The 72,089-nt window shown below is 42.7% G+C and overlaps 1 protein-coding gene and 1 pseudogene across 1 annotated transcript; one reads left to right on the top strand and one right to left on the bottom strand.

Moving 5' to 3' along the window:
* Nucleotides 1–32,916: 32,916 nt before the first annotated feature.
* LOC121397963 lies at nucleotides 32,917–40,008 on the bottom strand (annotated as a pseudogene).
* Nucleotides 40,009–46,581: 6,573 nt separating this feature from the next.
* mras.L (muscle RAS oncogene homolog L homeolog) lies at nucleotides 46,582–69,911 on the top strand. Its single transcript, NM_001092037.1, has 6 exons — nucleotides 46,582–46,631; nucleotides 58,638–58,847; nucleotides 64,562–64,715; nucleotides 66,989–67,088; nucleotides 67,423–67,502; nucleotides 69,810–69,911. The coding sequence occupies exons 2-6, from the start codon at nucleotides 58,655–58,657 to the stop codon at nucleotides 69,907–69,909; spliced, it is 627 nt and encodes a 208-aa protein (NP_001085506.1). The 5' UTR covers nucleotides 46,582–46,631; nucleotides 58,638–58,654; the 3' UTR covers nucleotides 69,910–69,911.
* Nucleotides 69,912–72,089: the final 2,178 nt, after the last annotated feature.

Genomic DNA, 72,089 nt, shown 5'->3' with positions numbered 1-72,089 from the left:
TACATAATGCTAATAAATCTGACAGTTATTAGGCAGCCAGCAAAATCCTCGCCTGTACTTTAATTGACCTGGAATTAGACTTTCTAACAGTGGCCATCATGAAAACACAAATAATTTATTGCGCTTAATTACTTTTATTAATCAGACATCCAGGATTTAATGACCTGCTAAAATATATCATTAGCTGTTTCATTTCTTACAATCTCTCTGTTTTATTCATTCCAATAGCATTTAATACCCTTGGATGGCGCTTTTAGCACTAAAAGAACATGGGTTTATAAAACCTTAGTATTGCTGAGAGTGAGGACAGAATGGCAATAGGGGAGATTTAGTGCAGGCAAGAGACAGGCACAGAGAGACCCCCTAACATTTTCTCTTCTCTAAACGCATAGTGACAGGCCAAAGTTTTGTTCTTTATGGGCCAGTAAATTGTGATTGTGCTGCCTTTTTTAACTAAGTTTATTAAAGAAGAGAAGATTCTGGGGTATATATATTAAACGTTACACAAAGTAGAAAAACTGTGAGCAACTATTCTTGTTAAACCAACAAACCTCTCCTATATTGCATAAGGTTTCTGATGGAACATAATTTCCAGTAAGCTAGCCATAGTTTCATCCTAAGTGGTCTGCACTAGAGGAGATTAATCATGGAGCAGCTAATCTCCTCATGTGTCATCTCCCTTAGTTTCCATATGCATTGCTAGAGGCTCCTGAGGACATACATATGGGACTGTAACACAACTGCATTATACCCTTGATTCCAGTGTATAACAGTAATATGGCAGTGTTTGCCCCATATCACCCAGAACTAATGACTGCTGCTGAGTCTGCATTTCTGTCACTGAGTGGGAAAACAGCTGCCGTGTTTGTGCCTCATTACGAGGGGCATCTCTGTGGCCCCTTTCCTTTCTCTCATTACCTGCCTGCTATCCCAGAAAACATATTATCCTGTCTCTTATATAAAGGGAGTATTTTTTATCTTCTGCAGGTGTGTTTCCAAAACCCACCGGTGTCACGTCTTCCAGAAATTGCTTTGTTTCTCCTTATGATTCACTTGTTATTATGTTATATTTTTATAGCACCTACATATATTGCAGAGCTGTACAGAGATTATATTTCATTCCCATTGGTCCCTCCCCCAGTGAAGTTACAATGTAAGGTCCCTATCAGGGGTGTAACTATAGAGGAAGCAGACCATGCAGCTGCAGGGGGGCCCAGGTGGTATAGGGTAGTTACCTATAGCAACCTATTACCTGTAGCCAGCTGCAAGTAGAACAATGAATGTAGCAATCTGATTGGTTGCCATGGGTTATTGACTATGGGCAAATTTGTTCAGTTTTGATAAATGATCCAGTGAGCTTACAATCTAAGGTACCTACCTATCACATTCCCACCAGTCCCTGCCCTAGTGGAGCTTACAACCGAAGGTCCCTATCACATTCCAATCAGTCTGTGGCATAGTGAGCTTACAATCTAAGGTCCCTATCACATTTCATCATTCTCTGCCCCAGTTAAACCTACAAACTTTCACACTCGCACACTCAATGGAAAGTGCATTAAGTAGCCAGCAGCTCATGCACCTGGAGCTTCTTTATTGGCAGGGTTGTAACTTCAGGGTTCAAAACCCTCCCACCTCAAGAAAGTACTGGTCTGTGACCTCAATAGTTACACCACTGTTTATTGGATGACAATCATAGGTCAGGGATACTCACAATGCTTCAAATCTTGCATATATCATGTTATGATGGGCATGTCGGTCTAAACCCCTCAGGATACACTGATATACACATGGGTGGGGATGTTTCAGGTTGAGATACACAACACCAAGTTCAGTTTGGATTAAATTAAAGCACCTGTTTTTGGTTCCTGAGACAAGTGATGACCTTGTTGAATATTTGCAACCCTGCAACTTGTCAACACATCCCCAATGTTTTTTTTTTAGCATATTGGATTTTTACATCTCCAAAGTAGGCAGGGCAATATCTGGACCTTGCTGTGCTGGGCAGTTATTTGGGGTACCAAGATTATTAGTGTTGGCCCTACCTTAACGCTTAATGAGTCAGAGGGAAGAGCAAACAGTTACACAGCAGACAATTCTCACTCTCACTTGGCAGCAGATGCAGAGAAAAGCAGGCAAATAAAGCCTTTCTGTCCATTTACATAAAGTCAGTGGCGGCTGCAGCAGAGAGTTGGATCTATGAATAAAACACTCACTTTGCCTTTACTTTGTGCCTTGATGTTATTTATTTATTTTCATAATCTCTCCTATTGATATTGCGCAGATTTATGGGGCTGTTTATGTAGCAATACCCAGAGCCCCGATCTCATAAATAAGGAGTTTACTTTGTGCTTGATACAGAACTCCAGAATAAAGAGAAAATACAGAAAGTAACGAGTTTTGGAAGAGGAGAAACAGGGGATTTAGCATAGATGATTATTAAAGAACATTAAGAGGTGCGGAAAGAAGATCTGGAGAGGGGAGATAAGCCCGGACTTTGTATCCCAGCTCTCCATAAAGTGAAACAGTAAAGCAAATCGGGCCAGGAATGGATGGGGGGGGTGTGCTAGATAGGAACACAAGAGGTTTCGTACCAACAGCGACAAACTAACTGCACACTGTAAGGGGAAAATGAGAAAAGCAAGATCACAGCAGTCGTCACAAAGTCTTCAATCGACTTCATATGGGACAAGCATCTCTCTGCGGCATCCAGATTATGAGAACTCCAGGGAAGATAAATGGTGATCAGGGAGTTTTATACGTCAGTTATACCCAATTATTCTGCCAACTGCCTCATACTGCAAAAAATCATACAGTAAGTCTATATAGCAAAAAAGTTTAGAAGCAGCCCACTTGCTTATTACTTATTACAGAGCTTCAACAGTACACATGTCAGAGGATTCAACAGTACACATATCAACTTATTCTTGCACACATTCCGTGGAGTTTGTTTTTGCGTCATGGAATGATACCCAAGTACCGCAGACTACATCGAATTTCTGCGGGCAACCCCAGGCAAGATATGCCAGTTTCTGGTTGGGCAAAGAGTTGCTAATCAGGTTGCACCAGGATGGTATAGTTGGGAGGGCTGTTGCTTTCCAATTTTAAAGTATAGCTTTTTAAGCATAATAAAGAAGTTGAAGGTAGGACAGTCTGGTGTGGTTATTGATGTCCATATCTTCCTCTACTCCAAGTAGGCAAATCAGAGGTGACAATATTCTTGGTAACTGTAAAACATCATATATGTAATACACAATGTCTCTCCAGAAGGATTGGATTAATGGGCAGTGCCAAAATACATGCATATAAGAACCAATGTCCCTTTCACATTTTACACAAGTATCAAATGCCTGGGGGAATATTTTGGAGATTCTGTACGGAGTGAGATTTACCCAGTTTAGAAATTTCATTTGAATGTATCTGTCTTTGACAGTCTGGTATCAGTATTCAGGACTTCATCCCACAAGTCTTCCGTAAGGTTTGGTATGTCCCTTTTCCATCTCCCTAGGGCTTTAGCAAGTGGGTCCTGGATGGTTTGCCCTAAAATAGAGTGGGATTAGAGTTTAGCGAGACCTTCTCTGAGGTATTTCTCCAAAGTGGTATCCAATACCTCTATTGGTCTTTGAGGGCTTGAAACTGTTGTATATCCCCATCCAACACAATATCATTAAGAAGCTTAATACCCTGTGAGGCCCATATAGCTATATCAGGGAGGGAGGAGAGATTCGGGAAGGATCTGTTACCCCATAAAGGTTTAATTTGAACCATACAGACCTCTGCCCTTGTGCTTGTTTGAGCGCCTTTTGGAATGCATTAATCACTGTTAGCATTAGAGTGGTAGTGACTTGTGGTGTCGGGGTTGGCCAGGGCTTCTAATAATCCAGGTGTTGTCCAAGTGAGGGGTTAGCCACCAGTGGGCGTAAGTCAACTGGCTGGCTAGAAAATACATTTTCAGATTTGGGAGGGCCTATCCCCCTTAGGCAACTGGGGCTTGTAGAATTTTAAAGTTTAGCCGTGAGTGATCTCCTGCCAAGAGAAATCTTCTGATTAATCTGTATATATGTTTGAACCACTGGGATCTGGGGGTTACTGGGGAGTTGTGTAGGGTATACTTATTTTATCTACTTTAATCCTACAATTTAATCTGAATGTTTAGTTTTAGATCATTGCAATAACACTAACAATGGATAGTGAACGTTTGTCACATAAATTATATGTGAACATCTATGGCCAGCTTTTGAATTTTAGAGATTGTAAGCTCCACTAGGGCAGGAACTGATAGGAATGTGATAGGGAACTTAGATTGTAAACTCTCTGGACAGGGATTAATGAGAATGATATCTAATCTCTTTGATGTGCCATGCAACGCCTAAGCCTTATGTTGAGTAATTCAAAATAAAAACAAAAAAACATAAATACCAACTGCAAAAGTCTTTGAGTATCACCTATAGGTTGAATTTCCCCAGATCAGACGATTTAATGTGTTTAGACTAGGCTTTTATTTCAGGGTTACAGTGTTTCTCATTTGAACAAGTGAATGGTGATTTGAGACACTACACACTGAACCCTCATTCCAACCTAGTTGCCCCTTAATTTTGCATTTAAATGATTTGACTTTTTTAATTTTTTTCCTCCATCCTCAATCATTTATCTCTTGCTTCTTTTCCTGAAATTGATTTTTCACTCTGACTTTCCCTTTGCTGAAGTGTGAGCAAATCGATCGGCTGCCTCGCAATGCTCACAGGTTTTCAGACGCTTGTTGGAGGCCTTTAGGTTGAAAGCTCCTCAGCAGCAGTGCGGATGTGTCTGTTTATCCTGAGAGCCAGAAAGGTTATGCAGGGAATCTGCCCAGCTTGTTTGAAGAATGAATTATCTGAGTATAGGGATCTGTTCAATTAAAGTTTTTGAAGTCACAGCCCTGGTCCGTCCCTGATCACAGAATATCACTGCAAATACCCAATATTCAATGCCGGATACCCATCACCAGAAAAATGCTTCCCCTAAAGGGGCACAAAGCTATTGGCACCTTGGACTTAAAGGAGAACTAAAGCCTAGAAATGAAGCAAGCTATGAATGTTGTATTTTATATACTGAACTTACAGCCTAGAGGTTCCCTGTCTGTAGATGCCCCATCCTTTGCCTGTGCATGGGGAAAAGAGCAGCACAGAAGCAGGATGCATAGAGAATCAGAAAAGTGGATCTGTATCGGAGTGACCATGGTTTCAAATAGAATCAGATGAGGACACATCAAATGGATCCTGCTTTATCCAAAGCTGAATTAAAATGTAAATATAGTTGGCACAGTGCACCGAACTAGTTAATCAGTTGCATCCTTCCCCAAAGAACTTACAGTCCAGAACCCGTCATCTCTTTCAAAGTGGTCTTACTTATTCTGTAATGTGGCCAATGACAGACAGTTCATAAATAAGCGAGAATAATCCTCCCCATTTCAAGGCGGAATGAGTACCATCTGCCAGAACATTCATCACGAGAAAAAGCTCAGATCCAGCAGCACCAAATCAAGATCCAATTTCACAAAAGTCTGTGACAAGTTTTCATGCAATGATAATCCCTGGGAATTCACAGAGCAGAATAAAATGTACTTATTTCCAGCATTTTATGTCTGGCACAGCCTCACTGATTTGAGTGCATCTGGTGGTCCTGGGTGGGTCTCTACTGGCATCTAGTGGAAGTTGCTAAACATGTCACCTCTAATGCAGAACCAATGCAACTCCCAGAAAGATGACTCTGTAAAAACACAGACTAAACTTTATCAAAGGAGCAAAATATTCTCTATGTTCTTCTATAGCTGTATATACTGTATGAATGACGGAAGTTGTAGTGCAGTAGAATATAGTGAGAGATAGGCTAGAAAAGTCATATGATGTAGTATTGCACAACCTCTGGATAAAGGCCCTATTTGGGAGTCACATTGAGAATCTTAGGGTGACAGTTTACCCTTTTGGCGTGGCAAATATGGCTGCAATCTCTGCATATAATGCTCTAGTATATCCCAGAACTCTCAGACAGCTCCAATCGGAAATCAGTCCCAATTAGGTTGACGCATGGAGCATAAATTGCTTTTTGTAGTAGGGCAACTTGGTGTTTGATATGTATATCTAATCTGCTGTTTTTCATCCACAGATAATCTTATTCTGTATGCCCTAGTTATAAATGAAATCAACATTATAAATAATGTTTACTGATATGAAGGCAGCTGATTTTTGAAATAGTGGATGGGAGAAAACCTATGGATATAATATGCTATTTAAGTGAATCTTGTATCTATGGGTAAGACCCTTGGTTACCAGGGTAGTTCCCATTGGGCATGAAAAATTTGGACTGTATTCATTTGGGTCAGGCTTTCACTTAACTGGCTAGAGAGCAATTACCCAAAAGAAAAATGTTGGACTAATTAGTTTGGGATTCAAACCAACTGGACTGATGGAATTGGACCAATGAACTCACTGGGAGGTGTGGCGTTGACTAAGTGCTTAATTTATGTATATTTAAACACTGGTTTGGGGAATGTGATGTACACTTGACAAAGGGCATGCTGGCACGAAACATGTAGTGTTGGTGCATTACTAATTAAATGAATTTTGCAGCAAATTTATGGCCGTCTGCTTCCTCCATTTTTACTTTTATGTTGCTGAACAGTTGGTGTGTCAACAGGAGCACAGTAGGATTGCTATGAGAGGTTTGTTTGTAGGGAATCCTCCTTGAGTAAATTATCTCCTTTTGCCCCCCACTGTAGACATCTATGTGGGGCCAAGTTTTTATAAATGGCATTTGTAGGAACCAGGACATAAATACCCGGTAGTACTAGCCTTTTGTCGATGTTCAGTGTCAGTTCCCTTCAGCACTGTGGACAGCTTGTATATATGTTTGAACATGCATGTATAAGAATGTATTACCACACTTCCATCCCAGGAGCAGGAAGTACAGAGAGTCAACACAGGCATTTCATTTAACCCACTCCTACAAAAATACCTTTCCTGCACATTGGGGCAATATCACTAGTGTAGGATTGCACTGAAATAGTTGAGGGGTTGCTGGCCTGTAGCTGAGTGAATATCTAAGGCCATTTACAAACCAGTCGTACAGCTTTTCTCTCGTTAAAGTTCATTTTTACAATTGTTTATTAACTTGTGAATGTGCCATTTATAGTGGCCTTTAATGACCCAGGAGTGACTTTAGAACAACCCATATGTTATAGGCAATGCTTCCCATTGCTTCTATTTAATTGCCCTATAAGCTGATGAAGCCCGTGTGTGCTGGGGAAGTCTTAGCTTCTCTGAGCTGCATTTGAGCTGCATCTGGCAGGGGACTGCTTTGTACTTACTGACTGTCCCTGCTGTGAGGAGTGGCAGCCCTCTGCTCATTGGGCCCTCAACTAATCCTTCTGGATTATTGTTTTTAAAGTGTGCAGGAAAGACTTGTTGTTGGAAAGTGGGATGGTACTTGCAGATTAATGAGCGTATCTCGTGACACAGTGGAGTGCATGGATATGTGGCATTGGTTGAGTGGCACAAGGTGAGCAACGCTCACACGGAGTCCTGTAATTACCATAGGGAAGCGGCACAGGAAATTTTCCAGGGTAGGGGGAAAAGTTACCAGCCAAAAACAACTTGTTTACCTAGACTAAAGGCCTTATTTACAATGCTGCATGCAGTGTGAAAAGTGCAAAAAGCCACAATCAGACATTTTTTTTTTTTTTGCACTTTTTTGTGGAATAACCACAGACCTGCATCTCCCTACACTAACATGGCACTTGCTGCATTAATCAGGTGGGGGGCAACTAGGTGTCCTCTTCTTCTGCCCCCTATCTGACCCTACATTGCATGTAATTCTGAGCTTTAGGAACTGTAGGAAACTTAGGAGCAAAATTCGCCAGCGACGGCTTCGCAGCCATCACAACACTTCGCCAGGCAAAAATTCGCTCAGACAAGTTAATTTACTAAAATGGTAAGTTTCGTTCTGGGCGTCAGACGCTGACTAATTTTCGCTATCGTTACTTCGGCAATTTGAGCAAATTAGAGTGAAGAAGTGCTAGCGTTCAATTCTGCCTAGCGCCATCGTTAGTCACTTCGCCTTTTAGTAAATCTGCCCCATGGCCTGTTTAGGACTCTGTCTACCATCTCCCATCTTACCAGCTGCATCTCCTGAAGCTGCATTTTGATCTGGCACACTTTGATGAGAGCAGCAACTCATGGGGTGTAAGTTCTGCAACATAAACACCAAAGAAATCTTTCTTGTGCCCCTAAGTGCTCTTGCACAGGATTGTAGAAAAAAAACAAAAAAACAATGTTTACAATAACTAGGTGTTATAGCAATGCTCTATTTTATATACTGACCTATTCCAGCCCAGCAGCCCTATAACAGTAATATTAAAGCCTTCAAAGTTGCCCCAGCACCTCCCTATCTCCTGATTTTGTTAGGCCATATTTTGTGTGTCAGTGGCATTGCACGTGCTCAGTGAGCTCTGGGCTGTTAGTTGGAAATAAGCTTAAGGACAATGGAAAATGATCAAGTCTCTTTGCAGAACAGCCACTGTCTCAAAAGCACCATGTGCCATACCATGTGTGTGCCAATCAATTCTGTACATTCAGTTTGCCTGACAGGGGAAGGAAATGAAGATTTATAAAGGAACTGGGCAGAGATTTATGGAGGTCAGCTGATGGACTACCCTATATAACAGTGTGCATAAATATGAGTATTTTGCCATCCCTGCAATTTGCAACAGTGTCCTGATAAGACACTGCCTTTCTAGAACCATGTGATTCACTAGGCCTTTTTCACCTTTATCTTTTCTGAAGTCAAAATCCAAATTGTGTCACTGGTCTTCCTCAAAAAAGAGAAAAGGGAGAAAAACAAGACAATAATAGTGTAGCGTTCTTTTCTGGAGTCACACCTCCTTGTGCTTACATTCACACATTTATCAGTGCTATTAACCCCACCTCAACCTTTTTAGGTGCTAGTGAAATATTTACCAAGTGTGCTTGTAACACCATCAAGTAAAAAGTGCAAGTGCTAAGATATGAAAAGAGAAGCTGAAAGGTAAAGGTAAGTACCCACACGATTGTGGTCCCACTTCTGGTGTGTAAGGAAATTCTTGAGTTAATACTTGAAACGCATGATATGTGAAATGTAGCTTCTTTTACCAATAACATGTCCTTGTGATAATTGTAGCTTCTTTAACAATAACAAGTCTTTGTGATATTTTGAAACAGTGCATTTGTACACAGCTAACTGTCCCCTGAATAAATGACATGAACGTGGGGCCAGATCAGCTGCAGAAAGATTGTAACATTTTACAGTATCTATAAAAGCCAGCTACTTTCTGTATTAGCTGGTCAACCTGCAGCTTACTTCTGTATTGCTTGTCCCCTCGCAGCGAGTATAAAACTTATCACATTCCTCTGAACCCTGAATGGTCATTGGCAGATTTTTCTAACAACTTGGTCCTTCGAGCCGGAAACCAACATCTGTCTTCTCAAACGGGAAACGTGACTGTGGTCACTGCAGAGGGTTAATCCTATTCTCTCTGTGGACTGAACCGAAAGACCTCCGACAGCTGTCGTAAAGAGAGGCCAGTTGCACTCGTTTGGGGGAACAGTGACGGTTTCCAAAGAACACAGCGACCAGGGTCACTGGAATCTGGTAACGTATATGTTTTCTTTTTGTTGTTGTTGTTACTAGTTGTCTACGTAGAGGTCCCATCACTAGACTGTTGATATTAAGGTGTTAAGTGGCGTAATCGCCCGCCTTTGATAAAGAGACAGGGAGTGATAGTGGGTCCAGTCACCTAGACTGTTGCTACGTAAAGGTCCCGTCACTAGACTGTTGATATTAAGGTGTTAAGTGGCGTAATCGCCCGCCTTCGATAAAGAGACAGGGAGTGATAGTGGGTCCAGTCACCTAGACTGTTGATATTAAGGTGTTAAGTGGCATAATCGCCCGCCTTTGATAAAGAAACAGAGTGACAAGCGGACAAGTCCATAGTCTGTGTGAGAAGACTACAGGAATAACTAACTCCGTGTGCACGTTAAAGATAAAGAGTACTCCGGGGACCGCTGAATTTGTTGTTTGAAAGTGTGTGAAAGAGAGTGTTTGGGAGTCAAAGAGGGAATGGTCAACCCCTCAGACAGGCCATACAGGGCGATACACTGACCGGTGAACGTTTTCGGCAAACGGACTACCTTGCTCCTCAGGTTTTACTTGGCCGAGCTCCAAGCTGTGAGGCCATATCCGTGAGTACTGCTTCACCAGGCGTTTGACTCCACAAAATTGTTTGTCAATTGTTTGTCATCTATACCTACTAACCATGGGAAATAAATGCTGTAAAAGTATCAATGATCTAACTGAGGACGCTCAGTTCATGCGTGATCAGAATCCAAATAATATCAGGTTCTTAAAAGGTAGAAAGAGGATTCTAATTTTAACCCTATATTAGACAAGGAACAGTATAGATTGCTTGTTGGAGAGGTACTGACGATAAAAAATGTACATTAAAAGTTACCTATAGGTCATGTTTTTTTTTTTTCTCTTTGCTGGGAGGTTTGTTTTTGTAAGTAATTATTAGATGAAGTTTCTAAACCTGACTGTTTTGCCAACCTGACTGTTTTGTCAGCCTGTCAGTTAGAGACTCTAATGCTAACGGCCTCCTGCTGCACAAATATCGCAGCCTCCTCATACAGGAGCATTGGGCATCAGACACGTAATGTAAAAGCATTATGCAAATACGTTATTGTGAAGTTATAAGTTTCTTTCCAATGCAATATTATGAGGAATGTAATAGGAGGGAAAATAAAGAAAGGAATGCCAAGAAAGGCAAGGTACAAGATCAACTATATGTCAGGTAATAAGATAATTAAGGGATTGTGGATTGATATTATTGTAAACTGAAGGAAGTCTTTGACACATATAGTGGTGTGCCTATACCAGATCAGGGCATGGTAAATGATAGTCCTTATGAGCTACAACTAAAAAATGCATTCCTATGAGGATGTCTTTGCAGTTTTGTGAGTCAACATATGGTAGACCACTGGGTAGCTAGTTTGCAAGCAGTCCATGAATATGCCAGACATGCTGAAAGACATCTCCAAAAAACAAAAACAAAAAAAAAACGAGGGTTAAACTATGTGTTTTAGTAGAGGAAGATGTGTATGTGGTAAAGCAGGATAGAGGACGAGATAGGCAGAGAGAAGGGGGGGTTCAGACCCCATTGAGATGACAAGCGAGAAAGGGAAATACTGTAAGTAAAAGACGTAGGAGAAATTAGGTTTTTTCATTGTGAGAAACCGGGGCATTTTCCTAGAGAATGCCGAGCAGAATTGAGCAATGGGGATGACAGGAGCCCCCTTGGGGAGGCATGACTATCTGAGAGTATGCATTCCCTATAAATAACTTAGAGAAAAATGAGGATAATTCTTAATATAGAAGACATAGAATGTAGTCTCTTATGTAAGTCGAAACCCCAACTCACACTTGAAGTTGGGGGAAAATCCATTACCTTCCTATGTGACACTGGGGCATGTAGATTCCTTATACACCCCCCTGATGTGCCAACTATCCAAAGAACTGAGGAATTTACTTTTCTAAGAATAGCAGGGGGACAATTAGATAAAGTATACTTGTCCCCACTATTAGCCGTAACTGACCCTGACATTCAACAGACTATTCTTAATCAGTTCATTCTCTCTTCCCATTGTCCATTCAACTTACTGGGAAGGGACATGTTGGGGAGATCAGGAAAGTGCCTTATAACCACCCGGATGGTTAATTGCCTTTGGAGACCATCCGCTTAATAGAATAGCAGCCAACCCGAATCAAATACCAATCAAACCTCTTACACAATCACAAAAGATGAGGAAGCTAGAAAGCTAGAGGGAGAGATAAAGCTGCTAGCAAAGGAGTTAAGTCAGAAAATAGTGAACAGTGAGAAACAACACCAAAAGGAAAAACACCTTAGAGACAATTTATCTTTCAGTGCTGAAAATAGCAGCTCTGATACTGAGGAACAAGCAGTTCCCAGCCCCCCAGCCAAGTTCTACCCCGCCTGTAAATACAAACTAGAGAAGAGGGGTAGAAGCGGTGGCTGCTGCTTCAACACGTCACATTACACACACAGAGTACATTCCATGGGCAGCATCAGATCTTAGAAGGCTTTTTCAAGACGTTCCACATCCCCGCACCAATCCACACAAATTTGTACAGGAACTCATGTTTGTCCAACCCTAATTGGACTGATGTTAGTTGTACTCAAACATGTGTGTGGTCCAGGGGCTTACCAACATTTGTTGGTCAAAATGAATTGGGACACTAATCATGCTGACCCAGCCCAAGTAGGGTTCCGCTTACGTGCTCTGGAAGGTACCAAAGGCACCATTTTTCCAGAAGTTTATTGGGAAACAGTTTTCAAATTTAACCATGATGCTCAAGAGTCTGTTGTCCAGTATGCAACCAGATTTAAAGAGAGGGTCAATGCCTGTGGTGGACCTGCTGTCCTAACAGATGAGGAAAACCTGATGGGAGTTGTTGCATGGTTTAGGACCTACAAGCAGTAAATCAGGCCGTTTTCCAAGATCTCATTAGGAAATGCCAAAGCTGATGCGGCTGCTAAAGCACATTCCCATTCAAGCTTTAACTGCATCACCAGACACAAACTTTTTAGATCAAGGGTTACTCAAAGACGTGCAAAATAATGTCAGTGAAGCAGAACACCACAAATTGGTTTCTAAAGGGGCCCAACTTAAACAGGGCATATATTATTGCCCCAAAAGGAAAACCAATCCTTCCTACTAAACTCTTATACTATGTTGCCATTTTGAGTCATGGGCAAAGCCATGTCTCAACAGGAGGAATGGTAAATAACATACTCATTTTAGATTTTAGATCTGCATGGATTTTATCAAACTCAATAGATGGGAGAACAAGAAATGTTGCCTTGTAATTATAGATGCCTTTTTCATATCATCGAGGAAGAGGCAGACCAAAGTTTGGCGGAACATGTGCAGAATATTAAATAAACAAGAGCTTACTCCAAATTCTCTTCCAGATACCGGAGAGCCCATCCCAATAGAATTTGTGAAGCCTGGAGGCTACATGTGGGTAAAGGTAATAAAAAGGAAGAATTGGGCTACTCCATGGTGGGAAGGGCCTTATCAGGTAAAGTCGCAGAAAGAGTGTCCTGGGTACACTCCAGTCATTGTAAACTAGTAAAAGAACTAGGGCAAGTGGCTAGGGAAACCAAATAGTCCTTTGGATACAGTCTGACTACAAAGGGGGTTCTCTCCACTAGGGAGGGGGTCGTCTCAACGTCAGTGAAGAACCATGGGACTATTTGGGAGCAGCAGCAGAAGTAGGGAAAGAGTAGAACAATATGATACCTGGACACCATTCTCAAGGTGGGGTTGTGCAGGCATGTTAGAACTAATAATGTTTTTCATCTTATTCCCTTGGCTTTTCTTCCCCTTATAACATAATGCCACCAACCACAATAATACACCCAAGAAATAGGACTCCCCAGAGTGTAGGTACAACAGGCAGACAGGATTGGGGACTACCTCCCAAGGATTATTCATATCCACCGTGGAGCAAACCTCTAGACATTACCATTATCGAAAGAACCACTACCACAGTTGAATTTGATGCCAGTGAATTCAGAGTGATTCCTTAGAGACTGCTAGGTCCTTTGCCTGGGAAAATAAGTATATGTGCATCATTGTACCCCCCAACCCCCGGACTAAAGCCCTGCCCAGATTGGTCCACAGTCTGGTGGAGTACAGATCCACAAGGGTGGGAGATAGCACCATGGGTAGGAGACTTAAAGAAATTCATGCAGCAGCAGATTTCCATAATAAAGAAAGCCCCATCTGCTTACTGCACGATCAAGTCATGTAACCCACTGCTCCAAACCATTAAAAATCCACATCCCAGAGACCAAAAACTTTTTGGTCTCGGGATTACCATCACAGGAACAGACCCCATGGGATTAATTAATGTAACCATAGATAGGGCAAAGGCCATAAAGAGAGATTCCACAACCCCATTCCTCAAAGAAAAGATCTCTATCTCTGGTTTTCTGAGCCCAGGCTCTGAAGGGAGGGTGACTTACTTACTTACCCAATCTCACCCTTGAAAAAGCTTTTGGAATAGAGACAGGTGTCCCCGAGGGGAACAAATGGTTAAAATATGTCCCAAACATGTCCCCCCGCTCAGGGAAAGATAACTGATTCGCTTGCGCAAAAGCACGGCCAGCCATTGGTACGGTGCCATTCCCGCTAAACCCTGATAATGACTTAGAAGGGTTGCCGTGTGTGCTTAAGTTATATACTCAAAAGCAACCCGCAAACGGTACCACCCTGTCCTTTCTCTGCCCTGCTAGATTTGCCACCTTCCATTACAGTATATGCATGTAACCAAACCTGTTTCCATAGTCAAGGGCGTAGTCAGAAATTACTGGCACTGCCAGCCTCCTTTTGTGCCTGAAATATAGTTCTGACACAGAACGACACCACATTTAAAAACGATGGTTCCAGGACCACCGTAGTGTGCGGGCAGATATATGGTGGTTATGTGGAGACATGAAATTGCTCCCCTTATTTCCAAGTCTCTGGAGTGGGAGCTGCTGTTTAGTACAACTGATATTGCCTTTCTATGCATTTCCCATAACCTCTATTCCACAGGTACCAAGATTGGAAATGATTCACCGCTCCAAAAGAGAAGTAAGACTCAAAGGGTCTTTCGACAATCATGTATACATTGATGATATAGAAGTACCCTGAGGAGTCCCAGATGAATATAAGGCCAGAAATCAAATCACCGCTGGTTTTGAATCCTTCCTCGCCTGGTGGGCAACTATAAACAAGAACGTCGATTGGATCAACTGCAACCAACAGAGATTTGTCAACTTTACCCGTGATGGATTTAAAGGTATAGCAAGTCAACTAGAAGCCACCTCCTTGGTTGCCTGGCAAAATCATATAGCCTTGGACATGCTTCTTGCCGAGAGAGGTGGCATGTGCAAAATCTTCGGTGACATGTGTTGCACCTTCATTCCAAATAACAAGGCTCCTGATGGGAGTATCACTAAGGCCTTGGAAGGACTGACTATGTTATCTAATGAACTGGCGGAAAACTCTGGGATATCCAACAATTTCACCGACTTTCTTAAGACTTGGTTCAGGAAATGGAGCGGACTTGTATCCAGCGTGATAATTTCAACGCTATACAGTACTTGCAGCTATTTTGGTAACCTGTGGGTGCTGTTGCATCCCTTGTATTCGTGGCTTATTGCAACATCTTATCGATACTACTTTTACTAAAACCATGTATACTGCAGCTTCACTCTGCTCTTATGACTATGTGGATAATTATAACACAGATATATGACACGAAGGATGAAAAGCTATGCTAGTCCTGATCACTGATGTTTTTCTGTCACACATAATGCATTTACAAGTATAAAAAGGGTGGAAATGTAAGGAAATTCTTGAGTTAATACTTGAAACGCATGATATGTGAAATGTAGCTTCTTTTACCAATAACATGTCCTTGTGATAATTGTAGCTTCTTTAACAATAACAAGTCTTTGTGATATTTTGAAACAGTGCATTTGTACACAGCTAACTGTCCCCTGAATAAATGACATGAACGTGGGGCCAGATCAGCTGCAGAAAGATTGTAACATTTTACAGTATCTATAAAAGCCAGCTACTTTCTGTATTAGCTGGTCAACCTGCAGCTTACTTCTGTATTGCTTGTCCCCTCGCAGCGAGTATAAAACTTATCACATTCCTCTGAACCCTGAATGGTCATTGGCAGATTTTTCTAACATGGTGGTATATTATACTCACAGACGGCCCATGTAAAATCACATACCACAACATTAACTGCTCTTCAAATGGTTCCCTTGGACAACAAAGAGTGGCATGTGCAGAAAAACGTTTTCTAAATACTTTAATAAAATATGTATTGCACTCACAATGTTTTCGGTTTTAAAATCACTTTTAAAATCTGAGTGATATACCATGGACACCACACTACGCACTGCAGGGATTTCAGCTCGCATGAGAGGAATGCCGCTTTGATTTTAAAAGTGATTTTAAAACCAAAAACATTTGTGGTGCATGACATGTACTGGGATGTTGCTGTAGGGTTATGTATGTGATACAATGAGCTTTATAAATTAGTTCGGTTTAATTTTCACTTTATCTTTCACTGATAAAGTAAAAACTTTTTATGGCTGATGGCACAGATTTATTTCCCCCAGTGCATAAGAAACATTGGTGGCTTATGAGTTAAAGGTTCATGTTGGATTCAGAGTCTGAGCTGGCACTGATGGTAGAGGATTGCAGTTACATGTAGAGATATGGGACATATTATTAGAAAGACTGTGAACATTGAGACTTTTTAAGGATTGAAAGATGTTTTCCCCTTTCTGTATTTCTGCCTTTTCATGGTCCGAGACATGAGCCAGAATAGTTCAAAAGTTACAGAAGAAAAAGACAGACACCACAGAATAAATGGCACACTCCCAGGAGCTCAGTTATACAGCGGGCATCAAAGCTCCGCACTGGATCAGCGGGAAGATCTGAGGAGCTGGTGTTACTAACCATTACCTGTCATCTCTGTTCCTTTGAGGTTGGATATAAAGGTGCCAGTGCCAGTAATGTCTGCCCTTCTATGGAGAAGGGAAAAAACGGGCACAAAATGAGATCAGAACCAGCCATTTTAGATGGAATTTAACAGCACCTACTGATCAAAAATGGGAAAATCTATTGATCCAACACAAACCAACAAACCCAAAAAACAGCCCCTGGCAATCCCTTGGGGGTCTCCAGGTTCTGCCTGTCACTAGGGTTGCCACCTGTCCGGTATATTACCGGCCTAGCTGGTAAAAAAATTGGTTGATCCCAATGTTATTTATAGGGAAAAAAGCTAAATATGTAGGAAGGCCAGTATTTTTTTTTTCCCGAAAAAGTGCAACCCTACCTGTCACACAAGACACTAGCTCACTCCCATACATCATATAGTGAGGCTACCACAATCCCTCACCCAGGAAAATTCCTTTCTGACATGTATTGTTCCATCTCCTCTGCTCAATAGTGGCACTAACTGTGAAAGCAAACACCAAACACTGGACCTGGAGTTAAAAAGAGGGGCTATCCTGGCAAAACTGAGATGTATGGGAGCCCTACACTTTATAAAAAGATTTGTATATCCCATATATACTATAAATCAGGGGTCCCCAACCTTTTTTACCCGTGAGCCACATTTAAATGTAAAAAGAGTTGGGGAGCAACACAAGCAAGCACATGTTCCTTGGGGTGCCAAATAAGGGCTGAGATTGTCTATTTGGTAGCCCCTATGTTGACTGGCAGTCTACAAAAGGCTCTGCTTGGCCCAATACTTAGTTTTTATGCAATTAAAACTTGCTTTCAAGCCTGGAATTCAAAAATAAGCACCTGCTTTGAGGACACTGAGAGCAACATCCAAGGGGTTGGAGAGCAACATGTTGCTCCCGAGCTACTGGTTGGGGAACACTGCTATAAATGAATGCTGCTCTTAATTCCTCTAGTCACTAGGTGGCAATGTCTGACAAAAATTAGAGATTTACAGACGCATTAAGTTTGTGATAGCTATCTGTGACTTATCATTATGATGGCACCACGTACAGTGTATGAGAGAGCCGATTATTCTATGTACCATATATTTGCCTCAGGCTGTGCAGTTGCATTTTTTAGGACAAATTATTCCAAATAAATGTGCCCCCTTTATTACCTTTAAATAATGTACTGTTGCATTTACAGGCCGTCAGGGAATGTTTGGAGACATAGTTGAACAACAGCTAAAGGGGTACAAGTTGCACAGACATGAATTATGTTATCTGCTCCCTCACTTGACTTTTAGTGTGCAGATTAGGACACAGATGCAAACAGTGCCGGGCCAGGCCAGACGGATGCAGTAGACAAATCTACCGGCCACGTCGGCCGCAGCAGTGCGCAACCAAGTGCGCGCGTGCGTAATCGTGCGCAACCAAGGACGCACGTGCGTAACCGTGCGCAACCAAGGACGCACGTGCGTAATCGGGGACGCGCGTGCGCAACAGCGCGCAACCAAGGACGCACATGCGCAACCGCGCAGAGCCACGTGTGGTCGTGCGTAAAGCAATTTGACTGCAGAGAGCGCACCCACTTTTCACTGAGGTAACAATTGCCGGACTAATTCCTAGTTCCAGCCCTGGGTGCAAAGTGGGTAGAAGTTCTGCAGCACAAACAGATAAACTGAGATTTTGGGATGGAAAAGTCCTAAGGTCCTTGTAAGCTATTTTTCAACCTTGCACACTTTCATAAATACCCTGAGAAACCTAATTACTCTGCTGAGATGAGGAGCAACTTTCTGATAAGCACAAACTTTACCAGTATGAGGATAGGTGGAGCTAAAGCATTATTAATGGCCTAATAAACAGCAGTTTTTACTCTTTGAGATGGTGTGCTTTTTCAATTTTTTGGTTCTGCATTTTTTTTAAAGGTATATTCACTTCAAGCCCCCTGTTTGAGGTCCAATGCTTGCTCATGTCCATTTTGCTTCTCTTTGTTATTGTTTCTTTCCTGTTGGCTCAGCAATGTTCAGATATAGCTGCTATTTCACCTTGTGAGGCTTACCATATCAATACATTTGAATTGTTACAAATGTATCATCTTCTGTTGTGACTGTTCTGGGCTCTCTGCCAAAAGCCAATTAAGTTAGAAACTTTGTTTCTTTTTCTGGCTGTTCAGTTCAGAGAAAAACAGGGCTTTCCAGTACAAATGAGGGACTGCAGGTTCAGATGTCAAAAGAGGGACTGTCCCTCAAAAAACAGGACAGTTGGGAGGTATGGCATCATAAATAGATTTAAAAATATATATATATATATATTTATATGTGTCCAGAAAGTACCTGCACTCTATCCCTTCAGGTTTGTGGTGGGTGCTGGGTCAAAGTTATGACATATAATCTTCAAAGATGGATCCGCACTCCAAACAATTCAATCAAAGTGATTTTTATTGAATTATCACTCACGTGTCCAACGTTTCGGCCCACATTAGGGCCTTTATCAAGGATAAGTGCAAGTGGTTATGTGGGTACTTAAATACAAAAAAAGTGGGCGTACAGATGACATCATTACCAATTAATACAAATGAGCAATTGTGGTTATATGTTCCATTTGAAGATTACTTGTGTTTTAAATCGTGCCGCAAGATGTCGCTGTTTTCACATTTTTCTTTTTGTGTGCTGTGTAATTAATACAGTGTAACATTGTGTTCAAACAGTTATTCCAAACTCCTATAATCATAAGTGTATTATTGCACATAAAGAAAATAAAGAAAAATAAAGTGTCTTACTAAAATTGCAGAAACTCTTGATAGTCTGTTTACTTTGTCCCAGTGCAGTAGAACTACAATCAACATCTAAAAGGGAAAGAAACCGTAACAATGTTACATACAATGTTGCTTATCTCTAATAAATTTTGTTGCAAATTTACAGTTACATTTGTCTTGTGTAGTTATTTTGTTTGCTGCTGTGGAACAGGGGAGATAATTTTACTTAGGTCAGGAAGCAATCCGGAATCAACTGCCCATTTAGACCCTTTGGTGTCACGCAATCCAACTCATGGATCCAGAAGGTCCCCTGTTCTTTGACTACATTTGTGATTAAAGGAGAACTAAACGTCAACCTTAGATTTTAATCAAGAGGCCCCGGCTAAACTAAGCAGGAGCATGCACACTGGTAGCCAATCTGGTCCTGGCTTCCATTGCACTTGCTCCCTGCATGGCAATTACTTCCACAGAGTCAAACAATGGATGTGATGCAGCCAAACATGGATCATCCCAGAAAGATTACTCTGTAAAAACACAGACTAAACTTTATCAATTAGCAAAATATTCTCTATGTTATTCTATAGCAAACAGCTACTGTATGAATGACGAAAGTTGTAGTGCAGTAGAATATAGTGAGAGATAAGCTAGCAAAGTGATATGATGTAGTATTGCACAACCTCTTTACTTAATTTTCCAGGATTCATTGAGATCTGGCATAGTGCCGAGAGACTGGCGAATTGCTAATGTGGTGCCTCTATTCAAAAAAGGATCCCGTTCTCAGCCTCAAAACTATAGGCCAGTTAGTCTGAAGTCAGTGATAGGAAAGCTTTTCGAAGGGTTAATAAAGGATAAGATACTGGACTTCATAGCAAATCATAATACTATGAGTTTGTGCCAGCATGGTTTTATGCGTAATAGATCTTGCCAGACTAACTTAATTTCTTTTTATGAGAAGGTAAGTAGAGACCTCGATTCTGGGATGGCAGTGAATGTGATTTACTTAGACTTTGCTAAAGCATTTGATACAGTGCCACACAAAAGGTTACTGGTTAAATTAAGGAATGTTGGCCTGGAACATAGTATTTGTACCTGGATAGAGAACTGGCTAAAAGATAGACTACAGAGAGTGGTGGTAAATGGAACATTTTCTAATTGGACCAGTGTTGTTAGTGGAGTACCGCAGGGCTCTGTACTAGGTCCCTTGCTTTTCAACTTGTTTATTAATGACTGGGAGGTGGGCATTGAAAGTACTGTTTCTATTTTTGCAGATGATACTAAATTGTGCAGAACTATAGGTTCCATGCAGGATGCTGCCACTTTGCAGAGTGATTTGTCTAAATTGGAAAGCTGGGCAGCAAACAGATAAATGAGGTTCAATGTTGATAAATGCAAGGTTATGCACTTTGGCAAAAATAATATAAATGCAAGTTATACACTAAATGGCAATGTGTTGGGAGTTTCCTTAAATGAGAAAGATCTAGGGGTCTTTGTAGATAACAAGTTGTCTAATTCTGGGCAGTGTCATTCTGTGGCTACTAAAGCAAATAAAGTTCTGTTTTGCATAAAAAAGGGCATTAACTCAAGAGATGAAAACATAATTATGCCTCTTTATAGGTCTCTGGTAAGGCCTCATCTGGAGTATGCAGTGCAGTTTTGGACTCCAGTCCTTAAGAGGGATATAAATGAGCTGGAGAGAGTGCAGAGACGTGCAACTAAATTGGTTAGAGGGATGGAAGACTTAAATTATGAGAGTAGACTGTCAAGGTTGGGCGCTTGCGAGGGGACATGATTACACTTTACAAGTACATTAGAGGACATTATAGACAAATGGCAGGGGACCTTTTTACCCATAAAGTGGATCACCGTACCAGAGGCCACCTCTTTAGACTAGAAGAAAAGAACTTTCATTTGAAGCAACGTAGGGGGTTCTTCACAGTCAGGACAGTGAGGTTGTGGAATGCACTGCCGGGTGATGTTGTGATGGCTGATTCAGTTAATGCCTTTAAGAATGGCTTGGATGATTTTTTGGATAGACATAATATCAAAGGCTATTGTGATACTAAGCTCTATAGTTAGTATAGGTATGGGTATATAGAATTTAATTAAAAGTAGGGAGGGGTGTGTGTATGGATGCTGGGTTTTCATTTGGAGGGGTTGAACTTGATGGACTTTGTCTTTTTTCAACCCAATTTAACTATGTAACTATGTAACTATGTAACTATGTAACAACCTCTGGATAAAGGCCCTATTTGGGAGTCACACATCTTTGGTAGTGTTACAATTCAAAATTGTGACACTTATTTTTGCCATGTTTGTAGGGAATCCTCCTTGAGTAAATGCCCCCCTTTTGCCCTCCACTGTGAACATCTACTTGGGGCCAAGTTTTATTTAAAGCCGAACTGAGATAAATGGCATTTGTAGGAACCAGGACATAAATACCCGGTAGTACTAGCCTTTTATCGATGTTCAGTGTCAGTTCCCTTCAGCACTGTGGACAGCTTGTATATATGTTTGAACATGCATGTATAAGAATGTGTTACCACACTTCCACCCCAGGAGCAGGAAGTACAGAGAGTCAACACAGGCATTTCATTTAACCCACTCCTACAAAATACCTTTCCTGCACATCCAACCAGTTGGGCCAATATCACTAGTGTAGGATTGCACTGAAAGAGTTGAGGGGTTGCTGGCCTGTAGCTGTCGCTGAGTGAATATCTAAGGCCATTTACAAACCAGTCCTTGTACAGCTTTTCTCTTGTTGCAGTTCATCTTTACGATTGTTTATTTGCGTGTGAATGTGCCATTAATAGTGGCCCTAAAGGACCCAGGAGTGGCTTTACAACAACCCATATGTTACAGGCAATGGAATAGCCACAGACCTGCTTCTCCCTACACTAACATGGCGATTGCTGCATTAATCAGGTGGAGGCAACTAGGTGTCTTCTTCTCCTGCCCCTATGTTGCATGTTATTCTGAGCTTTCGGAACTGTAGGGGACTTCGCCGCCATCACAACACTTCCACAAAGTTGCAGATAAGTGAGTGCGACCTGAATTGTTCTACTATTTTGAATCTAGTTTGCCTAGTTTTTGGCTGAGGCAGGAATTGAACCAATGATCTTTCCGTCCAGGAGAATGTGCCTTACCAACTCTGTGATTCTGGAAAACTCCTTTAGAGGTGTACCTCAGGTTCGTATTGACTCTATTAGGCAGAAGATGGACTTCCAGCACTGCCATTCAATGCAGAGGCACAAGGGGACAATTGGATAAGCCAGTCAGTCTGTGTGGCACAGTACCTAAAGAGCCTGTGGAGTCCTTATTTCAAATCCTGGTTTGGTGATTTTCCAGATCGTTCAGGGTTACTTTATGCCTTTACAGAACCCTCTATTCTATGCATTCTCGCCGGTGGCAGTTTCTTCAGTCTGCATTCAAGTGTGACTGCTACTTTGGAGTCGGCAAAACCAGCACCCCCACGTGGCTGTTCTTTGGCTCATGCAGCACATCGCCTGGTTCCTTCCTCCAAAGGGCCCTGGCGTGCGAGCCCCAGGTGGTACATTTTGGCGCAAGTTCCTTTTCTTTGGAGCATGTGGCAATTTGCCTGTTTCCCTGCCCCTATTTCCAGGCCTGTTTGGTAGCTGTCTGTTGAACACAAAGGCATAGGTTGCATCTTTCTCAGGCTACATTAACAAGTGACAGATACGTAGGGTTCGGTAAAGCGCCAAAGCTGCATTTTGTTCCGGCTACATTACCGAGTAATCAACCTTTGTTAATCAGTTTCCCAAATCCTTTTTTTTTTTTTTTAAGTTTGGAACAGAACACTGTCCTCATTAACCAATTTGCCAAGGTCAACTTCAGGCTGCTGCTAGGCAAACCCCAAAAATGGTTTTGGATGGGGAAAAAAAAGACCTAAGTTGATGCAAAGGTAAGGGCAAAATGCTAGATGGGGAACCCCTGGCCTGAAGTAGACACCTGGGTAGCTTAGAACGACAACCCCTGTAAGGAAAAAGGTGCAGCCAAATGGAACACTTATGATGGACTTCTGGCATTTGTCATTCCATCACTCTCCAAAGCTATTTGAAGCACAACCCACCAGAGCTGTTTCAACACCAAGTTCTTGGCAGAGGCGGGAATCAAACCAACGACCAGGGGCATGCGCCTTACCATCTCTGCTATTCCGGAAGTCTTCTCTAGATGAGGAACCCCTGGTCTGAAGTAGATACCTGGGTAGCTTAGAAGGACAACACCTGTAAGGAAAAAGGTGCAGCCAAATGGAATGCTGATGATAGATTTCTGGCACTTGTACTTCCATCACTCTCCAGAGCTATTTGAAGCACAACCAAGCAGAGCTGTTTCAGCACCGAACAGGAGCGATCGCCTTCCCAACTCTGCTATTCTGGAATTCACATTTAGATTTGGAACCTCTGGCCTGAAGTAGATACCTGGGTAGCTTAGAAGGACAACCCCTGTAAGGAAAAAGGTGCAGCCAAATGGAAGGCTGATGATGGACTTCAGGCACTTGTCCTTCCATCCCTCTCCAGAGCTATTTGAAGCACAAACAACCAGAGCTGTATCGGCACCGAGTTTATAACAGAGGTGGAAATCGAACCAATGACTTTCCCAACTAGGAGCACGCGCCTTAACAATTCTGCTATTACGGAAGACTCTGTTAGATGAGAAACCCCTGGCATGAAGTAGAAACCTGGGTAGCTTACAAGGACAACTCCTTTAAGGAAAAAGGTGCAGCCAAAGGAAAGGCTGATGATGGACTTCTGGCACTTGTCCATTCATCACTCTACAGAGCTATTTGAAGCACAAACAACCAAAGCTGTTTTGGCACCAAGTTTTTGGCAGCAGCGGGAATCGAACCAATGACCTTCCCGACCAGGGGTGCATGCCTTACCAACTCTGCTATTCCGAAAGTCTTTTTCAGACAGTGAACCACTGGCCTGAAGTAGATACCTGGGTAGCTTAGAAGGACGACCGCTGTAAGGAAAAAGGTGCAGCCAAACGGAAGGCTGATTATGGACTTCTGGCAGTTGTCCTTCCATGACTCTCCAGAGCTATTTGAAGCACAACCAACCAGAGCTGTTTTGGCACAGGTGGGAATTGAACCAACGATCTTCCCAACCAGGGGCACGTGCTTTAACAACTCTGATATTCTGGAAGTCTCCTTTAGATGGGAAACCCCTGGCATGAAGTAGATACCTGGGTAGCTTAGAAGGACAATTCCTTTAAGGAAAAAGGTGCAGCCAAATGGAAGGCTGACGATGGACTTCTGGCACTTGTCCTTCCATCACTCTCCAGAGCTATATGAAGCACAACAAACCAGAGCTGTTTGTGCACTGAGTTTTTGGCAGAGGTGGGAATAGAACCAACCACCTTCCCGACCAAATTTGGAACTACAATCAAAGACCACTCTAATCTGACCTGGTTTCTTTGGGTGGTATACCCCAAATATTGGTAGGTACCAGCACTCCTCTGAGTCTTTGAGGATGGGTGCTATCTCTGCATGGCTATTTTCAAATAGCCATGCAGAAAAGAAGGGATCTCTCATGTCTGGTTTTCTTTGAAAGTTGCGTCTGAGAGAAGAGAAACATTTAAGGGTGTTGTCTCTGAGGCATGAAGGGTAGAGTGGCCACCCAACTGTTAGAATCGTTTTTAACTAGTTCTTGTTCCATTATTTTTAGAAAGAGTTTATCCTCAATAGACATTGCCAATTGGTTATCCTCTATTGTTCTCTGGAACACTGTGCATCCCAAATGAGCTTGATCACCGTCACAGGTGAGATTATCATCAGAAATGTTTGGGGGGGGTGTAAGTGCATTATATGTTTCAAGTGTGCATGCTGCTTAGCTACGTCCTGTTATATTTTTATGGTATTTCTCTTTACAGGCTGTTCCTGCTTCATTTTGCTTAGTACAGGTGAATATCTCTGCTGGATTTATGGTATTTCTGGATGTTTCTGGCCTGCTATATTGTGCTTGCTGACATAGTTTTACAGTATGTTATATCTTCAGAACTGCAGGACAAAAAAGACCATTTTCATAATGTATTTGGACAGAATTGTCTCAATTTTTAAGTTCTGGTGCATGACATGTGCTGGTATGTTGCTGTAGGGTTATGCGTGTGATACAATGACCTTTATAAATTAGTTGGTTATAATTTTAACTTTATTTTTCACTGATAAAGTAAAAACTTTTTTTATGGCTGATGGCACAGATTTATTTCCCCCAGTGCATAAGAAACATTGGTGGCTTATGAGTTAAAGGTTCATGTTGGATTCAGAGTCTGAGCTGGCACTGATGGTAGAGGGTTACAGTTACATGTAGAGATATGAGACATATTATTAGAAAGACTGTGAACATTGAGACTTTTTAAGGATTGAAAGATGTTTTCCCCTTTCTGTGTTTCTGCCATTTCATGGTCCGACACATGAGCCAGAATAGTTCAAAAGGTACAGAGGAAAAGGACCGACACCACAGAATAAATGGCACACTCCCAGGAGCTCAGTTATACAGCGGGCATCAAAGCTCCGCACTGGATCAGCGGGAAGATCTGAGGAGCTGGTGTTACTAACCATTATCTGTCATCTCAGTTCCTTTGAGGTTGATTATAAAGTTTTAAGAATCATAGATAAAGTAGGTGCTAGTGCCAGTAATGTCTGCCCTTCTATGGAGAACAACTGAGAGAAGGAAGAAAATGGGCACAAAATGAGATCAGACCAGCCACTTCGGGCCTCCACTTTGTTATATCTGGGTTCAGTAATAAAAGCATAAGGGAATGTTAGCAAATAGCCAGTCACACCCTTCACTATATAGTCTTGTGTTTCAGAATTTAACAGCAACCAAAAATGGGGAAATCTATTGACCCAACACAAACCATCAAACATCATATAGTGAGGCTACCACAATCCCTCACCCAGGAAAATTCCTTTCTGACATGTAGTGTTCCATCTCCTCTGCTCAATAGTGGCACTAACTGTGAAAGCAAATACCAAACACTCGACCTGGAGTTAAAAATAGGGGCTATCCTGGCAAAACTGAGATGTATGGGAGCCCTACACTTTATGAAAAGATTTGTATATCCCATATATACTGTATATGAATGCTGCTCTTAATTCTTCTAGTCACTAGGTGGCAGTGTCTGACAAAAATTAGAGATTTACAGAAGCATTAAAATTGTGATAGCTATCTGTGACTCATAATGATGGCATCACGTACAGTGTATGAGAGAGCCGATTATTCTATGTACCATATATTTGCCTCTGGCTGTGCAGTTGCATTTTTTAGGACAAATTATTCCAAATAAATGTGCCCCCTTTATTACCTTAAAATAATGTACTGTTGCATTTACAGACCGAAGGGGTACAAGTTGCACAGACATGAATTATGTTATCTGCTCCCTCACATGCCTTTTAGTTTGCAGATTAGGACACAGATGCAAACAGTGCCGGGCCAGGCCAGACGGGTGCAGTAGACAAAGCTACCGGCCACGTCGGCCCCAGCCGCAGCAGTGCGCAACCAAGTGCGTAACCGTGCGCAACTGTGGACGCGCGTGCGCAACGGAGGACGCGCGTGCGTAACCGTGCGCAACGGGGGACGCGCGTGCGTAATCGTGCGTAACCGGGGACGCGCGTGCGCAAAAAGCGCGCAACCAAGGACGCACATGAGCAACCGCGCAGAGCCACGTGCGGTTGTGCGCAAAGCAATTTGACTAAAGAGAGCGCACCCACTTTTCACTGAGGTAACAATTGCCGGACTAATTCCTAGTGGGTAGAAGTTCTGCAGCACAAACAGATAAAGTTAGATTTTGGGATGGAAAAGTCCTAAGGTCCTTGTAAGCTATTTTTCTACCTTGCACACTTTCATAAATACCCTGTGAAACCTTCTCGTTACTCAGCTGAAATGAGAGCAACTTTCTGATAGGCACAGACTTTACCAGTATGAGGATAGGTGGAGCTAAAGCATTTTTAGTGGTCTTATAAACAGCAGTTTTTACTCTTTGAGATGGTTTGCTATTTCAATTTTTTGGTTCTGCATTTTTTTTAAAGGTATATTCACTTCAAGCCCCCTGTTTGAGGTCCAATGCTTGCTCATGTCCCTTTTGCTTCTCTTTGTTATTGTTTCTCTCCTGTTGGCTCAGCAATGTTCCTGTGACAGATATAGCTGCTGTTTCACCTTGTGAGGCTTACCATATCAATAAATAATGAATCTCACCAGAGATGCATCACATACCTCCCAACATTTTGGAAATAAAAATAGGAGCAAAAAAGTATGCGCACGTAGCATGGAGAGCATTTTTTGACTTGCCCATTTTCGTGGCCACATCCCCTAATTACCATTTGACAAAAAAGGTTATAAAAGTTTGAACATATTTCTGTGGTTTTTTTTCAGTTATTATAGTTTGCTAATAAAGGTGACTTGCCCTTTATCCTGTGAGTCTAACTTTTCCCAAGGGAATATTGTTACAAGTATTTATTTGCTTATCCAGATTGTTTACCTAGATACATTTGAATCGTTACAAATGTATCATCTTCTGTTGTGACTGTTCTGGGCTCTCTGCCAAAAGCCAATTAAGTTTGAAACTTTGTTTCTTTTTCTGGCTGTTGCAGTGCATAGAAAAACAGGGCTTTCAAGTACAAATGAGGGACTGCAGGTTGAGCTGTCAAAAGAGGGACTGTCCCTCAAAAAACAGGACAGTTGGGAGGTATGGCATCATAAATAGATGTTAAATAAATATATATATTTATGCACTCGGGGTATTGGCAGGGAATATCCCACCATTATGCAAATGGTAAATGGTTTTACTGGAATTAATTCCCATTAACTTTAATAAAAAGGCATTTTAAGCATTTTGTTGCCTGAGCTGGAGACAACTGGTGAAAGACAACAAATGATTGGAGAGATCAGAAAGTTACTTTATAATACATTTATTTTATCCATGACTTGCAGCCTGGAGACCAAGCTACACAGAGTCATTCTCTTGTGATTGTTGGTATTGCTATTGTTGCCATGTGGCTGGCATCATGAATGCCTGATGCCAATGTTTTAATGGGGCAAAACCATATAAGTATAAGAAGTGTGGTCATTTTCCCCCAAAAAATCGACAGACCCAGGTTTCATGGGGATACACCGGTGAGTAGGGGTGCCACCTGGTCGGTATTTTACCGGCCTGGCCTGTAAAAATGATGGTTGAGCTCAATGTTATTAATAGGGAAAAAAGTGAAATATTTAAAGGGATACTGTCATGGGAAAAAAAATTTTTTTCAAAATGAATCAGTTAATAGTGCTGCTCCAGCAGAATTCTGCATTGAAATCCATTTCTCAAAAGAGCAAACAGATTTTTTTATATTCAATTTTGAAATCTGACATGGGGCTAGACATTTTGTCCATTTCCCAGCTGCCCCATGTCATGTGACTTGTGCCTGCACTTCAGGAGAGAAATGCTTTCTGGCAGGCTGCTGTTTTTCCTTCTCAATGCAACTGAATGTGTCCCAGTGGGACATGGGTTTTTACTATTGAGTGTTGTTCTTAGATCTACCAGGCAGCTGTTATCTTGTGTTAGGGAGCTGCTATCTGGTTACCTTCCCATTGTTCTTTTGTTTGGCTGCTGGGGGGGGAAAAGGGAGGGGGTGATATCACTCCAACTTGCAGTACAGCAGTAAAGAGTGATTGAAGTTTATCAGAGCACAAGTCACATGACATGGGGCAGCTGGGAAATTGACAAAATGTCTAGCCCCATGTCAGATTTCAAAATTTAATATAAAAAAATCTGTTTGCTCTTTTGAGAAATGGATTTCAGTGCAGAATTCTGCTGGAGCAGCACTATTAACTGATTCATTTTGGAAAAAAAATTTTTTCCCATGACAGTATCCCTTTAAGAAAGCTGGTATTTTTTTCCACAATAGGTGACAACCCTACCTGTGAGTCATTAATTTTTCCTTGAGTCATGAATGTCTGTAAATCTGTCTAAATCCACAAAAACAATTAGAATAACTTAACCTGAAAATGACAGTCTCCTCCCATGTTCTTTGACTACATTTGTGATTAAAGGAGAACTAAACGTTAACCTTGGATTTTAATCAAGAGGCCCCTGCCAAGCTAAGCAGGAGCATGCACACTGGTAGGCAATCTGGTCCTGGCTTCCATTGCACTTGCTCCTGCCTGGCAATTACTTCCACAGAGTCAAACAACGGATGTGATGCAGCCAAACATGGCACCCACCAACCCTGCTTAGCAAATCTGCAATTAGAGCAGGTACTGTGGGAGGACTCTATCAATTAAAAATGGAGGGTAGCAGGTTTATTTAGCCTTTAATATCAAAAGTAAAGTTTTGGTGACCCCCATAGTTGTCCCTGGTCAGTCTGGTCTGATCTATTAAGGATTCCAGTTGAGCACTGTTTTTGAGGGTAAGTTTTACCTGCTATTTGCTGCTTCTCCCCAAGTATATCATTGCTACGTGTGTCTCTTGCTTTCAGTGGGGCCCTCAAAGGAATAGTAAACTTTCTGTGTCTTTAAGTTGTAACTTTCACAAGGAGATACCACTAGGGTTGCCATCTGACTGGTATTTTACCGGCCTAGCCAGTAAAAATGACGGTTGATCCCAATGTTATTAATAGGTAAAAAAAGATAAATAAATAGGAAGGCCGGTATTTTTTTCCAGAAAAGGTGGCAACCCTAGATACCACTGCTCCTGTATAAACTAACAGTTATTGGCTCCACCAGGGTCACCTGACAGATGCTGGAATGTGGTGACATTTTTTTGGGCCATGCCCATTTTATGGCCACATCCCCTAATTACCATGTCCATTTTACAAAATTTGTCAGGTTTTGAACGTTTGAACACATTTCTGGGAGTTTTAGTGCAATGTTTTATGTATTATTACAGTTTTGCTAATGGAAACCAATGCAACTCCCAGAAAGATGACTCTGTAAAAACACAGACTAAACTTTATCAAAGGAGCAAAATATTCTCTATGTTATTCTATAGCAAACAGCTACTGTATGAATGACGGAAGTTGTAGTGCTGTAGAATATAGTGAGAGATAGGCTAGCAAAGTCATATGATGTAGTAATGCACAACCTCTGGATAAAGGCCCTATTTGGGAGTCACACATCTTTGGTAGTGTTACAATTCAAAATTGTGACACTTATTTTTGCCATGTTTGTAGGGAATCCTCCTAGAGTAAATGCCCCCCTTTTGTCCTCCACTGTGAACATCTACGTGGGGCCAAGTTTTATTTATAGCCGAACTGAGATAAATGGCATTTGTAGGAACCAGGACATAAATACCCGGTAGTACTAGCCTTTTGTCAATGTTCAGTGTCAGTTCCCTTCAGCACTGTGGACAGCTTGTATATATGTTTGAACATGCATGTATAAGAATGTGTTACCACACTTCCACCCCAGGAGCAGGAAGTACAGAGAGTCAACACAGGCATTTCATTTAACCCACTCCTACAAAAATACCTTTCCTGCACATCCAACCAGTTGGGGCAATATCACTAGTGTAGGATTGCACTGAAAGAGTTGAGGGTTTGCTGGCCTGTAGCTGTCGCTGAGTGAATATCTAAGGCCATTTACAAACCTTGTACAGCTTTTCTCTCATTGCAGTTCATCTTTAAAATTGTTTATTTGCTTGTGAATGTGCCATTAATAGTGGCCCTAAAGGACCCAGGAGTGGCTTTCGAACAACCCATATGTTATAGGCAATGCTTCCCATTGCTTCTATTTAATTGCCCTATAAGCTGATGAAGCCCGTGTGTGCTCGGGAAGTCTTAGCTTCTCTGAGCTGCATTTGAGCTGCATCTGGCCTATTGGGCCCTCAACTAATCCTTCAGGATTATTGTTTTTAAGTGTGCAGGAAAGACTTGTTGTTGGAAAGTGGGATGGTACTTGCAGATTAATGAGCGCATCTCGTGACACAGTGGAGTGCATGGATATGTGGCATTGGTGGAGTGGCACAAGGTGAGCAACGCTCACACGGAGTCCTGTAATTACCATAGGGAAGGAAAATTTCCAGGGTAGGGGGAAATGTTACCAACCAAAAACAACTTGTTTACCCAGACTAAAAGCCTTATTTACAATGCTGCATGCAGTCTGTAAAATGCAAAAAGCCACAATCAGCCCTTTTTTTTTTTGCACTTTTTTGTGGAATAACCACAGACCTGCATCTCCCTACGCTAACATGGTGCTTGCTGCATTAATCAGGTGGAGGCAACTAGGTGTCCTCTTCTCCTGCCCCCTATCTGCCCCTATGTTGCGTGTAATTCTGAGCTTTCGGAACTGTAGGAGACTTAGGGGCAAAATTCACCAGCTTCGCAGCCATCACAACACTTCCACAAAGTTGCGGATAAGTGAGTGCGACCTGAATTGTCTACAATTTGGAGTGCAGTTTGCCTAGTTTTTGGCTGAGGCAGGAATCGAACCAATGACCTTTCCATCCAGGGGAATGTGCCTTACCAGCTCTGCGATTCCGGAAAAATTCTTGAGAGGTGTACCTCAGGTTCGTATTGACTCGGCAAAAGATGGACTTCCGGGACTGCCATTCAATGCAGAGGCACAAGGGGACAATTGGATAAGCCAGTCAGTCTGTGTGGCACAGTACCTAAAGTGCCTGTGGAGTCCTTATTTCAAATCCTGGTTTGGTGATTTTCCAGATCTCTCAGGGTTACTTTATGCCTTTACATAACCCTTTATTCTATGCATTCTCGCCGGTGGCAGTTTCTTCAGTCTGCATTCAAGAGCTACTTTGGAGTCGGCAAACCAGCACCCCCACATTACCGAGTAATCAACCTTTGCTAATCAGTTTCCGAAATCTTTTTTTTTTGTAAGTTTGTTACAGAACACTGTCCTGATTAAGCAATTTGCCAAGGTCAAGTTCAGGCTGATGCTAGGCAAACCCCAAAAAGGGTTTTGTATGGGGAAAAAAATACCTAAGTTGATGCAAAGGTAAGGGCAAAATGCTAGATGGGGAACCCCTGGCCTGAAGTAGATACTTGGGTAGCTTAGAAGGACAACCCCTGTAAGGAAAAGGTGCAGCCAAATGGAAGGCTGATGATGGACTTCTGCCACTTGTCCTTTAATCACTCTCCAGAGGTATTTGAACCACAACCAACCAGAGCTGTTTTGGCAGAGGAATCAAACCAAAGAATGTCCCAACCTGGGGTGCATGCCTTACCAACTCTGCTATTCCGGAAGTCTCTTTTAGATGAGGAACCCCTGGCCTGAAGTAGATACCTGGGTAGCTTAGAAGGACAACACCTGTAAGGAAAAAGGTGCAGCCATATGGTAGGCTGATGATGGACTTCTGGCACTTGTCCTTAAAGGACCAGTAACATCAAATTTTTTTTTTCAAAAATTTGTTAGTACATAAAATAGCAAAGCCTTTATTAAGAAATAACTTACAGAAACTCCTACTTCCTGTCCTCTTCAGAAACGGCGAAAAGGCGACCATCCTTCCTTCCGGGCTCGATTTGTCCTCCCTGGCTAGCTCCAATATTCTACTGACAGCGTGTGAAGTGAGGTGAAGAGAGTTGAAGCTGTGGATCAAGACCCTACGGGACCGACACATGAAGACCTTTCTGCTGTGACACGACGGGGAACTTGTAGAGGAGACGCGCATAGAGCCAGTCGAAGTGTTTTTGTAGCGGCGGTGAACCTGCAGCCCCGTGTGACTGGGGAGGAGTCGGTACGAGATGTAACTCTTTATGCCCTTGAACTTGGTCTGCTTCGTGGGCTCGTCTATGTTACAGCGGAACGGGTAGGGATTCTCCTGCCACTCAGGCCCGTCCGGCCCCTGCACCAGACACAGCTTGTCCCCGTCACGCACGAACCCCGCCGCCTCCCCCAGTACGAAAGCCTCCCCGCCGCTCTTCACGAAGGCCGAGAAGCGGTTGAGGTTGCGGCTGACCGTGGCGGAGCCTTTGCCCGGGGCTTGTGAGGAGGCGATGGAGGCGGAGGTGGAGTAAGGGCCGGGCGGCAGGTCGGAGTGGGTGGATAAGCAGAATCTGCTGCTGCCGGAGCCTTCGTAGTTATGGTAACCGCCCGAGTAACTGCCACACGTCGGACCAGCTGGTTCCTCAGCAGCAGTGGAGCTACTGTCGTCCCATTCGTCGTCCCATACTGGGATCAACTGTGTGCAACCGGGAGGGCATGGGGACAGAGATCCAGAATCAGGACTGCTTCTCTCAACCGGAACCTGAGTTTTTTCTGAAGTCGCTCTGCCAAGTTCTCTTCTCAGTCAGCCGGGTGACACCTCAGCGCTCCGCTGCCTGTGGAGGGAGAACCGCTTGCTCCCAGGAAACTGTCTGCATCTTTGGCTGCCTGCACCAGTTGGTTTTCTTGCACTCGTACAGCAGAAAGGTCTTCATGTGTCGGTCCCGCAGGGTCTTGATCCGCAGCTTCAACTCTCTTCACCTCACTTCACAAGCTGTCAGTAGAATATTGGAGCTAGCCAGGGAGGACAAATCGAGCCCTGCAGGAAGGATGGTCGCCTTTTCGCCGTTTCTGAAGAGGACAGGAAGTGGAGTTTCTGTAAGTTATTTCTTAATAAAGGCTTTGCTATTTTAAATTTTAATTTGTGTTGGTGTTATTTTTTCATTATGTACTAACGAATTTTTGAAAAAAAAAATTTGATGTTACTGTTCCTTTAAAGGAATTGTTCAGTGTAAAAATAAAAACTGTGTAAATAGACAGGCTGTGCAAAATAAAAAATGTTTCTAATATAGTTAGTTAGCCAAAAATGTAATGTATAAAGGCTGTTGTGATTTGATGTATATTATGTCAGTCAGATCACTACTTCCTGCTTTTCAGCTCTCTTGGTTTACGCTGACTGGTTACCCTGGTTACCAGGCAGTGACCAATCAGAGACTTGAGGGGGGGCCACATGGGTCATATCTGTTGCTTTTGAATCTGAGCTGAATGCTGAGGATCAATTGCAAACTCACTGAACAGAAATGTCTCATGTGGCCCCCCTTCAAGTTGCTGACTAACTCAGACTTATAGAGCTGAAAAGCAGGAAGTTAGATTCTGGCTGTTTTATTAGACATCTGTTCACTCCAGCTTTTATATATTACATTTTTGCCTAACTAACTATATTAGAAACATTTTTTATTTTGCACAGCCTATGTATTTATCCAGTTTTTCTTTTCACACTGAACTATTCCTTTAAATCACTCTCCAAAGGTATTTGAAGCACAAACAACCAGAGCTATTTCTGCACAGACAGGAATCAAGCCAACAACCTTCCCGACCAGGGGCAAGCGCCTTAACAACTCTACTATTCTGGAAGTCTCCTTTAAATGCGGAACCCCTGGCCTGAAGTAGAAACCTGGGTAGCTTAGAAGGAAAAGTCCTTTAAGGAAAAAGGTGCAGCCAAATGGAAGGCTGATGATGAACTTCTGGCACTTGTCCTTCCATCACTCTCCAGAACTCTTTGAAGCACAACTAACAAGAGCTGTTTCGGCACTGGCTGGAATCAAACCAAACGCCCTTCCCGACCAAGGCCGCGCGCCTTAACAACTTGGCTATTCTGGAAGTCTGCTTTAGGTGGGGAACCCCTGGCCTGAAGTAGAAACCTGGGTAGCTTAGAAGGACAACTCCTTTAAGGAAAAAGGTGCAGCCACATGGAAAGCTGATGATGGACTTCTAGCACTTATCCTTCCATCACTCTCCGGTGCTATTTGAAGCACAACCAACCAGAGCTGTTGTGGCACTGAGTTTTTGACAGAGTTGGGAATTTAACCAACGACCTTCACGACCAGGGGCGCACACCTTAACAATTCTGCTATTACAGAAGCCTCCATTAGATGGGAACCCCTGGTATGAAGTAGAAACCTGGGTAGCTTAGAAGGACGACCGCTGTAGGAAAAAGGTGTAGCCAAATGGAAGGCTGATGATGGACTTCTGACACTTGTCCTTCCATCACTCTCCAGGGCTATTTGAAGCACAACCAACCAGAGCTGTTTTGGCACTGGCAGGAATTAAACCAACTACCTTCCTGAGCAGGGCTGCGCACCTTAACAACTCTGCCATTCCGGAAGTCTCTTTTAGATGGGAAACCCCTGGCATGAAGTAGAAACCTGGGTAGCTTAGAAGGCTAACTGATTTAATTAAAAAGGTGGTGGGCAGCTTATAAGGACAAAACCTGTAAGGAAAAGGTGCAGCCAAATATAAGGCTGATAACGGACTTCTGGCACTTGTCCTTCTATAACTCTCCAGAAATATTTGAAGCACAACAAACCAGAGCTGTTTCAGCACAGGCAGGAATCGAACCAACAACCTTTCCAAACAAGGGCACGCACCTTAACAACTTGGCTATTCTGGAAGTCTGCTTTAGACAGGGAAACCCCTGGCCTGAAGTAGAAACCTGGGTAGCTTAGAAGGCTAACTGATTTAATTAAAAAGGTGTAGCCAAAAGGAAGCTTGATGATGGACTTCTGGCACTTGTCCTTCCATCACTTTCCGGAGCTATTTGAAGCACAAATAACTAGAGCTGTTTCGACACCGAGTTTTTGACAGAGGTGGGAATCACACTAACAACCTTCGGAACCAGGGGCGCGCGCCTTAACAACGCGGCTATTCTGGAAGTTTGCTTTAGTTGGGGAACCCCTGGCCTGAAGTAGAAATCTGGGTAGCTTAGAAGGACAACTCCTTTAAGGAAAAAGTTGCAGATAAATGGAAGGTTGATGAAGGACTTCTGGGACTTGTCCTTACATCACTCTACAGAGCTATTTGAAGCACAAACAACCAGAGCTGTTTTGGCACTGAGTTTTTGACAGTGGCAGGAATTGAACCAATGACATTCCTGAGCAGGGGTGCGCACCTTACCAACTCTGCTAGTCCTGAAACCTCCTTTAACTAGGTAACCCCTGGCCTGAAGTAGATTCCTGGGTAGAATAGAAGGACAACGCCTGTATGGAAAAAGCTGCAGCCAAATGGAAGGCTGATGATGGAATTCTTCCATTCATCACTCTCCAGAGCTTTTTGAAGGACAACCAACCAGAGCCGTTTTGGCACTGGCGGGAATTGAACCTACGACCTTCCGGAGCAGGGGTGCATGCCTTACCAACTCTGCTATTCTGGAAATGTACTTTTGGTGTTGAACCTCTGGTCTGAATAGATTCCTGGGTAGCTTAGAAGTAAGACCGCTATAAGGAAAAAGGTGCAGCCAAATGGAAGGCTGATGATGGTCTTCTGGCACTTGTCCATCCAACACTCTCCAGAGATATTTGTAGCACAAACAACCAGGGCTGTTTCGGCACCGAGTTTTTGGCAGTGGCAGGAATCGAACCAACGACCTTCCCGACCAGGGGTGCGTACCTTACCAACCCTGCTATTCCGGAAGTCTCTTTTAGATGGTGAACCACTGGCCTGAAGTAGATACCTGGGTAGCTTAGAAGGACAAATCCTTTAAGGAAAAACCTGCAGCCAAATAGAAGGCTGATGAAGGACTTCTGGCACTTGTCCTTCCATCACTCTCCAGAGCTATTTGAAGCACAAAGAACACGAACTATTTTTGCACAGACAGGAACCGAACCACCAACCCTCCCAACCAGGGGTGCGCTCTTTACCAACGCTGCTAATCCGGAAGTTTGCTCTAGGTGGGGAACCCCTGGCCTGAAGTAGATACATGGGTGGCTTAGAAGGACGACCGCTGTAAGGAAAAACGTGCAGCCAAATGGAAGGCTGATGATGGACTTCTGGCACTTGTCCTTCCATGACTCCCCAGAGCTATTTGAAGCACAACCAACCAGAGCTGTTTTGGCACTGGCAGGAATTGAACCAACAATCTTCCTGAGCAGGGGTGCGTGCCTTACCAACTCTGCTATTCCGGAATTCTTCTTTAGATACGGATCCCCTGGCTGAAGTAGATACCTGGGTAGCTTAGAATGACGACCACTGTAAGAAAAAAGGTGCAGCCAAGTTTAAGGCTGATGATGGACTTCAAGCACTTATCTTTCCATCACTCTCCAGAACTATTTGAAGCACAACCAACTAGAGCTGTTTCGGCATCGAGCATTTGGCAGAGGCTGGAATACAAACAAACTACCTTCCCGATCAGGGCTGCCCGCCTTCCCAACTCTGCTAATCCGGAATTCTCCTTTAGATGGGGAACCCCTGGCCTGAAGTAGATACCTGGGTAGCTTAGAATGACGACCACTGTAAGAAAAAAGGTGCAGCCAAGTGGAAGGCTAATGATGGACTTCTGGCACTTATCCTTCCATCACTCTCCAGCGCTATTTGAAGCACAACCAAACAGAGCTGTTGTGGCACTGAGTTTTTGACAGCAGTGGGCATTGAACCAATGACCTTCACGACCAGGGGTGCGCACCTTAACAATTCTGCTATTACAAAAGTCTCTGTTAGATGGGAACCCCTGGCATGAAGTAGAAACCTGGGTAGCTTAGAAGGACAACTCCTTTAAGTAAAAAGGTGCAGCTGATGATCGACTTCTGGCACTTGTCCATCTATCACTCGCCAGAGCTATTTGAAGCACAACCAAAGCTGTTGCGGCACTGCGTATTTGGCAGTGGCAGGAATTGAACGACCTTCCTGAGCAGGGGTGCGCGCCTTACCAACTCTTCTATTCCGGAAACATCCTTTAAACATGGAACCCCTGGCCTGAAGTAGATACCTGGGTAGCTTAGAAGGACGATCACTGTAAGGAAAAATGAGCAGTCAAATGGAAGGCTAATGATGGATTTCTGGCAAATGTCCTTCCATCACTCTCCAGAGCTTTTTGAAGCACAAACAACCAAAGCTGTTTTGGCACTGAGTTTTTGACATAGGTGGGAATCAAACCAACAACCTTCCGTCCAGGGGGCATGCGCCTTAGTAACTCTACTATTCCGGAAGTCTCATTTAGCTGGGAAACCCCTGGCATGAAGTAGAACAATTGGCAGCTTAAAAGGACAACACCTGTAAGGAAAAACAATGACAATGCACTACCCCTTCCATTATTCTCCAGAACTATTTGAAGCTCAACTAACCAGAGCTGTTTCGTCACAGGCAGGAATCGAACCAACAACCTTCACAACCAAGGACGCTCACCTTAACAATTCAGCTTTCTGGAAGTCTTCTTTAAATGGGGAACCCCTGGCCTGAAGTAGAAACCTGGGCAGCTTATAAGGATAACACCTGTAAGGAAAAAGGTGCAGCCAAATGGAAGGCTGATGATGGACTTTTGGCACTTGTCCTTCCATTGCTCTCTTGAGCTATTTGAAGCACAAACAACCAGAGCTGTTTCGGCACTGAGTTTTTGACAGATGTGGGAATTGAACAAACGACCTACCTGCGTAGGGGTGTGGGCCTCACCAACTCTGCTATGCAGGAACTCTCCGACAGAGAGGCAACCCCTGGCCTGAAGTAGATACCTGGGTAGCTTAGAAGGACTATACCTATAAGGAAAAAGGTGCAGCCAAATGGAAGACTGATGATGGACTTCTGGCACTTGAGTTTTCATCACTCTCTAGAGCTATTTGAAACACAACCAACCACAGCGGTTTCGGCAGAGGCAGGAATCGAACCAATGACCTTTCAGACCAGAGGCTGCGCCTTACCAACGCGGCTATTCCGGTAGTCTATTTTAGATGAGGAACCCCTGGCCTGAAGTAGATATCTGGGTACTATCTGTGGGCCTCACCAACTCTGCTATGCAGGAAATCTCCGACAGAGAGGCAACCCCTGGCCTGAAGTAGATACCTGGGTAGCTTAGAAGGACTATACCTATAAGGAAAAAGGTGCAGCCAAATGGAAGACTGATGATGGACTTCTGGCACTTGAGTTTTCATCACTCTCTAGAGCTATTTGAAACACAACCAACCACAGCGGTTTCGGCAGAGGCAGGAATCGAACCAATGACCTTTCAGACCAGAGGCTGCGCCTTACCAACGCGGCTATTCCGGTAGTCTATTTTAGATGAGGAACCCCTGGCCTGAAGTAGATATCTGGGTAGCTTAGAAGGACAACCCATCTCGGCTATTACGGAAGTCTCCTTTAGATGGGGAACCCCTGACCTGAAGTAGATATCTGGGTAGCTTAGAAGGAGAACCCCTGTAAGGAAAACGTGCAACCAAATGGAAGGTGGATGATGTCTTTCCATTGCTCTCTATTTGAAACACAACCAACCAGAACTGTATTGGCACAGAGTTTTTAGCAGAGGTGGGAATCAAGCCCACAACCTTCCTGATCAGGGGCGTTCACCTTAACGGCACTGCTATTCAGGAAGTCTTCTTTAGAAAGGTACTTCAGGTTCGTATTGACACTATTAGGCAGATGATGGACTTCCGGCACTGCCCTTCAATGCAGAGCCACAAGGGGACACCCAATCAAGGCAGTCTGTGTGGCGCAGCGCCTAGAGCATCATGATTTGCCTGTGATGTCCTGAGTTCAAATCCCAGAGGGGTGATTTTCCAGACCCTTCAGGGTTTCTTTATGCTTGTGCAGAATCCTCTATTCTATTGCAGGCTCACTGTCTTCAGGCTGCATTCAAGAACAACTGCTAGTTTGGAGTCTGCAAAAAGCAGCACCGCCACGAGGATGTTCTCTGGGGCATTCAGCAAATCACCTGGTTCCTTCCCCAAAAGGACCTGGCGTTCAAGCTCCAGGGGGTACATTTGACAGAAGTTGCCTTTTCTTTGGAGCATGTGGCAATTTGCCTGTTTCCCTGCCCCTAGTTCCAGGGCTGTTTGGTAGCTGTCGGTTGAAGCAAAGGCATATTTTGCATTTCCCTCAGGCTACATTAACGAGTGACACGAGATATGTAGGGTTTGGTAAAACGCCAAAGCTCCATTTTCCTCAGGCTACATATACGACTAACCGACCTTTGCTAATCAGTTTCTCAAATCCTTCTTTTTTGAAGCTTGGTACAGAACACTGTCCTCATTAAGCAATTCCCAAAGGGCAACTTCAGGCTGATGCTAGTCAAACCCCAAAAATGGTTAGGTATGGAGGGGAAAAAGATGGGGAACCCCTGGCCTGAAATAGATACCTGGGTAGCTTAGAAGGACAAGAAAAAGGTGCAGCCAAATGGAAGGTGGTTGATGGACTTCTGGCACTTGTTCTTCCATCACTCTGGAGAGTTGGTTGAAGCACAGCCGACCAGAGTTGCTTTGGCACTGAGTTTTTAGCAAGGTGGAAGTTGAACCCAAGACCTTTGGATCAAAGGAATGCACTCTAGCTCTAGAACTCTATAAATGGCAAATTTCCTCATCTTATAAATGTTTATGGGCCACAGTCTGTCTGGAAGGAGGGCTTTGCTGGCTGAACTCACGTCGCTCTCTGTCATCCTGATTGGTAATTGTTAGACCAGATTAGTCATGGTAGCAGTCTCTTGTCCTGAAGATGTGAGAGTGCTGTCCGAGAAAATCAGAAGTTACTCAGAGGCCTCTTGGTCTCTGGTCAACATGGATAAGTCTCAAGCTTTTTGGCCTTTCCACTCCAGGAGTTTACCTTCTTTGGCTGTGTGGTTGTCATCTCCCTCCGCATCTTGAGATGGGGCTTAAGCTTTTGAGGCAGTGGGATGTTGGAATTCGGGAAATGGGTTCTGCCCCAAGAAAGTGAATCTATTGCAGAGTTTTGGGAACATTTTTCACTTTTCCTTTAGCCTTGAGATACTGTGCTGGTACATTCTTTCACAGAGTCTGCGGTGGCTCAATAACAGAAGAGTGCCCTCCAAATATTTTGATCTCAACTGGCTTGCGCTTCAGGGAAGTCTTTTTGTTCAAGGCAATCTGAGTTATTGGGTCACTGATGAGACCCAGGAACATTTTCATATTGATTGCTCTGTGACAAAAACTGTGCAGTATCAGTTGGCAGACATTCTCAAAGTACCATACATTGGGTAACTATTTTATGCTGGTGCAGCCTATGGCATTTTGTCTGTCCAACACCCTCTTGACAGAGGAACAATGTACATGATAATATCAGGGATGAGGTACCACCTGTGGTATCTATAGAAATAAGTCAAATCAACTGGAATGTTGCTCCAATCAGCATAATCTGTTTATCATAATCCACAATGATGTAATTAAATTAGGTGTTGATTGTATTAGCAAAATTTGATCTTTGATGTGTTATTAAACCTGTGGTAATCCCACTGTAAGAGATCCTTTGGCCTGGAGGATGTTCAAATTGACCTGATAGTTAAGTCTGTGGTGCCTGATTCGGGTTTCCTGAAGGAAAGGGAGATCAGATGCTGCACCTCAAATTCTTCAAAATGGAGGTGTGTACATCTATGAGTGTTCCTGTGCTTATCTTACCTTGAAGGCATAAATTTAAATGGAGGAAGAAAAACATTAGCTGAAATGGTATACCTTCTCCAGTACATGTTCTCGTTTCAATCAATGTCCAGCTCGTTGATAACTATCATTATTATTTATTTATATAGTGCCAGCAAGTCAAGCATTGCTTTAAACTGATTTATCAGTCTAGGATTATAGAATGAAAATCAAATCACAGGGAAAGGTGTGGGGCAATTTAGGCCATAACCCCAACACCCAGATTTACGAAAACATCACCTACATAATAGTAAACACTACCCGTTTTGATGTTATTCTTTTCTGCCATTAGTGCCATACCGGCTTCAGTGAATGATTACAGGGTATTCCTTCCACTGGAAAGGAGGCAAATGGGGTGCAACAAATATGGTGTTTGTGGGACTCTCTTAAAAAACTATATTTACAGGGTATTCTTTCCACTAGAAAGGAGGCAAATGGGTTGCAAAAGCAGAACAAGAATTGCAACCAAGGTTGGACCGGGCCGGTGGGACACGAAAAATGCCTGGTGGGTCCCGCCGACCAAGACCTGCTCCCACCCAATTGCAACTCTGACACGCTACCTTACCTCTCCCCGATTTCCAGTGGTGGGCCAGCTGGCCAGGCGCACTTTGCAGCCTGACCGGCTGTAGCGTCCCACAAGCTTGAGCACATAAAGGGCAAGAAATACTAAAGGGACATTGCGCACACGCCGACCAGATTGGGGACCGGACTAGGGGATAGGAGAGGCAAAGAAGATGCATGCCTGGTCCCCCTCCAGCTTTGCACCTTAGGCACCTGCCTACTCTGCCTACCCCTAGTTCTGGCACTGCCAATTGCAACCACAAGGGAACAGGTATGTGCGGGGGAAAGGGGGGTTGTGGCGCTGCAAGTTAGACTACAAAACTGAGGAGGGGGGTCTCAACACTGATTGCACCTGTGGCAGAGCAAAACAGTGCTTAATTGCACTTACTAAAAGGGAATACCTATACTGAAACCGTTCCATGGTATCTCTCTGTACAGGCTATAAGCAAACTTAGGGGACTGTCACTGCTGAATTGTACTTAGTAGAGGGGAATACTTATGCTGCTATAGTTTTATGGTATCACTCTGTACAGGCTATGAGCAAACTTAGGGGACTGTTCCTGCTTAATTGTGCTTAGTACAGGGGAATACCTATGTTGCCGTAGTTTTATGATATATCTTTGTAAGTTATACATATGAGCACTTTTTGTTTTTATTCTGGGAATCCCACCACCAGTGACAATGGACCGTCCCACTCCCCAGTTACTCAGCCACATCCTCTGCTATCATGCCATTAGTGAATTATAATGCAACAGAAGGATTCTGGTTGGAAATAGGAAAGGCTGTGGCCAGACAGCCTTTAGATGTAACAATCACAACCTTCCCTGTGACCATTGGTCATAGAAAAGATTGTTTATTTTTATGGAAGATGTGTCAGAGCTGACTCAACAGATATACAATACAGGTAGAAACATTTGAATTCTACCTATATCTGACAATTCAGCACTAACAGTGGTTGATGCCTTCAAAGGCACTCAATCAAAATTTTCTGGCCAGCCTGATCAACAAGCCGACGGATTTTGAAGTCTTCTGCTGGTTGGATCGTCTCCTGCCATAAACGCACCGTGTATATTGTATGAAAATTCATTGTATACGACATTATTGGTGAGTCTATTGCCACATATAGACAGGATCGGACTGGGGGGGGTCTGGACCAACGGGGGCAGCCACATGAGGGCCCCTGCCCCCCAAGGGTCCCCCTCCACAGTCACAAGGCCCCCTCTGTGCCTCTCCCCCCCGTGCGTACCTGCTGAGGTGATGTCAAGAGTGCCAGCTCCGTGGAGAAGGTCTAGGCTGGCCAGCCCAGTCCAATGCTGCTGATCGGTGGTGCTGCAGCTTCTGCTGAAGTAATTTGAAGTTCACAGAAGAGTCAGTAAAAGGCCCACCACACCTAATAGAATGCGCATGACTCAACAGGTGCGGCCCGGGGACGTTGGTTGCGCTGTTCCTGCCTGCCGGCTGCCTCCCTGCCTGTAATGTAGGATTTACGTTACGTGCAGGCGCATAGCAGGGTCACATGGTAGGCAGTACTGGCAGCAGGCAGCAACTGTGGGCAGAACGGAAGCCTGCAGACAGTATTCACCCGGACCGCAAGTTAATTAAAGCAAGGGCCCCAGGGGCCCACCGGGTTTTTTCCCGCGACCACAGCAGGCTGGTCTGACCCTGCATATAGACATTGGTAGGAGTTGCAGAGAAAAGGCAAAATGTAAAAAAAAATGAAATCCATCTATTATTTAATTAAAATTTCCACCTATGTGCCCCAGTGCAGAAGTGGAGCAGGGTACAAGTAAACAATAATGCTGAGCAAAGGACTGAAGTGTACAGCAACCCTGTGCATTAGAGCAAAACAAATCAGTGTCAGATTTAATAGCTCTTTAGTTGCCCTTTAAAAGGCATTATCAGCTCTATTAGCAGGGAGGGTGAGAAGACTGCCTGGAAATGTCGTCAATAAACCTTTGCATTCGGACTGACTATTGATTTTTCTTGTGTTTAATACGGGCCATTTACATCCAGCAGCACATTCCCATGTCCGGCCCTTGCACAGAGAGCAATAAACTTTCCCCAAAGCCTTTAATATGCAGGAGTGCCCAGGGGACACATCCGTTTGTAAGAGGTTGGTTGTGCAGCAGCAGTGCAAGCAGGAAATTGGTTGCTAGATAGATGTGGTGCATTTGTACAGTCTGTAACTGCTCCCTGGGATTCCCTGCTCCTTCTCTCCAAGCAAATCCATGCAATTGGTGCCTCCGTGTTGTGTTTTACATTTTAACAATTGTTTCATATGACATCGCTAGTACAAGCATTTACACACCTTCAATGGTTTTAACGTTTAATTGTGGCTATTGTTATACAGTATCTGTTACACTCTCAGTGATTTGAATGTGTGTGTGGGTGAGGTTAACTCAGATGAACTTAAAGCATGTAAAAGCCAAAAAGTATGAGGGTATAGCTTATTGTGTGCCCAGAACATTCCTTCTCTGTATATTTGTATTTATACATATGGGTGGGAGGTGCCATATCGTTTCCCTTAGGCAGTACATTATGAGGATATAGCTTATTGTGTGCCCAGGACATTCCTTCTCCATATATTTATACATATTGTTAGGAGGTACAAAATTGTTTCCCCTATACAGTACAGTATGAGGGTATAGCTTATTGTGTGCCCAGCACCTTCATTCTCTGTATATTTGTATTTAAACATATAATAGGGAGGTGCAATATTGTTTCCCTTACACAGTACAGTATGAGGATACAGCTTATTGTGTGCCCAGAAAATTTCTTTCCTGTATATCTGTATTTATATTTATGGGTAGGAGGTGCCATATTGTTTCACTTAGACAGTACAGTATGAGGTTATAACTTATTGTGTGTCCAGAACATTCCTTATCTGTATATTTGTATTTAAACAGTTAGAGGATAAAGCTTATTTTATTCAATGGTTCTAATGGTACTACTTAAAGGGCACCAGTTGTCAAAAAATATTATCCCCAACCAATTTTTTTTTAAAAAGCTACTGTTACCCACCTTGGGTTCGGGATAATATTTTTTAGCAGCAGGTGCCCTTTAAGGCCCAACTATGACCCATCTCTGTAGCCCCAATGGTGCAGCAAGGGAATCACTATGTACCCACTGCAGTACAGTGCTTTACTTAATATAAAAGGGTCACGTTAGCCAAAAAGAGTATTTTTGGTCAAGCCATTACAGGTGAGACAACGGAAGGATAATTATGGTTAAATTATTGGTTAAATCATTTAAGCTCAGCCAGTCTGATGCGTTCAAATCCAAGAGGAGGATCTGGGAGTAGTATCTGAGCACAGTGTGGATGGGATGCCTGGGGCCCAGCAGAAAACTTTAGGCTGAGGGTTCACTTTCCAAACTTTTGTATCTCCTCACTCAACCTTTTTATTCACCTAGTCTCTTTTATCTACATACTATACTCTATTCTTCCATTATTAAGTTCCCATAAAGAAATATGGAATGACCACGAAATAGGCCAAATGGTCAGAAGCAGGAGGCCCACTGACACCTGGGCCCACAGGGAGTTTTCCTGGTATCCTTGTAAGCCAGTCCCACACTGTGTGAGCATGAGAGCTGGGGCTGCAGGGTGCTTGTTGCCATAATGAATATATCATGCAGTGCAGGCATGCTGGGGCTGCTGGGACATTGTTACATTACAGTAAATGATTGTATGAGTCAGCGCCTGACCAGCAATGCTGAGACTGTGTGAGTCAGGAGCCCTGGGCACTCTGAGTGTATAAGGTGCCTTAGGGTGCCAGCTGGATCTGTCACATGACATGGCACAGAGAGAAAGCCAAACCAACGTGATGCCATAAGGGCAGCCCTACAGCCACACTGTCAGATGGAACGCTTTCTACAAGGAGTGGTTTTATTAAGGTGGTCTTTATTTGCAGAAATATATGGCTAAATGGGGCGAACATTAGTCTGGCATTTAGATAGTGTGAGATATTTGTATAAGAAGAAGACCGTCTCTATAAGTGCACCTACGTAGTCTGTGAGACTGTGCCAGCCCCGGCATCTATCACATCTCCGTTCCACCTTAACAGTGATACTAGCACAACCCGTGGAATAGTCCATTGTGTATTGGAGGGGGGGTCTTCGGTCAGGGGAATAAAGTGGACGCTCGATAGGGCTCCCAGCAGAGAGTTAGCGGTAAATGAAGGGATTGTTCAAATTAGCGTCGATGGAGAGATTCATTTCGGGGGGTTATTTCCCGCAGGTGAAGCCGAGAGCTGCAGTGGAGAGGGAGATGCACCCCTGCGTGCGATCTATTTTTAGCAGCAGCTGTTGCAATATAAAGAATGGGAAGAGGAGAGGAGGCGGCATTTCTCTGTGTAGGTTGTCGGATTGCTGCTCACTTGGTACCTGACATGAGACAGTGCCCTGCCTAGTTCGGCCTGGAGGCCCCTGCTCAGGTATTTTTATAGGGTAGTGCCAACTGGGGAGGGTTGGTATGTGCCAGGGGGCAACTTTAGTGAACCCAAAAGCAGACAGTGTAATTGGCTCTACCCATACCCACTGGATAGACCATTTAGTGACTGTACCCCAGACCAACTGTATGTACCTCAAGCCCACTGCATGTACCCCACAGGGATATTAAGTATCTCTAGCCCACTGTGTATACCCCAAACCCACTGCATGTTCCCCATATGAATATTAAGCACCCCTAGCCCAATCTGGGTACTCAATAACTGCTGGACGTGCCCCCCAATTTCACTGCATGTACCACACATAGATGATATTTACCCTAAAGAAACGGTAAAACCCACATTATGTCCCTTGTAAGGACTCTGCCAGTTTGCATGCAAAGGTCAAGCATCTACTGTACCTCCACTTGAATTGATATATACAAGCAGGGGTTGGTTAATCAGTGGGGGTAAAGCCTTGAGCCTGAATCTGTCTTTATTACAGTCTCATCAGTGGCATGTATTGCCTAGTAAGGTTTCCTACGCGGTATCAGCAGTACCACTACTGTACATGCTTGTTACATGGGAGTAAACGTTTGTGTGCAGGGTGTAACGTGTGTATAGTAACAAGGACACTTACAGATGAACTGTACTCAGGCAGGTAAAGGGCCATATTAATCAGTCAGCAATGAAACCTGGTTCCCTATAAATCCTCACACTGTGTGGCTAATTAGAGGCTCATTTAAAAGATGTGGCTCTACAGAATCCAGTGCAGTCTTCAGCAGGAATCTAAAAGGTATGGCAAAATTGTGAAAATTGAAATCTGGGATGGGGGGGGAGGGTGTGTGTGTCGCAGAGTTGTGCTCAGTACAGTAGAAGGAGGTACATCAGTGTATGACCTCATGAGGATTAGACATGACATCATCATGATACTACTAACTGTCACTGTTGGTACCTACTGGGTCATTGAGCTGCCGGGTGCTTCAAGTCTATGTTGGGCATTTTGGGGCTGTATTTTATGTGCCCAAAGTTGTGCTGCATAGATATATTGTCATGGAATTCATTATTAGCGGAACTTAAACTCCCATCACCCTTCCTTAGTACTGTGCATCATTTGTAAATGTGGATATTATAGGCAAAGCTACATTAGAGCAGATTAATCCCTTCAGCACATGTGCCATGGATAATGTTTAAAATCCGACGGGTGGCGGGAGAGTGGCCCTGATGTAATGTTGGTATAAGGTATTTACATTCTGAGATGGGGAGTGTTGCACAAAATGCATGGACTCGTATAGCTGCAAATCTTCACCTGAGTGTTTCCCCAGGGCAAGCAGTGATCATGTCCGTATTTTCCCCATCACTAAATGGTCACTGCAGCAGAGGAGCTTACAATTAAATATCGCCTTTCAGGGGGAGAGCCAATAATTTTTTAGACTGTAACAGAAGGCGTGAACACAAGGCGGGGGGGGGGGTCAAACAAACTGCATTCAATTAGTTTCTGCTCGGAATCTAGCACACTCTCCTAGTGCCCCAGGTATTAGCAGTCTTAAACTGCTTGCTAATATGAAAATATAATATATGAATATTACTTGCAGATGTGCTCAGAAGATCATCGCTTACATCAATATATATATTTATATATATATAACGCAATATGTTGGCGCTATATAAATACATGTTAATAATAATAATAATAATAATAATATATATATATATATATATATATATATATATATATATATATATATATATATATATATATATATATATTTGAGCTTAGATCCCCTTTGACGCATGTACCCTCCCCTTTGCTCATGTAGTTTTGGTGATATCAACATGATAACCCCACACATTTGTTTTACCGTCAGAGCAAGTCAGGCGCAGGTTAAAAATGGAGTATGTGAAAATGTTTCTGCCCTTCTAGAATCTCTCTCACCGGTCAGTGTTTGGCATGTGTATCACACATATTTGTGCCTAGTGGGTGCAGTTATTGTGCAAGCCCCTCAGTTCTAGTTCTCACCAGTTTAGCAATAGGAACCTGTGCTTCCTGATCCTATTACTGTGTCTCACCCGTGACTTTCTTTATTTCATATTCCAACACTCTGTACTGGGGCCCAGGGTGCCCCTTCCTGCACGTCATCTGTGGATTCCGTCAAATGCCAAAGGGCTGCTTTAAGATGTCAGACAGTCACTATTTATTGGGCCTGTGGGGGGCTGTTTGGGTCTCTGTGTGCTTGAAATGACAGGGACTATTTTGAATCCCTGTCCAGGCCTGCACATCATCTATATGCCAACATTCAAAGTATTTCTAGATGTCCCTCATTGCTGTAAACATATTTGTTATATGAGGATAGTGGCTCCCCAACTGTGGGACTGACCCCTCTGTGGGACTTGTGCATAAAGAGGACTCGGTTGAAGGGCAATTATGTTGAGAATTGGGTTGAGTGCTTATTTGTTCCCTGTTTTTATAGATCTTGTTTATATAACCTTGTTATGAGCTAAGGGGGCCCAGCCTAAAGGCCAGTTAGTATGAGATTTGAGGTGAGTGCTTATTTTTGCCCTGGGTCCCCCTGGAACTATAGCAGAGTGACAGTTAACCCCAGTGTTTCTATATCTGTAACCGTGTTATGAGCTAAGGGGCCAGTGAGATTAGGGGTGAGTTCTTATTTGTGCCCTGGTTGTGAGCTTGGGGGGGCTGAATAAATGTTGGACCTCCAAGGGCTTGGACGAAAAAGTCCAGCAGCGGACAGACAGTGATTTAAAGTAACTTGCACTGGGTTTTTATTTTTGCACGTAAAACTAGCTATAGTACCTCTGTGCCATTGTACAGACTACTGATCCTGTTGATGTGAAATGAGGCGAAGTACAAAAGTGACACATTGTGAAAACATAAATTCTTTTTCCATTGCAACACAGAGTTGTAAACACGTCACCTGCCGTTCCTGTGTTACTATAGAGTTGTGCCACAAACAGACACCTCCCCAACTCTCACAAAATAATCACTCTGTTGTGTGACTGGCCTGACTCTCCCGTCATCTACCAGGTCCTTTTCCTCGGACCTTAAATGTGGCACCTATGAACTAGTCACAGCTTTAAGAAAGATACCCAGTTTACTGCATGTCAAAGTAGATACAGGTATGGGACCTGTTATCCAGAATGATTGGGACCTGGAGTTTTCCAGATAATGGATCTATCCATAATTTGGATCATCATACCTTAAGTCTACTAGGAAATCATGTAAATACTAAATAAAACAAATAAGCTGGTTTTCCTTCCAATAAGGATTAATTTTATTTTAGTTGGGATCAAGTACAAAGTACTGTTCTATTATTACAGATAAAAAGGAAATCATTTTTAAACAGTTGGATTATTTGGATAAAATGGAGTCTATGGGAGACGGCCTTTCTGTAATTTGGAGCTTGCTGGTGGCAGGTCCTATCCGACATCTTTATGGGATTAATCTCATATGTAGGAACCTCAAGCAATTCGATTTTTCAGTACTGTTCCCACTAATTTTACAGACTAAAATCCTATGTTTTAAATGGCAATGTTCCCTCCATACAAGTTAAACACAGATCTGACTGACTACATAGCCTCTAAACAGAAGGAGATTCAATAAATGTTTTTGGCTAGTACTTTGGCTAGTACTTCCAGGTACAGAGCTCTGTTTGCGCTGGGAAGAAAGCTGTTGGCTATGCGGGCATTCTGTGAGTTGTATTTTAAAAGTATTTCTAGAGCCTTATGGGCACTTTTGATCCCTGCTAAAAAGGGTAACTTGCAGGAGCTACTCAATACAGTTATTCACACAGACTCACTCAGAAGTCTTTGACCCAGAAAATAACTTGTGGCTCCAATGAGACTATAAGTAATAACCCATAGTACAAAGGCTAAGGGAAGTCTAGCATTGTGACAACAATAAAAGGCACAAACAGCACTCATATTCTGCATGTATACTCTGGAGCTTACAAAGCAGCAAAGACTGGAAAATGAAACATCCATGAAGTTCAAGCCTCCATTCAATTAAATCCTAAACAGTCTAATTCATTATTGCCCCTTATATACAGTATTTAGATATAATGATCATATCGCCTTACTGACTCTGCTTCAGTGTAAACAATCCAGCTTGGCCAGCCTTTCCCTATAACTGAACCCTCCCATTCCCTTTATCAGCTTAATCACTTTTCTCTGTACTTTCACTATTTCATTATTGCCCCTTATATATTTATATATAGTGATCATATCTCCTTACTGACTCTGCTTTAGTGTAACCAATCCCAGCTTGGCCAGCCTTTCCATTCCCTTTATCAGCTTGGTTGCTTTTCTCTGTACTTTCTCTATTTTATTACTGCCCCATATATTTATGTATAATGGTCATATTCTCCATTAACTGCCTAATTAGCCTACTGACTAATGGGGCGGGGGTTGTCATTGTGTCTTTTCTTGGTCAGTACAAGCGCCTTGGATAACTTCAGGGAACCTACTTTCACCTTTAGTTAGACACAATTCTGACATTTGCACTATAGTCACTGGGGGTCACTGTTACATTGCTCTGTATGATTGGTCTTTTCCTTGGACAGAGCATGCAGTTTAGCAGCTTATGGTTTTTCCCACCTTTTAAGAAGAAAAGCAATCCTGTTGGACAGGAGTTAAATATAAAGTCACCAAAATAGTGGTTCCTGTCTAAGGGTGAAGACACGCCAAAGCAAATGATCACTATTGGCTATTTTGTATGCGTGACAAGTAACTGCTACTTGTAGCTCTGTGTGTCGTCACCCTAAGGCTCCTGCTGTTGTCCTCCTGCATATTTTTCCAGGCTGAAAGAAGCAGATCTGTTCAGTGCTCCTGCTCCATTGATTTGAATCCGATCAGTCTGTGCGCGGTCACACACAGCGGAGCTGAAGCTAAGGTCATCCCAAATACACAAAGGGATGGCATCTCCGGGCTGACCTCCGCTTCTGTCTTGCTTACATTTAAATTCCTTTGTTTCTATAGTGAGTTACCTTAGCAAGCACATTGCTCATTAGATCCTATTTGAGTCCTGTCTTTTCATCTTCCAGTCTGTCATTTAGATCACTGTGTGGTTGCTATGGCAATTGACCTTGGCTACTAAGGTCACCACCTTACATCCAAAATGTGTTTTGGTGTTTACACCAATTTAACTCGGTATTTTTCAAACTTGGCATTAATACTAACAAATACACCAGCCTCACACTTTTTTTTATACAATTTCAAGTGCCAGGAGTCTTGTGTTGTGAATGCTACACTTAAAATTAAAATATAGTCTTGGAATGGGCTGTACTTTCCCTTTTAAGACACAGGGTTGCAAGTTCTTTCTATCCTGCACTGATCGCTTGCAGGGGGGTGTTTGCTGTGCACGTTCAGCAGTGAATTAGTTAACTTTTCACTTTTCAGCACAGACAGCAATTAGCACAATTCCACTGGCATCATCCAGCTCTCACATCTAATTAACATTCACGCCAGGCGTTTGTTGAAAGGATCTGAGTGCTCGGGAAAAGGGGGTCCAACTGCCACGTTGCTGGGAACTAGAAGATGTGGATTCAGCGCAGCAGAACTAATTCTGGTTTCTTGGCCACTGCGGCCACTAAAATGATATCATTATTAACAGGCCCTAGTGTCAAGATTGTTCAGCTTATTGTGTGCCCAGAACATTCCTTCTCTGTATATTTGAATTTATACATATGGGTAGGAGTTGCCAGATTGTTTCCATTAGACAGTAGAGTATGAGGGTTCAGCTTATTGTGTGCCCAGAACATTCCTTCTCTGTATATTTGGTAGGAGTTGCAGTTTTGTTTCCATTACACAGTACGGTATGAGGGCTTAGCTTATTGTGTGCCCAGAACATTCCTTCTCTGTATATTTGTATTTATAGATATAGGTAGAAGTTACCATAGAGTTTCCCTTAGACAGTACAGCTTATTGTGTGCCTTCTTTTTTTGTATTCATAATATGGGTGCCATAGACAGTACAGTACAGAACATTCCTGTTTTTTTTAATACATATGGGTTGGGATTGCCATATTGTTTCCCTTTCTTACGCCCCTGTTTGGGGAACTCTCCTATGTTGCCCCATGACCCCTCACATCCTATAATTTATTTGAACAATTGGAATGGCCTGTAGAATGCTGATGTCTCCGGTGCTTGTGAAGCAAGGACATGGGGGTCTCCTGTGTGATTATTATTTGCTAATTGATTAGGGAAGAGATGGTGTTCCTTTTATAAAGAGGCAGAGACTATCTGAGTGGATGAGCACAGTGATATGCTGCTGCCTGGGATACATTGTAACCTGCACCCTACAGGCAATACCCTCTGATACATTGTAGCATTGATGGGAACATCTTATTGTCCCATTATATCCCTATACACACAGCCGTCTCATTTTTTTGTCTTTGCTTATATAGGCTAAGTATTTCAGTACTAAACTTGCTCCCAGTGGCGTAACTAGTTGTTACTGGGCCCCATAGCAAATTCAATTTAGGGCCCCAAAATATTTATAAGTTGGCCTATTTTACCAAGATATATTAAAATTGCTAATTAATTAGGGTCTCACTGGGCCCCCTACACTCCTGGGCCCCCCTGCAATCGCAGGGTCTGCTTCCTCTATAGTTACGCCCCTGCTTGCTCCTGTGTGAATAGTAGGGATGCCTCAAATCCACTATTTGCGGAAGCAGCCAAATCTGTCATAAAGAATATAGTGGACCCCAAAACCAAATCGGAACACTAGTTTGCATATGAAAATTAGGGCAAGGATGGGTTAACAAGAACCTTGCACACAGTGCGCAGGGGAAAAAAACACAATTTCCTTGTTGATGAAAAGTCACATGTAATCAAGGATTCGGCTTGGCCAGGCACTTGGGATTCTGCTGAATAAGCCTGAATCCCAAACTGAATCCTGGATTCGCTACTCCTTAGTGAATAGTCAGCATTCCTTGCCTCCTGATCTACTCATGCACTTCAGCTGTCATTCCTAGCACCCAACTTCATTCCTACCAGCCTTTGTTCTGCATAGTTGGGCATCCCCCTATTCTGGTTGATGTGGTCAGTGACCCTGGCAATAAGAATAGCCAGATAGAGCCTATGGGAAAAAAGCAATACAAATGTAATTAGACCAAAAAAAGTCTGTCAGTTTCCAGTCTGACATTCTGTATCATTAATGCAGCCAGTGAGGTTAGCAACTGTAGAGCACAGAGCCATGGAAGACTACAGTCATTTGGTACCTGCTTTTACCACTAGTATGACCCAAATATGTAGATTCTGTGCTGCCGGAGGCCATCAGGAAAGGCTTACATTGCTAAACTGCAGATCTGGAAAACAAAAGTATGTCATACTAAAAGTGTAACTTACCCTTTAATTAAAAATATCTTGCCTCCTGGAAAAGATACAGAAAGTCCCATAGTTAAAACTAAGCAACTAAATTTTTTTGGTCAGTATTGTTTATTTATATTGCGGCAACATATTCCACAGGGCTGTACAAAAAACCCTTCCATTCCCTTTATCAGCCTCAGTGGAGGCTACTGTATGGTTTTTAAAGGGGCAGTTCACTTTTAATATTTAGCATGCTATAAACTATGACTGTAGTTGGTCTTCTTCCAAAGCAATCATAAGTGTGGAGAATCACTGGAAGGCAAAAGGTATGGGCATAAGGTCGTGACTTTATCTATAAACTTGTGCCTTGTACCGAATCTGAACGTTCGGCCCTGGGGGTCGGATTACAATACTGCGAATGGGCACTGACGGTTTCGCAGGATCGCATCAACTAGCTGATGCAGTCCTGGATTGTAGAAAAAAAATCAAACTTGACCGATCAATATCTGGCCGATTTTTGGCTTGATATCGATTGGGAGGACCCGTAGTGAGCCCCCACACATTGGCAGATAAACTGCCGAACGGTCTAAAGGACCAATATCTGCATCTTTAATCTGCTCGTGTATGGCCACCTTTACCCCATTGGGTGGCAGAACAAGTGAGCAGAGGGGAGAGACCACAAATAAGGAGCGGGTGTAGTTTCACACGTTAGAGATGTGCCCACACGTACTGAGCAATTCCTGGAAGCCAACAGATTTCTGCTTAGAAAATCTCAGTTTAACCCTTCTGCTGCATTATAGGAGAATTGTCATAGCGACAGAGCTGCACCCAGACTGCAGTTAAGGACAAGTCGGTTGTCAGAAATTATTCTTACAATTTGTGATGGTTTATTAAAGATCTCCCACAAGCTGCATTTCCTGCTGCAAGAAGAAGATGCTGCGATCAGTGTGTCCGAGACCCTCACCCTGGTACATACAGTTGCTTCTGCTAAGGGCAGTGGCCGACCGAGATTTGTCACCCGCAATTATGTATGTGCGACTGCGGGGACTAAAAGACTCCCAAAATGCATTCGAAATCACTGAAATCGCTGGTGGTAAAACAAACATATCATGAAGTCGCCCGAAGTTTCCTCAGCGATTGTGTTGGTTTTACTGCCAGCGATTTCAGTTATTTCTAACGGAGATGCATTTTCGATTTGTCACTCACAGTCATGGGCGAACAATCTACCCATAGGCTGCTGCCCTAACTCTTTGGGACACACAGCATGAGTCAGATGTTCCAGCAGGGGTCATTATTCATGTTCCCATTTAGCATGAAGAGGAATTTAGGAGTAATTAAATCCAGGACCTGATCATTATCTGCCCCATGACATGGGGTTGGTTGACAGCTCTGTAGAATGCCCTATTCTTAGCAACTTAATTGGTCTTCGTTTTTTATGTTTAATACATTTTTAATTATTTATTGTCTTCCTCAAAACCTATTGCTCTGTGTGGCTACAATTTTATTTTTGTTGTTTTTTATTCCTTATCTTTCTGTTAAGGTCTCTCCTGTTTACGTCTCTGTTAGGCTTGGGTGAATTTCACCCGTTTCGTTTTGACAAAAATTAGCTGTCGCCGACGCCCATTAAAGGCGTCATATTTATTTTATTTTTTTTGATGCGCGACGCCTTACAAGTCTTTCCGAGGCAAAACAGGGTGAAATTTGCCCATCCCTACTCTCTATCTCTCTTTCAAGCAGGGTCGGACTGGGGTGTCCGGGGCCCACTGGGGCTGCTGTCCAGGGCCCCCCTCCAGACCTACACACCCATCCCTGCTGCACTGCTGCTGCTGTGTGCACTTCTGCGCACTGTACTTTCCGGGCGGCCCTGGCAGGAGTGATGGTGCATGCACTGGTGCGCTGACGTGTGTGCGCAATACGTTTTCTGGGCGCCCGCAGCAGGAAAGGGCCTGGAAATTGCACATCTGGGTGCAGATCTGGGCTGGCGGGGCCCACAAGAGCCAGGGGCCTACCGGGTTTTTCCCGGTGTCCCGCCGGCCCAGTCCGACCCCTCGTTCAAGCCACTGTCTGGTTGCTAGGGTAAAATGGATCCTAGCAACCAGTTTGCTGCTGAAATTCCAAACTGGAGAGCTGCTGAACTAAACAAAATCCATAAGATATGAAGACCGGTTACAAATTGTCTACCTCATACCATTGGGATCCATTATCTGGAAACCCTTTATCCAGAAAGCTCTGAATTTACGGAAAGGACTCCATTTTATCCAAATAATCGAAAAAAAATGTAAAAAAAAAGATTTCCCTTTTCTCTGCAATAATACAACCACACCTTTTAAGTGATCCAGAGTAAGATATAATGAATATAATGAAAGAAAAACCAGCTTACTTAGTTTACTTAATATTTACATGACTTTATAGAAGACTTAAGGTATGGAGATCAAATTATGGAAAAATCAGTTATCCGGAAAGTCCCAGATCCAGAGCATTCTGGATGACCGGTCCCATACCTGTACTAAAATCTAATTTAATGGTGAATAAAATAATGGCAGTTTACAATAAGAGCGCTGAGTATCTGTAACAAGCAGTGGGTGGGACTATAACAATCTGATGGAAGTAGTGATGAGCGGGTCAGGGTTTCCCTGACCCGCACCCAGGACTATAACAATCTGATGGGAAGCTACAAGGGAAAGTGGCAAAGAGTCTGTAAAAATAAGAAATTGAGAGGGCATGATACAGCAATATAATAAGGTACTGGAGTAACATAAATGGTAGTTCCAATCATTGTGAATTGTGAACGCAGTGGAATAATCTGCATTTACCCTGCTTGATGTTATATATAGATCAGTGAACAGCACTTGTCTATACTTTTTTTAAAATGAATACAGTTATTTGGCCTCATCATTCCCCTGTAACAGGCTCAGAATCCAAGAGTCTCAACCCATGCTCAGCCACAGTGCTGAAGTAATTGTAAAGCGCTTTAAATGTGTAATGCGCCGTGCAAATTGGTATCAATAATCTGCTCAGGCAGCAAAGCCGATTGCTCCAACCTCACAACAATAAAGATTAAATCTGCCTAGTATGGATAAGGGGACATTCAGTCCCATGGGGCGGGGGATATCTCAATGGGGGGGCTGATGAATAATCTGTATATATGCAGAAGGGGGTCTCTCCAGTCTAGGAAGGAGGTTTGGTTGGTAATGAAAGTGGGATTTAGAGATCACACAGATACCAGAAGGCCGCTCTGAGAATCAGTGATTCCAGCTCTGATGCTGATATTTTACCCCTTCCTCCAGTCCAATATAACAGGAGTGCTGTGGGGAAAGCAAGGGGATATACTAAACTCCTCTTTAGATTTGATGGAGTTATTTCAGCTTTAACTGGGGGGCAGGCAGTGTTATTTTATGCGTCATTGTAGAGAATGACAACTTGCCATTGGTTTCCCTTTTCTATTTTTTTTTTTGTGGTTTTAGGGTAATTTAGCTGTTTATTCTGCAGCTCTCCAGTTTGTCATTTTAGCAATCTGGTTGCTAGGGCTCAAATTACCTTAGCAAGAGACAAGAGACTGGGATATGAATATGAGAGGACCTGAAAAGAAAGGTGAATTCTCAAAAGCAGAAACAATAATTTTGTAGTTTTACAGAGCATTCGTTTTTTAAATGGGAGTCAGTGACCCCTATTTGAAAAATCACGATAATAAAGGCAGTCAGATGGCACTCACACAGCAAAATGTGCTTACAATTTGTGGTTTATTAAGATCTCCACACAAAATTTTGGGGTCTACCCTCTTTCTCAAGTGTAGAACCCCCAAAGTGATGTGTGGAGATCTTAATAAACCACAAATTGTAAGCACATTTTGCTGTGTGACTGCCTTTATTATCATAATGTATATGGTAGTGCGGAGCAGCACAGTTCCCAGATAGAGCACCTCAGGATTGCATCAACGGAATTTGTATTTGTATTAACAGAGACCCCTATTTGAAAGTTGGAAAGAATCAGAAGAAGACAAATAATTAAATAAATAAATAAAACTATACATAATGAAGACCAATTGAAAAGTTGATTAGAATTGGCAAATCCTACAACTTATTAAATGTTTACTTAAAGGTGAACCAGTCCTTTAATATGTATTGACTGTCTCCATATGACCGACCAAAAATAATTTGCCACACAGATTGCAGCTACTGTAGTTTGTTCTGATCACTGCTCCCCACTGCAGGTTGGTTTCCACAGAATACGATGGGCTGGTCACACAAGCTGCGCATAAATATATGCAGTTGGTCAGTTTTAAAAAGCAGGGTCAGACGTATCCAGGAGCAAAGAGTCGGGCAGGCACTGCCTTGGAATTTAGGGACACTCAATAACTATGATTTTTATCTTGTCTTTATACCTTACATTTTATGTGGTTGCGAAGTGAGGCAGATTTGCGTGGGTGCCCGCATGATGATTTATTCACATAAATTAAAAACTTGGAGGAAAAGTGTTGGCTGAAATCCACGCTGAATCCCCACATGTGTGACTGGAGTCAGAAGAGATTAAGAGGCGCCTGAATACCCACCTCATTCCTCATAGTTGTATCTCGGCTCAAAAACACCCCACAGACACGTGTTTTCAGTAGCAATTTACTGTTTATCCATATTATTGAACAGCTACTCCCTGTGCTGGTTACATTTTACTGTAATATCTCTCTCTACCATTGCAGGTACAAAAGGGGACATTATGGCAACGAGTGCTGTTCTGAGTGACAACCTCCCAACTTACAAGCTGGTAGTGGTGGGAGATGGGGGTGTAGGAAAGAGCGCGCTCACCATCCAGTTTTTCCAGAAGATTTTTGTGCCTGATTATGACCCAACCATAGAAGATTCCTACCTAAAGCACACGGAGATAGATGGACAATGGGCTATACTAGATGGTAAGGAACATAACACTATTGTAAGGCTGAGGCTGCAGGCTGAGTTATCCAGGGAACTCTGAGCATCACTTGTGTATTCTAAGGGATAATGTACCCCCTACTGTAAATTATAAGGATATTAGAAGTCAATAAAGGGTTCTGTGACCCTATACATTAAATGCACATGGCTACAGGCGAGTTATACAGGGAACATTGAGTATCACTCATATATATTGTAAAATATATCTATATATGTATATGTATACTGTATGTGTGTGTGTGTGTATATATATATATATATATATATATATATATATATATATATATATATATATATATATATATATATATATATATATATATATGTGTGTGTGTGTGTGCACAATGTAAATACATCTGCATGGAATGGGTTGTTTAATAAGATGAGAGACTGGGGGAGACCAGTGAGCATCGTAACAGAATTTTTGATGTACTAATTCATTGCTGTCCAACTTCTGTGGTACCGAGGGCCAAAATTTTACTGGCCTATGTGGTGGAGGGCCAATAATGGAAGTCAGTGTTGGCCACTCCCCCTTTTAAACTACACCCACTGTAAACCACACCCATGTTACCACAAGCACTTTTAAGATCATATCCAAATTAACGGTGGTAGCACACCAAAAAACCAAATGGTTGGTGCTCACTGCAGGGAAATTCCTCATCACTCATATGTGAAAATTGAAGTCATGTTAAAACATACCCTTAAATACATATGCCTCATCCTGCCCTGTGGATAATACAACAACCCCCCAACACATGATTAAACACCTTAAGGTGGCCATACACGGGCATATAAAGCTGCCGATATCGGTCGTTTAGACCAATTTGACAGCTTATCTGCCCGTGTATGGGGGCTTCCGACGGGTCTTCCCGATCGATATCTGGCCACAATATCGATCGGGAAGGTTTGATTTTTACCCGACAGACCCGTCCAAGCCCCTTGGCATATCGTAATTCGATCATTCGACCATGTGGCCGAACGTTCGAATTACCCCCGATATAGCCATGCCTTTAGCGGCATATCGGGGAAAGATCGATGTCGCCAAACGAGCGGATCTTTGAGTCTTTGGCCAGCTTTAGGGGCCCTTAACAACAATTTCCAAATGCTAACAGACCACAAGAACAAACCCCCTAACAGGCTTGCCTTCCACGGGTAGTGTAGGGCAAGCAGAGAATGGCACACACAAGCAGCACTGGGCAAGCTTGTGCCAACTCTGCTGGAATAAATATCCTAAAACGCAAAGCCAAGTGTCTGGTGTGCTTCCTCCCTATGGGAATTCATGCAAGCAGAGAATAGCACACACAAGCAGCACTGAGTAAGCAGAGAATAGCACACACAAGCAACACTGGGCAAACAGAGAATGGCACACACAAGCAGCACTGGGCAAGCAGAGAATGGCACACACAAGCAGCACAGAGTAAGCAGAGAATAGCACACACAAGCAGCACTGGACAAGCAGAGAATGGCACACACAAGCAGCACAGAGTAAGCAGAGAATAGCACACACAAGCAGCACTGGGCAAGCAGAGAATGGCACACAAGCAGACTGGGCAAGCAGAGAATGGCACACACAAGCAGCACTGGGCAAGCAGAGAATGGCACACACAAGCAGCACAGAGTAAGCAGAGAATAGCACACACAAGCAGCACTGGGCAAGCAGAGAATAGCACACACAAGCAGCACAGAGTAAGCAGAGAATAGCACACACAAGCAGCACTGGGCAAGCAGAAAATGGCACACACAAGCAACACTGGGCAAACAGAGAATGGCACACACAAGCAGCACTGGGCAAGCAGAGAATGGCACACACATGGAGGGGAGGCAGAACAGAGCAGAAGACAGGTAAACCTATCATTCTAATATGTACTACATACAGTGACAAAGTGCTGGTGCCCCATTAGCATTTTGAATAAGGTGTGAACAATGTGGGCAGTTTCAATGTGGGTCTCAGGTGTGAACAGTACAGGCTTTAGGATACAAACAATAGAGTTGTCAAGTGTGAATAATGCAGGGGGATCACAGATGTAACAATAAAGGGGATTAGAGTCTGAATTTGAGGTTTAAACAATGCAGGGCCAGTTAATCTCTGAAGTGGTACCTTTTAAATGTTACATATGGCAAGCAGACACAGCATGTGGGGTGCGGCCCGCGGGTCACCAGTTGGACAGCCCTGCACTAATTGATGCACAGTTGGTACTTTTCTGCCCCTGTACTTAACTCATACTATCCACTGCTCATTTCATTCTGAAACTCATAAGACTTCCCCTTGGAATCTGATCTGGCAGCTGTAGTTTATTTCTCCCAATATTAGCACTGGTGCCTGCAGCCAGGCCACAGAAGGGTTAATCTGGGTTTTTGTTTGTTTGGTAATTTCATGAGTGAATCAGTGGAATTTGACGTAAATGATTCTCTCTTGCTGTTCCTCTTTAAAAGGGCCATGATGTGCCTGACACATTAATTATAGATGGCAGTGAAATGCAGCGTGTGCAATACAAGAGATTATTCTTAATAAAAGCTGATTACTTCTGAATCCAAAACAAACCCTACATTTTATAGTCTCTATTTCTGGGCCGTGTCCCTTTTCCTGTCACCAGCATTAAAGGGCCATTGTTATCAAAATTAAAAATGCTTATTTGTGCCAGAAAACAATGTATAATATTGTGCAAAGTGGTGTAGATTTGGGAAAACTGATTTGGGAACTTTTCATGTGTCTTTACAACAGCAGTCTTGCCTTACATTATGGCAGCAATTCCAGATATACAATATTCCCAGGATTAAAACAATAGCCTCAAATCAAAGAGCACACTTACTTGGCTTGTTCTATATACTCCAAACCACACTGCTGGGATATAAAATGGCACATTCCTATTATATTTGTTGAAAAAATATTAATTTAAAGGAGAACTAAACCTTAAAAATAATATGGAGTAGAAAGGCCATATTTCATATTCTAAATGTACTGCCCCAGCCTGAAGTTTAGAATCTCTTACAGTAATGAATGTCATGTAAGTGAATCTGAATTACTTATCAGTCTTATACAGTGATTATATATTCTATATATAAATTATATTGTGAGTCAGTCCCTAAGCTCAGCTAACTGAAAGCAGCACTAAGCATGTGCAGAGAAGGTGGCTATAGGGGGCATACAGTAGAACCCCCATTTTGTTTTTCAGGGGACCATAAAAAAATTATGTAAAATCAGGGAAATGCATAAATACGTATAGGTGGGACCACAAAACAACAATGTAAAATTAAGGAAAACTTAAAATCAGGGGATGTAAAATGGGGGTTCAACTGTATTTAAATTCACAGATCTTCACTGCTAAATGGCTGTGGTAGCCTTGGACTGGTACAGAATCTCAGAATATAATGGGCAGCTTTTCTAGCATACTTCTTTCTTAGGCTTTAGTTCTCCTTTAAGAATTAAAGGAAAATTTTGGTGTTGACCGAATTCTTATGAGAGTTAATCATGATCGAAAACCCTGTTGGCACTGACTTGATTGGAAGCACAGCACTTCTCATACATAGTAACAAATCAAAACATGCAAATTGTAGGTAAGCCAGTTGGCACAGGGTACTTTGCTACCCTGTTACACCTAGGACGCACAGCTTGATACCCTCATAGTTCTGCGGAGCCCAGGGCACTAAATAAGCACTCACCCCAAATCTCATTCGAACTGGCCTTCTGACTGGGCCGACTTAGCTCATAATGAGGTTACAGATATATAGTAACATTGGGGTAACAGTCACCCTGCTATAGTTCCAGTGGTACCCAGGGCACAAATAAGCACTCACCCCAAATCCTGCTATAGAAGCAGATTCTCTAGCAAGACACACATTCCCCTATGTAATATGTAAAACTGAATAAAAATTACGTCTAAATACCCTTATTAACATGACACATTCTTCTCTTTAGATTCCCTCAAGCGAGCCCAGACAGTTGCTTTGCAACGAGCCTGTGCAGCGAAGGGTTAAATTGCCTTGACATACTCTGTTACTGTGGCTGGAAGGAGACAAATCTGTGCTCTACACTCTCCTTAATCTGCACCCCTCCCTAAACGTCACTGCGAGCTGAGCCGCACCCAGCTCTCACCTGTAACCTGTATGGGCAAGCTGTAAGCACGAGATGCCCACCTGGCAGGAAAAGGTTACTACTGAGTAGATATTAATGGCAACGTCATTATTACGCTGTATAACCTCATCTCCTTCACTCAGCCTTAAAGTAAAGATGTAGACAGACTCTATGTGGGTTCTGTTTGGGAGAGGATTCTGTAGCTAAACAACTTTAGGCATTCAGATATGTGCAGAGCTTACTGCATGGAGACAGTCTTTTATTTATTTATTTTTTTTACTTTTTTTTTTTTTGCTCTGGTATATTTGTCCAGCTCTGTCCCATTATTTTTGTTTTCTTAAAGGGATTCTGTCATGATTTTATGTAGTTTTTATTTTTAAATTACACTGTTTACACTACAGATAATTCACTCTACAATATAAAATGTAATTCCTGAACCAGGAATAATATTGGTGTGTAGGCATTTCAGGTAATTTTGCCTGGTCATGTGCCTTCAGAAAGAGCCAGCACTAGGATGGAACTGCTTTCTGGCAGGCTGTTCTTTCTCCCACTCAGTGTAACTGAATGTGTCCCAGTGGGACTTGGATTTTACTATTGAGTGCTGTTCTTATACAGTATCTACCAGGCACTGTTATCTGGTTACCTTCCCATTGTTCTGCTGGTGGGCTACTGGGGGGGGGAAAGGGAGGGGGTGATATCGCTCCAACTTGCAGTAAAGAGTGACTGAAGTTTATCAGCACAAGTCACATGACTGGGGCCAGCTGGGAAACTGACAATATGTCTAGCCCCATGTCAGATTGCAAAATAAAATCTAAAAAAAAATCCGTTTGCTCTTTTGAGAAACGGATTTCAGTGCAGAGGCCTGCTGGAGCAGTACTAGTAACTTATGCATTTTGAAAAAAACACTTTTTCCCATGACAGTATCCCTTTAAGAAGCAGTAGCTGTAATATTGTTCATTTATGAAATGTGTTTTATATTTGGGAACATAACATAATACACTATTCCTTATTTCATTATACTTCCCATTATGTTTGGTAACATAATGAAAAATATTTAAATGTAAAGTATCTCCCTGATTAAAGAAGCCTCCCACCATTTCCAGGAGTTGCATCCTTTTATAAGTCACTATATTTCATTATATCTGTGCTTTGACTGCAGCTATATGGAGGTGTAGGCGATTTTCTGTTTTTGCCTATGGAAGGAATTGTAAGTGGAAAGCGGTTCAGCAGAATATTGGTTGGATACCTCGTTTTCAGGCTTATAATCTAGTGTATCATGTATATGTGATCTGATCAGATGCGTAAAAAATGCATAATTAATACTTGATTCCAATTTAGAAGCCAAAGCCTATGGGTCCCACTGTAGTGATCTGAGCCTTTCATGTTCATAATACAGGGTAGGACTACGTAGTGAGGTACTTTCAGTGCCATATTCTGGTTACTATGTTCTTCAGGCACTGTAATCAATGATACATTTTCATTTCTAGTGTAATGCAGTTAGGAGACACCTGATTGGTGACATTAATGGTGAAGATGAAGACACAGGAGGATATTACCAGCAAGGGCTTGGAGTGAATGGCTTGATGCCCCACACCAGTTACACTGTTCCTTGTGTCCCCTCAGTGCTGGATACGGCAGGCCAAGAAGAGTTCAGTGCCATGAGGGAACAGTATATGAGGACTGGGGATGGCTTCCTAATCGTTTACTCAGTGACGGACAAAGCCAGCTTCGAGCATGTGGACCGTTTTCACCAGCTTATCCTCAGGGTGAAAGACAGGTGAGTACCCATGTGATAAGATGGATTCCAAAAATCCCAGGATCAGAACTGTACCACAGGTAGGGTTGTCACCTGGATGGGATTTTGCTAGCCCAGCTAGATAGCTTGATGCCAATGTTATTAAAGGGGTTGTTCACCTTACCGTTAACTATAAGTATGTTATAGAATGGCTTATTGTAAGTAATTCTTCAATTGGTGTTCATTATTTATTTTTATTTTTTTCAATTATTTGCATTCTTCTGACTCTCTCAAACTTTCAAATGGGGGTCACTGACCCCATCTAAAAAACAAATGCTCTGTAAGGCTACAAATTTATTGTTATTGCTACTTTTTATTACTCCTCTTTCTATTCAGGTCCTCTCCTATTCATATTTCAGTCTCAGATTCAAATCAATGCATGGTTGCCAGATTGCTGAAATTGCCAACTGAATAGCTGCTGCATAAAAAGCTAAATAACTCAAAAAACACATAATAAAAAAAAAGATTGCAGATAGTCTCAGAATATCACTCTCTACATCATACTAAAAGTTAACTCAAAGATGAACCCCTTTAAAAGGGAAAAAATAAAGGAAGGCCAGTATCGATGTTCCCTTTAAGCTGTGCACACATCAAATTGAGACCACCGGACACAACAAATTGTGTAGTGCACAATGTGTGAAAACACAACTTTTTGCATTTATTCTGACCTGCAAACACAAGTTTAAAATGTGCGCACAAAAGATTTTTTTTGCGCAAATAGCCTAGATGGAATTAGAGGGAACATTGGCCAGTATGTCTTTCCAGAATCGGTGGCAACCTTAACCACAGGAATCAATCCCACTGGCTATAAAGACATCCAGCCCTTTCTTGAGGCTATCTAATGTATCAATCCGTACAGCTGCTACAAGTGCATAAAACCCATAACTCTTAGGGGCAGATTTATCAAGGGTCGAATTTCGAATTCAAAAAGACCAACCGAAATTAAGCAAAGTTTTTATTTGCCCAAATAGGTCAGTTTTCAAATCCAATAGGTCCGTATTTGGCCAAAATCGAATCCTACAAATCAAAGGAATATCGCATTTGATCTAATTTGAATCAAAGTTTCCCCCCCCCCCCAAAAAATGTGATTTTTCAAAGTCCACCAATTGACTCCAAATAGGTCCTAGGGGGTCCCCCATAGGCTAGAACAGCAATTCAGCAGGTTTTAGATGGTGAATGATCGAAGTCGAATTTTCAAAGAGGCAGTACATGATAAACTTCGATATTCAAATTTTTTAAATTTTTTCAAATTCGAATCTAACTTGGACTATTCCCTAGTCGAGTTAAACAAAAATAGCTCGAAATTTGAAAATACACCTCGACCTTTGATAAATCTGCCCCATCCTGTAACCAAGTTTTTGCACCTTACTGGTGAAGCCCTTTTAAAGGAGAACTAAAGCTTAACTAAAGAAGTAGGCTAGAAATGTTGTTCATTATGTTTTGTGCTTCTGTACCAGCCCAAGGCAACCACAGCCCTTTAGCAGTAAAGTTGCGTTTCTCCAAAGATGCCCCAGTAGCTCCCCATCTTTTTTTCTGCCGATTCACTGCACATGCTCTGTGCTGCTGTCGCTTTCTGAGCTTAGGGGCCGACTCACAATGTACAGTACAATATACAGTACACATAGAATGGAAAAGTTACAATAAAAGGCTGATTAGTAATTAATACAGATAATTACTACATGACAGCACAGAAACCAGTGCAACTAGTATCAGAATTTAATAATCAGCCCTCTAGCATCAGCTTATATTACAGACAAACCTCATTTTCTGCTTGATAATTTGCGACGACCCCTAAGCTTAGCTTCTCAACAGCTGCTCAGAGCCCACTGAGCATGTGAGTGTCACAGACACTTTCCAAGATGGTGACCCCCTGTGACAAGTTTGAAATCCTGGATCATTGCTGCTATTGACAAGCTGAAACTTAAGCTGGTGCAATAAGCTTAGTATGTAAAATATGGTATTTTTAGACATTCATTTTTAGGGTTCAGTTCTCCTTTAAACCCCAGGCCTCATCCCGAACCACAACTACCAACAAGCTGTTTTTTGTGAGCACATGGGCAGAGCCACTACTGAACACAGCAGTAATCATCCCAAGCTATCATCTGTACCCCACCCAATTCCTCAGTGTCAGAATATACAGTATAGAGAGACTGGTTTATTTTTCAATTGAAAGTTGTCTCCAGTATTGAGTCCAGAGCAGGTAGTGGGTTCTAGGCACTGGTAGCACATAAACTGTATCATGGTGTCTGTTTCAGAGAATCCTTCCCTATGATTCTGGTGGCAAATAAGGTGGATCTGATTCATTTAAGGAAAGTCTCAAGTGAACAAGGCAAGGAGATGGCCACAAAACACAATGTAAGTACAATGTATGGGATAGTTTTGCCAGGAGAAACTATAAGGCAGCAACCACCCATTAGGCATTGACTGTCAATATGTGGATATTGGCAAATGCCAAAATCTGCCTGAAGAATTCCTTAGACATTCGCTATTTAATGGCCCGTTGGGTCCTCTGTGTAACTGAAATGCCAGGGCCTATTTTGAATCCCAGTCCGGGCCTGCCATCCATATTTATAAATACAAAAATACAGAGAATAAATGTTCTGGCCACACTAAGCTATATACCCTTATGCAGTACCTGTGTTAAGAATACTATGTGGCAGTCCCCCACTCATATGATTTTGCCTTTCAGATTCCTTACATTGAGACAAGTGCCAAGGATCCACCTCAGAATGTGGACAAGGCCTTCCATGACCTTGTCAGAGTCATTCGGTAAGTAAGTCACCCAAATGTACAGCCATCGAAGTTCGGTGTACTAAAGGGGAAAAATACGTTCCTTTTCAGCTGTACATGAATATACCTTCAGCTTAGACAATACAATACTATTTGCAGACTGCACACAAAATTTACCAGCATAATTACCATTCTTTCACTCTCGCTAATTCAATAAATCCCATTTGAATGAATGGAGACCAAAACTACACAGCATATTTTAGATGGGGGGGGCTTACCAGTACTCTGTAAAGTGAAAAAAATATTCTTTCACCTTCAAATCTACCCCCTTTTAATACAGCTCAAAACCTTGTTTGTCCTTGCAGCTATTAACTGGCATTGCTTGCTACAGCCAACTTTATTATAGTTACATAGTTACATAGTTAAATTGGGTTGAAAAAAGACAAAAGTCCATCAAGTTCAACCCCTCCAAATGAAAACCCAGCATCCATACACACACCCCTCCCTACTTTTAATTAAATTCTATATACCCATACCTATACTAACTATAGAGCTTAGTATCACAATAGCCTTTGATATTATGTCTGTCCAAAAAATCATCCAAGCCATTCTTAAAGGCATTAACTGAATCAGCCATCACAACATCACTCGGCAGTGCATTCCACAACCTCACTGTCCTGACTGTGAAGAACCCCCTACGTTGCTTCAAATGAAAGTTCTTTTCTTCTAGTCTAAAGGGGCGGCCTCTGGTACGGTGATCCACTTTATGGGTAAAATGGTCCTCTGCCATTTGTCTATAATGTCCTCTAATGTAATTGTAAAGTGTAGTCATGTCCCCTCGCATTATCTATAAGGACTCAAAGGTGATTCTCCATTATGGATTTGCATAACACCCTATTAAGGGTATATGTGGCAGCATAGTTTTACAACCTAGGTGCATGACTTTATATTTATATGTGTGAAATCTCACCTGCCACTTAGCTGCCCTGATTGCCTGTTTAAATAGAACAAGAAAGTGATGAATTTCATTCCAACGCAGTGGGTTGCTGCAAAATCAGTGCTTTATTCGACACAACATGTTTCAAGCTAGGCTCTTTGTCAAGTGTAATGACTTGACATTACACTTGACAAAGAGCCTAGCTCGAAACATGTTGTGTCGAATAAAGCACTGATTTTGCAGCAACCCACTGCGTTGGACTGAAATTCATCACTTTCTTGTTCTATTTGATATTGGCTTCATTGGACGGAAGCTTAGTGATTGAACAGTCTGGTCGAATCCACTCTATCCTGTCCTGATTGCCTGTTTGTCAAGGTCCTGCTGCAAAGATGCCACATCCATGATGGAATTAACTGGACTGCATAGTTTTGTGTCATCTGAAAACACTGATACATTACTTACAATGCCCTCCCCTAAGTAATTTATGAACACGTTAAATAAACGTGGATCCAATACAGAACCCTGCGGGACCCCACAAAGAGCCCTACTCCAAGTAGAGAATGTACCATTAACAACCACCCTCTGCACCTGAACAGTGGGTCTCTGATTACTGACTCATTAGCTCTCTGAGCATGGAGACTACTTAAACCTTACAGGGACATAGGTGCCGACGACATATTATTAAGAACACAGCTACTACATTTGTTTTCCCAAGTTTTCCGAAGTTTTCTTGGGCCACTTCGGAAAACAAATCGCTCCGAGTGCCATCCAGCAGGCGATTTATATTTTAGCCAGTGGGAAGGCAGAGGAGGCAGTTCGGGGAGATTAGGCACCCTGAAAAAGAGGAGAATTGTCGCCGGATGACTAATATCCCCAAATCTGCCGGTGTGCCCTGACCCTTAAGCAAATGTATAATTACATTTGTGGGTGCCCAGCAGGAAGGCACCCAATTTAAATGGTCAATGTGAGATAGGGAAAATCACTTTAAAAGGGCAAAAGCTCCATCTAGTGAGCAAAGCTTATTGAACTACTTTACATTGCTTTCACTGGCACATAGAGATTAGAATTTGACCCAGCCTATCCCCCATATTGACCCCTGGAAAGAGCGCAGCATAAAAGCAGGAGCTACAAAGAATCTGTGTTCTGTATCTGACCTGGTGAGGGTGGCAGTATAGGTGATTTAGCCCCCACTCCTATACATCTTCCAGTTTCCCTTATGTAGATCTAAAACTTTAAATGATGAACACATTTTTTTTAAAGACTCTATAAAGAGAAAAGACAATAACATGTCGCATCTTAACAGCACTGTCCACTTCATACTAAAAAGTAATTCTAAGCTGAATTTTTCCTTTAATTTCCAAAAGGACTGTCAGAGCCTATATTGACACTTAGTATTACCTTGTTAACAGGCAGCAACTCCCAGACAAAAGCCAAAAGCGAAAGAGAAACACCAAGTGGAGAGGCGATAGAGGGACCGGGGTTCACAGGCTGCAGTGTGTCGTATTGTGACTGCCCATTTGCCCACTACTGGCACCTCAACACTGACTAATGCGGACTAGTGACAGCATGCACTGTACCAGAACCCTCTGTATCCCATGCTGCGGACTGCAGCACCAATACTTGAAGAGAGGCCAAGCTGCATAGATCTGTGCGGGTCACCAAACCATTTCTGAGAAAATGGGCACAACCCTTCCAAACCTCAGGATTTCCCACACGGCGGCAGCATTCTCAGTTCAGGAGCTCGCTGCCCGCACTCGGCACATTCACTTTTTCTGAAATACGGAAGTGTCCGTTCTTGTCTTGTTTAGATGTGGTACTGGGTGGGTTTATTGACGGGGTTTGTGTGTCCTCTTCTTGTGCGTGGAACAAATCAACTTTATGTTTTTCATTATGGTAAAGCTGATGAAATGTGGTAGGTTTGTCCATGTCACTTCTACATTTTCAATGTAATAAGGCCAAGAGCAGGACCAATTAACCTGCCCTGAGCTGGAGCAAATCGCAGCTTCTCACTTTTCAATGTAACTTCTATATCTCCAATTTTATTGGACTGAGAGCACCAGCTAGAGAGAGAGAAAAGCTCCTGATTTGTCTGTGTAACGTCTTTATCTCCAACGTCAATACAGCAGAACCCATTAACCAGTCCTGTGCGGAAGAGAAAGAGTTACATCTTCTAATTATCAAGCACTGCCAACAACAAACTTGTAAACAAGTCTCAGTGGAAGATATCCAATCAGCTTTCCAGTTAAGGGATTTTTTTCGGATCCAGCTGCTCCCTCTCAGGGATTTAAATGCCACTTTTTGGTAACTCTTGCAGAAAAAAGAGACATAAAGAGTCATGCATGGGTCCAAATCTATTGGGCATTTGCCACATGGTTTTGTGACTGGCCTTCAAGTGTATTTGCACTTGTTCTTTACTCTGTGAAATGAGTGATGTTCTTAACATGAGATGCTGAGTAACTGCACTCAGTGCCATCCCCGTGGCCAATGAAGTGTAGGACACATAACTCAAGCAAATTATTGGATTCTGCCCCGGAGAGTTTGTACTGGACCCAGAGAGTGCAAAAAAACACTGCCTTTACCAAAATGATTAAATATCTAGATAGTTCTTGTGGAAGTAAAGGTTTAGTGTTGTGCTGATGGTTACTAATTCTGGGTTACTAGACCTTTGTGTCTAATTTCCATTTGGTAATATCTTTTGGAGCAGAATATCCTGCGAGTAGCATGTCTGGAGTCCTGCAGGTAATCTGTATGTGCTGTAAAGGGATTCTGACATCATAAAATGCCCCTTCTAAAAAGGTGTTTCATTTATTTATATGCAGGTTATATACAATTCTCTGACCCAGTATGTATTTACTTTTCTATGTATTTTAAAAGTGCCATGGTTCTGTTTACTCTGCCTTTGATTTTGTTATCTTTATCACTCTGCAAGTTAATTGTATGAAGGCCCGTGTCACACAGAGACACATATTTCTAATGACAAGAATAAAACAGTTGCAGACTTACTGCCAAACTAAAATAAATATTCCTTGTGTGACATGACCCTAAGACCAAGGGCACACACAATAGAACCATGGTCATGTGCCCCTTCCTTTAGCTACATTAATAGTATTGACACAATAATGTGCGGGCCAACCCGATACCCATGGGTTTACCCATAGGTTGAGCATGTTAGGGCTGACGTCAGCACACCCTTTGTACACACACCTTAAACTGCCAGCTTCCTGCATTCTTTTTTTTTTTTTTTTATATTCCTGCACTTGCCCCATCCCTTTTGTGACATCATTGGTGGGGCAGGTCTATATATAAAGAGGAGGAGGTGGTTTCTGGGATAAATCTGGTGCAGGTAGAGTTTTTCTCAACCTACACATCACTAATGCACAGTGTCACCCTGTGTGGGGCTACACGGAGTTAATAGCAGCACAAAAAAAAAACAAAAGTATGCATTTTCACACCAATATCAGTTTAACTCCACACAGGCTGAGGCAGTGCCTGTTAATGGACCTACGGGAAGGAGCTATGGTTGCCATCTTTTCTGGAAAGAAATACCAGCCTTCCAATATTTTTTTCTTTTTCCCTATTAATAACATTGGCATCAAAGTCATTTTTACCGGCCAGGCCAGTAAAATACCGGCTAGCTGGCAACCCTATTAGGAGCGTAAAACAGTGGATCCACTTTCGTCCGCCTGTGT

This window comes from Xenopus laevis, chromosome 9_10L (assembly GCF_017654675.1).
Source record: "Xenopus laevis strain J_2021 chromosome 9_10L, Xenopus_laevis_v10.1, whole genome shotgun sequence".
Taxonomy (NCBI): domain Eukaryota; kingdom Metazoa; phylum Chordata; class Amphibia; order Anura; family Pipidae; genus Xenopus; species Xenopus laevis.
Note: the sequence above shows the minus strand (reverse complement) of the source record. Positions and strands in the feature narration are given on the sequence as shown.

Coding starts and splice junctions, on each gene's coding strand:
- mras.L (NM_001092037.1), top strand. CDS start 58,655: ATGGCAACGAGTGCTGTTCTGAGTGACAACCTCCCAACTTACAAGCTG. Junction 58,848..64,561: donor ACAATGGGCTATACTAGATG/GTAAGGAACATA, acceptor GTGTCCCCTCAG/TGCTGGATACGGCAGGCCAA. Junction 67,089..67,422: donor AGATGGCCACAAAACACAAT/GTAAGTACAATG, acceptor TTTGCCTTTCAG/ATTCCTTACATTGAGACAAG.